We start from the raw sequence: 60,570 nt of genomic DNA, 5'->3' as shown, positions 1-60,570 counted from the left end.
TCTATCTGCAGATTCCAAACCCTGAAGTTATTCCCAGAACTACCTTTTCTCCTGTAAGGGTTCCAAACCCTTGGAGTTGTTACAGTCATGCAATTTTTCAAAGCAATAATCAATCTTTGATTATAATTCCTCAGTTATAATTTTTCCTTAGCTTTCCTCTTGGGTCCCAGACCCTGGAGTCCCAGACTCCTACTGTTGCAATATTTGACCTTCGCCTTACCATCGTAATTTTATATTGATTAAGCTAAAAGAATTAAGTAATAGGTCAAAATAAGTAAGAGTAAATAAATATCAATTACCTTTTTAAAAAAATGATAAAGGAAATATAAGAGTAAAAGTTACAGTGCAGATGTAAAAAATTAAAATAGTTATTAAAATAAATGTACAAGCTTCTTGGGAAGCCTTATCGCTTGAATATCACCTTTAAAGGCACCATTGCTGGTGCATCAGGCAGCAATGCCCAGCTGGTAGACCACCAACCTGTAGTGCGATCTGCTGTATTGGATGTTATAATACAATAAAGATTAGTTATAAGGTAATATCAAATAAAATAATCGCCAGAGGGGAAATTCCAAAATTCAAAAGTAAGCAATGAAGAATAAAAATAAGAATAGATAAAAATAAAGAGCAATGTTATGAGTATAATATAATATTATTATATTCTCATGTAATACAATGAAATAGTATTATGATCATTTATGCTCATGAAGATTGAGTATAACTGTGAATTTCCATGTTCATGTTACTTGTCTGTGTTTGTGAAGGTCCACCCACTGCATGCTACTTCTGCAGGACTAAAGCTGCAGGCCTGACGCAAGGTATGTTTAAACACAGACACACACTGCACAGCACAGCAGCCTAGCAAAGGTGCCAAAGTGCATAATGCTGCTGTTTGTTATGCTGTTCTGTTTGTGATTACATTTGCTCTTGTTATATGTCCAAATGGAGATATTACATTTGGAGGAACCCATTGTACAATGTAAGCTACATGAAGTCTACTGCATTGTCCATGTGTTTAATTAATTCCAGCTTAAATGTAACTACTATTATCTGCACTTTCTGTTCAGCTGTTAAACTGTATTTAATTATAGAACTCTGCTTTTCTTACATCTAATGACAGCACACAAGTGACCTCAGTGAAATATTTTACATTAATGAACGTGTTTGTTTCTGCCTCTCTAAGTCCCGTTTTTCTCACATGCTCAGGATCGAGCTTTCCACTGAATTTAAATCCCCACAGCAGAATGAAAATCTTTAAAGACTGAGCAAAAACAATTGATCAGTTCTCAATGACTTATTTTCAGGCAAGTGGCTCAGTGGTTGTTCTAGAAAGCATAGAGGTGTTGTTAATAATGTAACATCCTATGATTTTATATGTTGTGAGAATATAATATAGTCTCATCACATCAGCTCTATCATTGTTATAGGGAGTATGGAAGTCAATTTCTGCCAGGAAGGAAAAAAAAAATAGAGATGTTTGCAATAATAGCAAATAATAGCAAATATTAAAATATTCATTGTAGACCAACACTCTGACGTAGTATGTAAGTTATTGCATTATAAGATATTTATGAGGGTTATATTTTTAAGTTGCATTTTTGCTTTTACTCTTAATTGTGAAATTTGTAAGTTCAAAACCACAACAAAGCTTGTAAGAAGACACTCCGTAATGCTTCCCATTAGTCAGTTGTTGTTGCTGTCTTTTCAATGGCAATGTGCAAAATGAATTTAGGGGGTGGAGCTTTGAAGGGGAACTGACAGGAGGAGTTTATTTGTTTGGCTGTTGAGTGCATACCCAAAAGTATTATTAAAATGATAATGTTCTAAATGAAATAAAGAATTTCCATTTTGACTTTTTCCAATTGTTTTAGCTGAAGAAGTTAATATTTTCACTTTTAATAGATGTCTGCCCTTAGCACATCTCTCTTTTGCACAACCATTCATTTTTATATTATTTTCCCTGTGTTAATTGTTTTTTTATTATTTTATTTTTTTGCGGATATGAGCTTCCATATCGATCTCCCCGCTGCCTTGTCAAAAAAAATATTAATCGAGTATGCGCATGCGCATTTTACATGTGGGTCACGCGAAACCGCATTACACACACTTCATCCTTCCACCAATGGGGAGATGAGAAAAACAACCTTAGCTTTGCAAAATAGGATAGAATTGGTCATGGTCCAGATGAAAATGCTACCTCTAAGTTATTAGAAGCCAATTAACAAACACATTTTACATGTAGTCTGGATTAATGACTTGTAAAAGTTGCGGTTGCGACTTGCGGGGAGCTAACTTGTGGGATTAGTTTGCATGCAGCCTGACAGCGGAGGCTGACTGCGGTGGGATGGGCTGTGAGGTGTTCAAGATGGCGGCGCCCTGTGGAGTGCAGCGACTCTAACAGGTAAACAGGTCTGATTATTTATATCTAATGTGTTTTTCTTGCAGCGAATCTCAGCGCATATGACTGATTTAACCAAACACGAGCTGTTCGGCTCGCTTCACCGCCGATTAAACTCGGCTGACAGGCAAGATGAATCCCCGACCGAGTGTGGGTCGCTGCTCCCAGCTAACGTTAGCTCTTGGCGGTGGGACTGACTTGTTTTTGGAAAGACCCAGTGATGGATTTAGTAAATGTGGATGCTTTATACATTTCATGGTTATTTTATCAGCGTTTACTGTGTGGTCTGGAGAGGTTCTCGGTTTGCATCATGAACGATGCCTGCATATTTTTGTAATCGGATAAAGTAAACCCAACCCTGCCCATTGTTCTCTGCGAGTTGTTTACGACAGGCAGCAGCCAGTGGTCAGTCCACATACAGCAGCAGCTCTGCTGCTCTTCAGCCTCAGACCTCAGCCTGTCCGGGCTCTGTACTGCTCTCATCCTACAAGTTCGTATAAGAGAATATCATTATTGCCTTTGTGTTTTGTATTTGCTTATTTGATGCGGTAATATACGTCTTTAGAATATATCCCTTGCAGCTTTTTGCATCATGCTTCCCTGCTTTATGTTTGGCTGCATGCAAACTTGACTTGTACAATCTTTTCCTTGTATCATGTCAATCATTAATATCAAGTTGTTGGCATGTGTTCACTCATCTGTCAAGGCTCTCCTGCCACCATGGAGACAAAGTGGGTCACTGATTTCAGTTTGACCTGCTCGACCCCTCTGTCACACTGTACTGGACTCACTGCCCTCACTGTCACCATAGCTAAGTCTGTTTTTTTACAACTCTAACTTGTGAAGTGAAGAAGAGGTGTTGACAGGATTTTAGAAATAGATGTCATGATTTTAATTCCCTTAGAGACATTGCCTGACCTGAAACACAAAAAAGGTCTCTAAAACGTTTGTCTTAAAAATTGGAGAAATACTGAAAATTTGATTTGAGTATATCTTGTTGTGTTTGCACATACAAGTATACTTATTATAGAATAGTAGATTAAAGCTATTACCCAAGATGGGTAATTATTAACATTATTATACATTTAGACGTAAACATCCTCTAAATGGCTTAAAACGCAGCCTATTTCCAGGCAAAAAAACCCCAGTGACATAAAAATACTGTCTTCAGAGTACTTCAGGCCCTGCTACTAATTTTCAATACTTTAGTTTAACAAATGAGGACATGTCTTTCTATAAACCATTAAGATTTGAATGAATAAATACATAGTTTGTGTTTTTCTGTGTCTGGCCATTGGTGTCATGGCATTATCAGACACAGAAATCAACAACTTAAACCAAACATTCTGGTAGGGGTGGGAGAAAATATTGCTATGGCAATATGTCGTTGTCATGATTCATGCAATACAATTATCGATGGGCTAATCTAAACAGATTTCCCTGCGATTTTGACTCCTCGCGGTGGCGCTTATGACATGAATGATGGTAATGTGAACAGAAATTTATTGGCTGAAGAAGTTGACAGCAGGATAAAAGAAGAAGACAGCGGATAATGTTGGACAGCGTTGATAAGAATTTTGTTTTTACAGTTGTTCTATAATTCTGTAAATTTAATTTACAGACTGGAAACATGTACATTGTTTCATCTCAGTTTGTGTCAAATACTGTGAAACTGACACCAAATTCTTCAGGTAATCAGATAGCGTGATGTATCATTACATGATTGTCTTGCAGTATATCAGTTATGGCAGAATCGCTGTATCGGGATATTATCGTTATCGTGGGCCGAGTATCGTGTATCGTATCGTGAGTTATCGCCCCCGCGATTCCCACCCCTACATTACGGTGAGTACACTCACCAGCAATGGCATAATAGATTGACCTTATGCAAGTATGAATACCCGACACATGTCCTATTAGATATCCAACATTTGAAATTTAATAAATATATAGGCCTATATTTACAGAGCTTCACATGTATAAACGTATCATACAATGTGAAACCAGCATGACTCAAACAAAACAAAACTTGCATATGCATCCGTTTCAGTTAAAAATAATTATTTTACCAATGTTCAGTTATTTATCTCTGACTATTCAATGCTTCACTTAATTGCCACTTTATCATTTACACCTGAAGACACTAATTCAATCTAATTTAACAGTTCAGCAATAATAGTATTATACTACTATTTATGGAGTAATTTTCTCAGATAAATTGATTTACTTGTTTCCTCTGGTTTGTATCAGTGTGTAGTGAATATCTTTGGGTTGTAGACTGCTGGTCTGACAAAACAAGACATAAAAAAGCACAACACTGGACACTGGAAAGTCGTGATTAGCATCTGGCTTTATTTTCTGATATTTTATAGACTAAACAGTTCATGCCAAGGGCCTGTTTAGGTCAGCAGACCACTTCATTAGTCACATTACCTTTCACTTCCTGTAACACGCCCGTATCTGCTAACTGAACAGGTCAGTTGGGTTGATGAAAATAGTTCCCTCAAACTGACCAGAACACACTGTTTGTCTGTCTTATGAAACTCCTTCAAAATATTCACACAGGCGAAAATGAGGATGTTGGTAACAGCATGAACACAGCCAAATGTAATTTCCAGTGTCTACATGGAAGTGTCCGGGCTGTATAGAGGTTCTTTGTGTGCCCCTGAGCGTTCCCAAGCTGCCTGAGATCACAGTTAATTGATAACAGGGAGACAATCAGGCTCTGACTTCCTGCATGAATCAACCAACAGGAGCGTATTTGAGCATTTATCATGTTGTTCTTATTTGTTGGGATATTATTGTCATGTTTCTTTTTATCTGACACATTACTTAAGTGAAAATATGATTGAATGCAGTGGTTTTTGATCGAATTATACTTTTATCTCCCTCCAAATTTGCTCCTGTAATCTTGTTTTTGATTGCATGTGAGTCTGTGATGAGAGATTCAATATTTTGCATGTATTAAATCGTTTTTATAGTCCATTCTCCTCTGTCATCAGACACTAATCATCGTCCCGCATGTTGAGTGTTGTTTCCTAAGTGTTGAAAGGAGATCTTAAGAGCTGATGAGATCTCCGCTGCTGATTCATTACTCGTGTTAGGGCCTAAGCTGCTGGGTGCAGACACCCTGACGATAATGACCTGCCCATCAGGATTATTTATGCATGTTTTTCAGATGCAGATTTGTATGGCTCTCCTGGCGTCTTTTATTTTGAAAGACTGAATCAGCGTCTATCCGCTGCCTCATAGAGAACATGAACATACTAATAACCTGAAATTGTAAACACAGAGGGTCAGGTGATTTTTTTATTTTGCTCATTCTGTTGCAGTTTAATTAAAGTTGAATACATGTCTTGAGTTAAACTCTATTCCATCCTCTGATAGTGAACAGGCAATGTAGAAATAAGATGTCTTCGGCTGGGTAAAGGGGGTATAGGTCATTTACTTGGATGTATAAGACTGGCTTGATTATGTCTTGGAAGATTTCCGCTTTATTCATGTGCTTAATCCGTTCTTAATCTGTTCTCTGAACTTTTCTGGATTTGTGTTGCATTCAGTAAGTGTCAGTCGTGTTTATGAGACTGTGTATAGTTTAATTATAATATTCTTAACTCATATGACCTTGGATTGGTAAAGAAAATAAGTGATTAATTTGTCCTATGCCGGGATGGTGGGATAGTTATGATATTTCTTTATGTCCCAGCCAGATAAGGTTTGGTTCATCATGTGTTGCGTTTCCAGCTGGATGCATTCATGCCTGCTGAGTTATTTTCTTTTTCATTTTAATTACAAAATATGTCAGCCATTTTTATTCCAGAAATTCCGAGATGCCACCACAATAGCTGTCTCAGAAAATGTCACACTTTCACAGTATATGGTATTACATCATCCTAGTAATTATCAGTTGCTTTGAGCCTTTAGATAATAAAAACAAAAAGATTTCTTTGGTTGTAGAAAAGCTCTATTTTGATTTAAAAAAATGTTTGAGTGCAACTATTACAGCATGGCATTGGTCAGCCAGCAAGGTATATTAATATTTATTTAGAATGGAACTAATATAGTACAATGCAAGGCAGTAAATGAGCAAATGTACATGTGTAATACATGTCAAACTTCATACAGTAAGATAAAAGATAAGATACTGATACGGATCCCATTGGGGGAAATTCACTCGAAAGATGAAAAAAAGCACAGGACAAAACACTGACAATGATACAATATAATAATAATACTAATAATAATGAATATATACACCATGTACACCTTTCACTTATTGATAGATGGATCAGTTTTTGCACAAAAAAAAATGTACAAGGTACCATTATACTGTGGTACCATACCAATCCTACATGTCACAGTGGGGAAAAAAGGTGTAGATAATAAAATGAGTCATGGCTGAATTGCATTTAGTTGCTTCAGTTTCAGTATTGTGCATGCTGACTCACTGTCACAGTGTCATGGCTTAGTTTAACACTTTAATTCAACCGAGGCATTGCAGCAACAACTGTACTTTTCCTGCTGTGGAAATTCAAAATGTCTGCTCTGTAAAGGCTTGTTTTCATTAAAAAGTAGCAAATACAGTTTGCTCTGTTGTCGTGAAGTTGGCTTAATGCAGTTCAATTGATGTTATGCTGTAATACTGTCAGAATTTTCACAGTAGAAAAGCCTAATTGCAGTTATTACAGTTATTTTTTCCTTCCTGGCACCAATTCTGATACCTAGACACGAACAAAACTCTCTCTGCCAGCACCACACTGTTTGTTATTGTTACACAATAATTTACCTGTTGATATTGTGGTTGGCTTATGTAAGTGAGTCTGTGCATTGCATACTTTGCTGATCCCTGGTACTGGTATTGGAGAGACTAAAGCCTGAATCACTGAGTTTCTTTTAACCATGTGGAGTTATGTTGAAATCAAAAATCGTTTGGGCTGTCATGGTCCTGACTTTTTATAATTAAAGAATGGTCTTATCTGCAGAAAAATGACATATCTGCCGATGCCGATATGTCATTTTCAAGCCATAATCTGCAGATACCAATAACGTGCTGATAATATCGTGTGTCCCTGGTGCAAACACATGTTTTTTTAAACGCTACTAAGTTTGTATCCTTAATTGTGGAAATGAAATCCTGGGTGACGGGCTAGTTGTTGTTGTAGCGGCTAAACTACCATGTCACGAGACTGCACATGGGCAGTTTCAGGGTTGAAACAGCAGCCCTCTGACAGCCAGGTTTCTTTAGCTGATTACTGTTGTTCATTATGTATCGTAGATGAGATGCTTCCCTGGGACGCATGGTTAGTGAGTTTACTGCGTCCCTTTAGATTTTAATGCATTAGAGACGCAGGACGCGTACCTAGCAACATCACTGGGTCTATAGTATAAAAAAATAAATAGCGGTGATGACGGTCACTGGGTCCACCCTGCGCTCGGCATCACATAACCGCGGTATTGCGGTCATGCTAACTGACAGCCCTAGTATACCTGAGATCTAATAAAAATGTTAAATGCATTTTGTTTCTCATGAAACATTTGCAACACCCATCTTAGTAATGTTAATCCTTTATTGTTAACATCCCTGCTTAGTAGGAGTGTGCAGACCTTTTCTTCCCTGCCATAAATGGCACGTTGCTGGGTATCTTACTAACACCAGTAACTTAACATGTGCATCTCAATTCATCAAAATTTGAAGCGCAAGTTACTGCATTAGAGCCAAGATCCAAATGTTTTTCCTTTTGAAGAAATATCCTAATTCCCAGTATTGAATTGGTATGTCACGTTACCACTAATCCTAGATCAGAGCTGAAGTAATTCTGAGAAATGTTTATGAATATTTGGTGTGTTGTAGAGGTGCCTGGAGACTGTATTGGTGGGTGGCCCCAGGAGTCCTCCAGGCAGGCAGGGACGGACACCGTAAGAGAGACGCTGCCTCCACCTCCAGCACTGCCGCCACCATGGCCAGGGAGCAGCCCAATGTGGGGGACCTCCTCCCACTCCTGGAGACCTCCGACCTCCACCAGCTAGAAGAGATCAGAGGCCTCATCAATGAGCAGCTCAGCACTGGTAGGGCCGTCTGTTGTGATTAACGTCAACATGTTTGTTCTGTGTTCAGCTTTCTAGGAAGCTTTAAGAGATTGTACCTTTACAGATGAGTTTAGAAGAGTTTGGATCACACATGATTGCTATATTACTGTCCTTGTTACTTTACTGTTTTAACGATATTATGAGACTTTCTTCTTTAAACATAGCTCCATTGTTGGTGGAATTTTCAGGTTTCTCATGCCTGCTTTTCTTCCTTTCAAAAAGTGATTCAAATGATCTTTCCGCCTTTCCCTGCAGAGCGAGGGTCCATGCTGCTGAACGGGCTGGTGGACTACTTCTTGGAAACAAACTCTGCACAGGCCATGCATATCCTCTCCTCAGTCAGGGAGCCACACGATAAGGTAAGAAATGCATCACACAAGCTTAATGCCTGGTCACAAGAGGATTTTGTATAGCAACACTTTGTGTGAAATCGGCTAATTTAAATGAGATTGCTGCTGTTAAGAGGATCTGATAGAGGAGGCAAAGTTAATCCGAGAGAATATTCCACAGAGTTAACTTTGGTGAACTCTGACATTTGGATTTGGGCTGTTGACCAACAGCTAGCCATCTTAACAGCACTGACAAGGGAGCAGAAACAGTGCTATTGAAGCTAATTAGCGTCCACAGTTCGCAGACAGTTATGAGACAGAAACTGTGTGATCGTATTGGCGACTGAGCTAAGCTAACTAGCTAACATTTATGAAGGGTCAATCTCGGATCCCATTGGCTATAGTCTGATGACGATATAGGCGATATGAGGACAATGGTGAAGATGGGGGCGTGTAGGCAACTTCCAGTCAAGACTTCCTTTTCTGTGTGCTGCATTGTTTACAGAAACAGTTTTTCTTGTGATTCACTTTAATTAACGGGTCTTGCTGCCAGACCGTGTTACACACAGAGCTTACCCTGCTGTCTCGCCCTCCCTCCATCACAGCACCTTCTGGACAAGATGAACGAGTGTATGACCAAACAGGCCTGCCGGCTGCCCACCCTCACCCTGCTCGGCCATGTAATCCGCAAGCAGCCGTCCTGGATCCACAAGATCGCCCGCTATCCTCTGCTGCTCTCGCTGCTCAAATGCCTAAAGGTAACGACCCAGTTCAGTGAACACAAAAATCTCCTTGTCAAAGCGCTGAGAGGAGTGTGGATAGATCCAGCTGCTTTTAGGATTGATGTCATGCAATGTTTTGATTGGACTCCTTGTAAAATGCAAATTTTATGAGGTGTTAATATCTTGAAATGTTTTGGCACTTCATCATTCAGCAGACAGGTCAATTAACTGAATCTTGAATGGATATTTGTTTTGATTCAGTTCTGCACTGGTCCTGAGGAAGACTTAAAGCCCTATTCCTACAACTACAGTGGACTGGAGAAGTGCACAGACCAAACAACATATTCTGGTTGTGCTCAGTGTGTGTTTTTGAACCATAGACTGTATAAAAGGATGGGTGACATGACAGCTCCCTGAAAGTGAAGCCAAAACATTTGGAGCGCCCCCTGCTGACTGGCAACAGTATAGGTCATACAGCCCGCCTCCTCCATGTAATCAGATGGGACATAAGTCAAACTATAAAATACACGCAAAATACATTTTTCTCATACATGGTTTCTGTCATTATAGTTGGTTCTTATGATGCGGATTTATGTCCAACTGTTCATTTTTCTGCCAAGTTTATTTTTCATTAGTTATTTAATGCGATGAAAAGGATGATTGACAGGTCTGTTGACAAATCCGGCTCCTGTAGCCGATCTGTTCCGGATTAGCGGATTAGAGTAGAGGAGGATCGGCGAGAGGAAACGTAACTAAAACAATCACTACAGTCATTGAAGTTTACATATCTCTGAACATTTGCTTCGGACCAACACAAGAAGCTGTTCTGCTGTTTGTTTCTGGTAATTTAAGTGTGTTTTGGTTAGTGGAAGTGGCTAGGGCGATTCTACCCGCCGATCTCTACTGCGCAACTCAACTCACTGCAGCGTCGTTCAATTTCGTACAATGAGAGCAGATGGAGCTTAAACCTTTTGACATGGACTGCCATTAGCTTAGTTAGCACATTCATGTACACCTCTTGATGAATTGTAACATCTTTGTTGATCCTTCGACTTTTCCTTTTGAATCATCATCAGGTCAAAAATTCAGTTCAAATCTAAATAGCCGAAAAATCATTCCAACCACCTCAGCTCAACTCTGCGTATGTGTAGTACTGCGTAGTATGTTAGCATGCAGATGTTAGCATTTAGTTCGATACAGTGCTGAACTATGCTTTAGTACAGCCTTGGAGACTAATACGTTTCTAGCATCCAAAACATGAGCATCAAAGCTGTGTGTTTCTCTCTATATATTATCTATGATTATTTTATCATAATTTACTATTAATAGTACTAATACTTGTACTATTTCAGGTTATTCTGTACACACAACAGCTTTTGCTGGCAGTCCACCCTTAAAGAGGGATCCTTCCTTTGTTGCTTATCCTAATTTTTTAATTAAAATTCCTATCCTAATCAAAGGTCTGAGGATAAAAGCTTGTGCTGCACTGAATGTAAAGCTCCTAGAGGCAAATATTTGTGATTTGTGATGTAGTGCTATATGAATACAATTTACTTGACCCGGCTTGGTGTTGCAACCATTCCTATAAAAGGTCCCATTTGAATATTTCTATGTTTTACAAAGTAGATTAAATACTGCTGAACAGAAACAACTGTGCTTAGATAATCCTCAACATAAACAAAGGGTTGCAAGTTTCAACCTTTTAACATCTGACCTCATCACAAACTGAAATACTTTTGTCCCCATTTCCTTGCAGACGGACACAGACGTAGTGGTGCTGATTACTGGAGTTCTGGTGCTGATTACTCTGCTACCCATGATCCCTCAAGCTGGAAAACAACACCTGTGGGAGTATTTTGACATCTTTGGCCGCTTGGCATCTTGGAACCTGAAGAATCCTGGTATGAGCTTCTTGTCATGTCTTATAAAACACATCTGCAATATTTATGTATATGTTCACATGACAGTGAACATTACTGAACCTGCCAGTCACAGCTGGCCCTTAGTGTGGCAACTACTCCCATACCAACTGCTGGAAAGGCAGAGGAATATTAGCAGAAATGTACAATGTAATAATATGCAATACATTGATATCAGAAAATATCCCAACTACTCACAGGATACATGAAAGGATGCTGGTTCTTGCAGGCATATATGCAGTTAACTGGAGTGTGAAATTTGGTTAAGGGGAGGAAGTCCGTGTGGACAAATTAGGCCAAAACTAATAACAAAAAAACGCTGCTCGGCCTGCAAATTATCTTTGTGTTAAGGTCGCATTTGTCAGTCTGGAGTTTAAGTTTGTGCTTTCTGTCTTTGGTATTTTCTACACATTTAGGGCATGTTTCAGAGGTTTACCTAATCCACCTCCACGCCAGTGTCTATTCACTCTTCCACCGTCTTTATGGCATGTACCCGTGCAACTTTGTGTCCTACCTGCGCTCCCACTACAGCATGAAGGAGAACATGGAAACTTTTGAGGAAGTAGTGAAGGTGAGGATAGTATCCCTGCTGCTGTACACTGTTCCTGCTCATTCCTGCTCGTTCCTGCCAAATAACTACTAATATAAATTTTCTTTTCACTCAGCCGATGCTTGAACACGTTCGCATTCACCCAGAACTGGTAACAGGAACCAAGGACCACGAGCTTGACCCCACCAGGTGAGTCCCACACTGCTCTGCATGGCAAAAGAGAAATTGAGTGTTAAATCTTCTTTTTGTAGTTTTACTCAACCTCCTCATGTAACCACACTATCCTTTCTATAGGTGGAAAAAGTATGAAATCCATGATATCGTCATCGAATGTGCCAAAGTGTCTCTAGACCCGAAGGAGGCCTCCTGTGAGGAGGGCTACGCCACCATGCCTGAGAACTTTTACCCCCAAATCCACCTGCGACCACAAGAGTGCACTTCCAGCCCCTACACAGACCTCCACAGCAGCTACGGTCAGAAAACTCTGCATGTTAAAAACTACACATTTCATACAAGCTCCTATTTGAATGGAATAATGGTTTTATTACCAATTAACCAAAGTTACCACTTTGCAGGCCTTTGTCTTTCCTGCTGGACTATACACAGCTAGTTACTTATCTAAAGTAGTGAGAGTTTGACATCATATAAGCATACAGCAGTAGAGAGCAATGTAATCAATCTCTTATCATATGTAGCATTTTTGTACTAGAATATCTCCGTCTTTAACCATACAGAATTTCTGGTTAAAATATATAAAAATATTTTATAGTTATATAAGCAGGTGGGAATGTCAGTTTCTAGCTGACCCAGCCAATAACGTACTCACTGAAAAAACAATTTAAAAAGATAATTAAGAAAGCTTTACCATTTACACACACAACCCTTTACCTCTGCAGATATATAAGGTATATATACAATGAGAAAAATTTGCTTTATCACTTTAAATTGATTATTTTGGGATACACAACTTATCTATAGTAACTTGTAACAGGCATTTTTCACCATTTTCTTACCTCATTATATATTAGACCATTATAAATTAGTGGAAAAATGATTCCCAAATCAAACATTTATTAAAATAAAATCTTATAATAATTGTTATTTGGAGCCCTTCTAAGTCCCAGACAAACAGTGAGACCCTTGATATTTCAGTATCAAACATTGTTTTTAATAACCAGTTTAAAGGGCAAACACCCACCAGGGAAAAACTGTGAAACATGCAGGTGGTGTGGTGCTTCCTTTGAACATTGATCAGACTGTTTGTCTTCTTGACAACAGGAAGCTCTTCTTCGACCCCGTTCTCGACTCCACGGCAGCCACTTCCCCCGCCCCTGTCCTTGCCCCCCTTCTCAGGGACACAGTCCTCCCACCGCAGCCCACAGACCTCCAGACGGCAGGTAAGATCATCCATAATACAGTCAGAAGCTGTCAGAGTCTTAGTTTAGGATTGTTTTGTAGTAAGTAACTGATCAGAGGCTTATACCAGAGCACTTTATCGTAAAGCTTCTGTTTGCTGCTAGCTCTTGTACAGGCGGCCATGTTTACACTCCATTTATCACCTGTCAGATGAAGTGAGTTGATTGCTTTCCCCTAAAAACCACACAATGCAAGTGGACAGATGGTTTCTGGGTCATCAGAGTCTACAGATTGGCAGATAGTCGGCCCAAGCCTCAGGAATAACAGGACATGCCCCCTGCCCCCGTCCTGCCACCTCTCTGTAGACACTCCCTTGGGCTTGTTGCCATGGAGATGTCGTCTCTCCCCTTCTATTACTGGGCCAGCCACACAGGGGAGGGGTCTGGGTGTTTTTCTGCTCCCTGGGGTCTGTCTAAGGATTTGTTTCTGTGTAACCCTCCCTCTGACCCACACAGAGCAAATAATCTGGAACACATGGGAGAGCTGCCAAGTGAGAAAAACAGGATATTTAATTTGTTTGAGTTTGTGAACAATTGTTATAATAATTAATAATTTTGGTAACTAATAAATGCCTGAATCCTGATAATAATTCTATTCATTCATTCAGGTTAAAGACACATTAGGTTAAAGATACATGTTAAGGTGTGATGTATTAGATATGTAGTAGTTCCCATTTATAATAAACACTGCTATTTAAGTAATAACGTGGTAATCTTATCCCAAAGCAATACCTTTTTTTGCCATCTCTTGATTGAGGTCATAGGTCAGGGATTAAGCTAGGTGGACGATCTCTCGATCGGGCAAACAAATGAAAGTTCACATGAAGTTATTCTCGATATTCAAGGGACGTTATGAACAGGCTCAGACCAAAATGTGTCAATATATAAAATATAACCGAGGGAAATCTCTAGCTAAGCTAATTTACGTATATGTTTCATATAACTCTATTAATCAAGAGGTTGTGGTTTCACTTCAGGTGACTGGTGAATGTTCTGTTTTTTGGATCTTGTCCCATTTGGGAAGCGCAGCAGTAGCTCGTTTGTTCCAAGTTCAAGTCTTAATGCTAAACTAAGCTAACAGGATGCAGGCTGTAATTTCATATTACATACAGACATAATGTAACACACTGCAAGATAGAGTAAAAGGAGATTTCCCTTTTGAATTTGAATTAAACACAAGATACTTGTGCCCTTATGATAAGTATAAATCAGTTAAGAAACCCCTCCTCTTGTTCCCTTATCCTAATACTTACTCATAATGAATCTAACCTACCACTGCAACCCAAGCAGTGTTGCCGACTTCAACAGACCCAGGCTCCGTTCATGCAAGCTCCAGCCGGTATTGACATCGCTGATACTACCCACCCTACTACATGGCTTCCACTGGCCCTCTCATTTGAATTAGACACACAGAGAGAAGAGTTTGTAGAGAGAGGTGTGTTAGAAAGAAGATGGGGAAGGCAGAGCCAGAGTGAGGTGCCCTGTCTGGGGCTAGCACTCACCCCCGCTGGGCTAGGCTGCACGCTGTACCTCCCCCTACTCCCTTATTTTCATGAGGGAAGAGAGGAGAGAAGAGAGAGCAACTCAAACTTGTACTTAGATGGGCAGAGAGAGCCAGCACATCAACAAGGTGATCAAGTGGCTCCCGCTAAACATCATTATACTGGAAATGTAGAAAACTGTGACTGTGAAGATTTACAGCTTATATATAATTTAACGTTTCATCCGTCAGATAAAACTTTTCTTGTCTGCTCTCTACTTCTTTGCAGAACTCCACCTGTGAACTCAACTCTTCCTGTGGGGGGAAGGACCCTCTGTGGAGCCCCTCCTCGTTGTGTGGCATGGCCACGCCCCCTTCCTCCAGGGGCATGTCGCCCAACTTAGAGCTCTCCCACAGTGCCTCACACCTTCCCAGCCGATTCCACTGCACATCAGGTCAACACTTACATGATTACATGTACAGATGTTATCTTGGCTGTTGTTTTATGTTTTGACTGAGTCTTGAATTTTCTCTTCTGCTTATTGTTTTGACCCGAGCAGGAGGGAAAGGAACGCCTGCCTCCAGCACTCCCGCCACCTCCTCCCCACCTCCCACCCTATCAGATGACTTCCCCATAATCTCCTTACCAGCCAACACAGTCCAGTCCAGTCCACCAAGAAAGGTACTTTCTCTCCCCTTTTTAAAATTGTCCTTTGATAAATAAACTGAAAAGAGTGCATGAAGACTTGTCGTTGTCAGAGTATGATGGGTAGCTGTCTGTTTGTGGATTTCATTCATACTTTCATTACAGACAAAAATCCCCAAACAGACTTTAAATTATTTTCCCAGCATGATAGAAGAGCAAAAGCCGAAGTTGTTTTGGTGGTTATTTCTCACCATATTGCTGCATTTCTTTGAAATCTTGATAGCATAATTGCTCAGGATCCTTGTCCTTTCAGATTGCTTAATTAGGAACAAATATGACAAACATGTGAACTCAAATTAAGTACTTGAGACTTAAAACACATTTCCCTGACAGCAGAAGGCACTCTGATTTATCAGTAGTGTGTAACTCTGGGGGGTTGCTCACTGAATAAAGCAACAGGAGAAGAGAGATGAAGTCAGTGACTTTAGAGTCTGTCAGTCATCTTAAAAATAAGAGGTAAAGAGTAAGAGTGTTCTCATTACACGTCCATGCATCTCTAATTCAGCAGTACAAGAACATGCAGATTTTCTTAGAAACAGACGAAGCTGGAGCTAACCACTGTTATAAAACTGTTACCTGTCTGACTTCACAGGATCGTCGACATGGAGAAAGCAACAAGCCTGCACTGGTGAGACAGGAGCCAGTGAAAGATACTGAGAAGAATGCAGAAACAGCCACAAACAGAGGTAAGTCATGATGAGTCTTAGCAGTGATGTATCATCATAAACTTCTAATTAGGTAAATCTTTGGAGACATTATTGTCAGAGATGCATTTGTTTGCTCCTCAGATGCCGGAGTTGCTGCTGAGAACGTTTCTATGACTCTGACTGAGCTGTCGGTCTTCATGAAGAAACAGGAGCTGGAGCTTCAGCTGAGGACAGAGAAGGAGAGGGAAGAGGGTGAGCACTCACCTGCTATCAGATCAAATATACGTTTGCAAACAAGCAAGAACACAATTGAATGTTTTTTATGTGTGGCAGTTGACCCTTGGTTACTGTTGCTATGCCTGTCAAGCTTTCGCACCATTGCGTACATTTTATGGCTTTTTCAACTATTACATTGAGAGATGTTCCAAGGGAAATAATAGCAAATTTCTGAAAAAATAGTTCCCAAATATCAGAGAGAAGTAGACAGAAAGGACGACAATACACATCTGAAAGCTACATCCATAATACAATATATCAGCCGAGTGTTGAGAATGAAGAGGACGTAAAAAGGCAAAAGCTCACCGGTCCCAATGCAAGCGTCAGGCACCCCACGTCCTGACAATTCATGTTAAGGACAATAATACAGGAACAACAATTTTGTTGCACAGCAGGGCAAGTCAATATATTGTTTTATTTTAAGCTAATGTTTAGTTAAGACTCCCTATAAGTTTCATTATCTAATATATTTTAGCCCATTGCTAGCAAAACGAAATTATCCCACTTTTTCATTTTGTTTAAAGCACGTCAGGATATTGCTCGCATATTGTGGGCTTGATCCATACACTGGATCTCCTAAAGGCACAACAGGAAAGCCCAACATAATCCTGTACAAGTTTGCCACAACAATGGCTCAGTGGCATCGGTGGTGGTAGCGAAGGCCAGACAGGATCGCAAACAGAGACCAGTTGACTGTCTTCCGCAATTTTTAATCCATATCCGACATCTCTCCTCTCGAGTTTTTGGCTTCAGAAAAGCAAAAGAATATGACACCCCTCTCTACACTTTGAGGATATCTGCTGTCGGACTTGCAGATTTCATATGCACATCGTTTCTGCATTTCTCCTTGTTCTGAAAGCTCGACAGGCCTCCTGCGCCTAGTTACGGTTGCTAACGTAGGATTGGAGAATGGCTGGCAAGAAAGGGGCTTAGCGAAGGGTCAATTGAACCTGTGTGTATGATTGTGTATTTGCATGTCTGTGTATGTGTTGCGTTTTAACAGTCTTTCTCAAATCTGCTATTTTTTTCTACAATCCTGTGTGTTTCATCCCAGAGTCAGTCAGTGCTGCATTTTGTTGTGTTTGCACCAGAAAGTTTTGAATTTGATCGCATCTCTAAATTGTGCATTCATTCTCCTGTTGTGCTAAATGCGCCTGAGCTCACTGACTTTGCCTTTATATCCAGGATGCTAACACATCCCTGTGTATATCCCTTTGTGTTCAGCTAGCTCTGCACTGTTATTGGTTTAAATCCCTCATGAGCCACTTGCACTAAAAATAAATGCACCTACAGATCTGTGCACCTCTTTGAATAAAACCGCCTGCCAAATGGCACAAGCTCTGCTGCTAAAGCTAGCTGCTTACACCTAAACATTTCCATTCTCTCTGGGGGAAAAAAACAAGTTCCAAGTTTTTTCTGTGTGGTATCGCAGGTACTTGGCACTTGTTTTGAAATATTTAAGAACAGACATTGACATTCAGAACAAACATGCAGGTTTTACTTTATCCTCCATATGTTGTTTCTGCTGCAGCTGCCATCACAGAGGAGCTGCTGAAGATCACTGAGGATAAACAGGAGCTGTCGGCCCTGAGGGGCTTTGACTCCCCTTTTTTTCACACGACTGAGACTCTGACCGGCTGTCAGGCACAAGACAAGACCCTCTCCAACTCCCAGCCCGGAGCCCCCGTCCGGGACACCCACCATGTCGAAGCTACACCAGACAAAGCAGAGAACACAGCGAGCACCAGCGGTGTTGGGAGTGAAAGAGGAGGAGGAACAGGAGGAGACAGCCGGAGTTCAGCACTCGGACTGGAGCAGTCCTGGTCCTTCCAGTCATGTTTTACCCCCATCGATCACCACCTGCATCGGAGCCCCTCTGCCCCTGAAGACGAGCTGGGCAAGTTTGGTATGTTCTCCCCAAGCCCGTGCAGCAAGACCCCAGCCCCAGTGCCCTATGAGTCCTTTTTCGACCTGGCTCTGCCCAGGGCCGCCTCGCTCTTTGTGGGCCAGAAGACGTCGGAGGCGGTGCACAAGGCAGCGATGGAGAGGCTGTCGCAGTGGGAGGAAGGGTTGGAGGATGGGGAGGAGGAAGGCGTAGTATCTGCTTCACCACTGGAGGTGCTGGATCGCCTTGTTCAGCAGGGGAGCGACACCCATGATAAAGTGCTCAAGAGGTAAGGGGCTAGCTTTAAACCTGCATACTTTGAATTTTCTACAAGGTTTTCATGCAAGGTTCTTCTTCAGTGTTTTCCTTTAACAACTTACTACAATCATCCTCAAACGACATACAATCATATTTGGAGGATGAAGCTAAAAGTTAGTGCAAAATTTCTCTAGGTATTGCCTGTTTGAAACTCAGGAGTGTTTGGCTGTCCTGTCCACTGTGCATAGCCTGCCTGGGATGTTTCCAGTCTATTACTGCAGCTGAAAGGAAACACCCACTTGAGAACAAGTATTATATTGTTCAGAATCTGCCGCCCCCTTTCTTTTTCCACACTTACACGCACAAATACACACAAAACTGTGTTACACACACGGTAAGCGGGTCCTCCGAGCCAAAAACACAACAGCAGAGACAGTGTCAGCACAGTCAGCCCTGAGCACAGAAACAGCTTTGCTTCTTCCTGTCAGCAATCACCCCCACGTTTTACTGTCTTCAGCAGAGTCAAACACACTACAAAGGCATGTTATCGGGAATATGGGAAACAGCATTGTGATGACAACTACAAAAGATTGATACAATCATCATGTAAATTGTAATTATCAAATTTGAATCCAGGAGGCCAATAGCTTAGCTTAGCATAAACACTGACAGTAGGGGGACTAGCTAACCAGGCCCTGTCCTAAGGTGAAGAAAGTCTTCCCTGGTTTCCTATAGGGATGCACCAATACCACTTCCTTCAGACCAAGTACAAGTACTTACATTTGGGTACTTGCTGATACAGAGTACTGAGATGAGTACTTAATAATATCATTACAGTTCTCATAATGACTTTAAAAACATTCATTTTCATCAGATGTTGCTGACATTTTAACACTCAACTTTGCTTCTCCGCCGGCCTGCTTAACTCACGGGAGGCTAACGTCAAGCCGTAAAGTGGTATTCGGATGCGGTACTCGTCCTAGTTTTGCAAGTACAGGTACTTAAGCTCCAACACCGCCCGATACCCCGATCAGGTGCATCCCTAGTTTCCTGGCAACTTTAAGTTGAAAACAAGACTCCTTGAGACCACAAAGCATAATTTTTACTAATAATCTTTTTGGTTGGAGATTTTTTTTCCTCTAGCCAGGCTAGCGGATTCCCCCCTTTATGCTTTTTGCTCAGCTAGTCTCCTGGCTGTGTGTATATATCCAGTGCTAAAAGAAAAGTTGCTATTACTTCTTTTATTCACGTACTGGCTGTTGTGTTGGCTGCTATCACCAAATATATAAGTATCACAATCTGGATTTCTAGGATAAATATTAGATTCTTGGGTATTACTGAAGTTTAAGACCTAAATATATTTAAACAAGTGGACAACCATTTAAAATATATCATTAGTAATGTGTTTTACCCACAAAATCCTTTTGATAATTTCTCTACTCAGCCTGTGTTCTCTTTGAGTAAGGCCAGCATTATTGTAAGGTATATTCAGTATATTCAAGTGAATGAGGTATTTTTTTAAATATATATATATATATATATATATTGAATCTATAATGCCTTTATTGAGAGAGAGAGAGAACAGTGGATTTTTTTTAATTTAGCCTTGATTTAGATAGGTAATCTCATTAATGCACGTGGTCTCATTCTCTAGACAGATCTTCTTAAACAGCAGCAACAACACAGAGTTGCAGACAGAAAGGAGATTCACTGCAGAGATACAAAACATCACTCAATGGATATTGGGGGAAACGGGAAGAGGGAGTGGGGACGACACGCAGCAAATGGGCAAGGGTTGGAGTCAAATCCCGGGCCGTCACATCAAGGACTGAGCCTCTGTATGTGGGGAGATTTAACCGCTGAGTTAACCGACACCCCTTTAGCATTTGTAAACAGACTAACCCCATATGTAAGACAGGTCTATTCTATGTAGTTTTACCTGTTTAAGGGCTGCATAGAGATAAAAAAACATCCATGCTCAGTATATTGGCCTCAGTAAATTATAACTGATGCACTTCGTTGTGGGATGGCTACTGCCGATGTGTGGCGCCCCATTTGTGCTCCATGTATTTCAGCCAACTGAGAAGACCAAGAACAAGTGAGCGTCATGTAGTGCACTGTGGGTAGAGTAGTTTTATATAGAGCCAGTATGAATTGCTAGAGAAGCTGATATTGAGAAACCAGAAGAGAGTACAGACAACTTTGGAGAAGTGTTGGTGCACAATAAAGAATTATATATGTTAATATTTATTGTATTTACAAATATTTAAATGGTTATTGGTGCTGTTTGTTGTCTTTGAAAATAATCATGTCGTAAGACTTTCTGACTGACATGTATTTCTTTCAGAGCATCTTAAGAAAGAACATCCCAGAGAGATCTTTCATTCATGTTTTTCTTTCTCTCCTTTCACAGATTACCTTTGCCAAGTAAGTCAGCTGACTGGACGCACTTTGGAGGTAACACACTCACACCACAACACACTGATAAAAGAAGCTATTATAAAGAGTCCAGATGGAGCGTTATTTAGGCATGACTAGTGATTTGTCACGAGCTCTGAGACACGAACATCATGTTACAACCCAGCCAGACATGGGAATTTGTTCAACAGAGGTTTATCAAACACACACGCACACACACACATTTCCCACAGTCACGCAGAACTCGATCAGCTCAGAAATTCAGAAAGTTTGCCATTTAGAGATTTCTTCATCCTTTATTTACCTCCTGTATAAACTCAGTCAACCACTGCAAGAATCTAATTTTCTCCAGCTGCAGCTCACAACAAGACACAAACACTCTGTTTATGTTGAAACTCTCTGCCAACTTGTAATTACAACTCCGGAATTTAATCATCTGCCCTGCTCGACTGATAGGAGTCAGGTAGTTTCGATTGCATCAAAACAAAACAGTACTGAGCGCCTGAGGCTGACTGACATAAACTCTGCTAAGTACTATTAAGGTCTTCTTGGATCAAATTCTCCAGAGAATATTTCACCTAATGTTCCCTCTCTGCTCTCCTCCCCTTCGTTCATGTTGACAAGTGAAGCTCTGTATCCAGAGTTATTTTGGCCAAGTGTAGAGATTGAAGAGAACTGCATATTCCGAATTTTAAATATCTTTATCAAGTGCTTGTTGCTTCTCCCAAGGAGATTGTTTTGAATCCTGTTTGTCTGTTTACTTGTAAGATGCCAGGATATATCTGAAACATGAAGAATTTGAGGTTCCCATTCAGGGCATAGTTTTAAATGACTTCTTTAAACTGTAAAGGAACCAGGAGTCCAGCACACTGCAGGTTATTTGTTCTTGAAACAAATTTGCAGCTGTATAATTTTTGAACTTTCTGTAAAGAACGTGTACATGTCTATTCTTGATTGGATGTATTGCTAAGATTATTAAGTAGAGCTGCATCATGTGTGAAGTTGATCTGATGAGCAGCAAGCAAACGAGCAGGCAGTTCACAGACACACCCCAAATCAGACACTGCTCTTTTTAAAATGTTTTCAACAAGACAGTCTAAAGGGTAAAATGTTTAATAAAAAAAAATCTAAATAAATAAATAAATAAATAAAATATGTTATTTATTTGAGGAACTATCTTCCACGAACAATATCTAGAGTTTTTGGTCTTAGAAGGCTTTAAAACTTTCTACACAAGGCTTCTGTAATGACCTACTATCCTAAAGGAAATTATCTGGAACTTGTGTCCCATGATTGTCATTCTGTTTGTTTTTATGTCATCATCTAAATCCAGATTATTTCTTTAAAAAATAAAAAAACGGTTGTATGAAAAGAAGTAATTTAAAGGATAATTCAAAGCTAATGTACGTCAGTTTCAGTTTTTATATTAAATCTTTTTTGTCAGTGTGACTGATCCGCACATTATCTGTGTAAAGTTAGAAGTTAGTTTGGTATTACTTCTTGTATATAGTGAATTTACACCAGAATCCTGTCAGCTTTTCCTGCCTGAAGAATTTACTTTGCATTTACATATGTTGTATATTATCTTTTTATAATGTTCTCATTTAGTTACCTGTGCTTTTCTGATGTTCCACTCACCTCTACGACCACTGTAATTAATGGTGTGCATGCGTGGTAATTACATTATTATTACTGTGGCCTCCCCAGGCTCAGCTCCGCTGGACGAGCTTCACACGCTGCGCAGCCAGCTGCTCCTGCTGCACAACCAGCTGCTGTACGAGCGCTACAAGAGGGAGCAGCACGCCGTCCGCAACCGACGCCTCCTCCGACGCATCATCAACGCCACTGCACTGGAGGAGCAGAACAACGCTATGGCAAGTTTGTATGCACTTATTATCACAAATTAATCCTGTGTAAGTACCTTAAGTGTTGACCAAAGCTGTATTTGAAACAGTGTATATTTATTTATTGAGATGCAGCAACACAGGACAACTGCAGGTCTGTCCTGTAACTGGAGGCTAACGGGTTTAAGGTCTTGCCAACCTGTTTGAAAGCACTAATAACCGAGGCGTTTGCAGCATGTTACAACTCCAGCTGGCACACAGCAGAGAATATGTGTGTGGAGTTTTGCTTGCAGTATGAGTGACCTGGATACATCATCTTTCAACAAGTGACGGTTGTAAAGAAGCTTTGAAGGCTCCTGGAATTAAATGTAAACAAAGGGTTAGAAGGCTGACATAGAAATATTTTATTTCCTGCAAACCTTTGGAAAATGTCACACAGTTATAGAGATCTGTGGTGAAAAGTGTTTGTGTGTGTGTAAGTGTGTATGTGTGTGTCCTCACCTTCTCTCTCTTTAAGACCTGCTGAGAAGAAAATAGCACAAACTGCTGCAAACTGCCTCAAAACATTTGTCTTTATGACGTTTAGAGACTCTTGTACCCTTTGTACTAAATTTGTACATCTTTGTGTGTCTGTGTGTGTGCGCGCAGAAGGATCAGCTGAACCTGCAGAGTGTGGACATTTTATCTCTGAGAGAGAGTCTGCAGGTGGAGCAGCAGCGATACAGGCAGCTGTGGGACGACCGGGAGACGGTGGTGACCAGGCTGCACAGTCAGATCAGACAGCTGCAGCAGGGACGAGACGACTACTACACCAAGAACCAGGAGCTCCAGGTACACACACTCAGCTACAAACTATTATTTAGAGATGCATAACGGTCATTTACAGAGGCCTGCAGACAAAGATATACATTCCATATATATCCCTGTATATGTTTCCTACAAATACTACACAACTTTAACACAATCTGGCTGTGTTGTGTGTCTTTAGAGCAAGCTGCAGGAGTGTCAGAAAAAGATGGATGAGCTGGAGGCGGAGCTTCAGAGGGCCAACAACAAAGTCTGCCACACTGGTCACCTCCTCAACCAGATGACCATCAAGGTAAAGAAAATACCTGAGCCAGGGAGTCAATGTGCAGCAGGGAAACCAATCAATCAGAGGCTTATGTCTGTTATAAAACAAATATTTATTATGGCTTCATTTAGACATGGCCAGGCCTGTCTGGAAAGAGCACAACTGTGCTTCGTAAAATGTGTCACCTGGCTCACATAGGGGCTGCTACTCTCACAGCTGTGAAGGGTGGTAATGGTATGAAGGAAAACAAGGAGATTTTCACAGAGGAATACACGTCCTGTTTGTTCACCCATCCATCTCATTTATTAGAGAATGTAGTCTCAGTGTAGTCTGCAGTGTACCAAGGACAGACTGAACAACACATTTTCAGATTAGCAGGTTTGAGACGTCACAAACCTAAGGAGCCAATCCCGTTAGTGGACGGGTTGACGCTGTGCATATCGTTATGTGTAACCTATGGCAATCACCTCAGGGATGCACGAGCCAGCTGTGACTGTCATCGTAATGTTTTGCAAACTCACTTCTGACTACTAACGTTAACGTTACTACTGCTAATGACGTAATTTCAAGCAAACTGAGTTTCAACAAGTTGCCACTAAACGATGGCAGAGAAGGGTTTTGTTTTCGGCTGTAATTTTACGAAAGGAAGCACATAGTGGGCGGGGACTGTTTCAGGAATGTTTAATGAGGGAGAAGGAGGAAATGCCTTGGGAGGATTTTTACAAGCTCATTAAACGTTTTTGCAGAAAAAACATGTCAGACACAATTTATTATTTCAAACCGAGCATTTTATATGTCTTAAAGCATGACTGGAGCTGATCTTTAAAAATGTTTTTTAATAGTTTGTTTTCACCTCTTTCGTGCTTTACTTCTAAAAGTATTTCAAGAGAAACACACAACCAAGACAAACCCCCTTTAACAGTGTAAAATTGGCTTATTCACTGCATTTTTGTTTTATCAAATCAATGTTATTTTTTGAATAAGACCTGAAACTTCAACTGAAAATCTCAAAGATTCCAGTTTTTGGTCTCTTCAGCGCCATATAAGGGCGGTAATTATGGAATTGAAGTCTACGGCTGGCCCCCGTTGTCATGGTTGTAACTCTTGATTTTCCTCGCTTGGAGTTTCACTTATTTTGAAGTTGTATCTGTAGTCATCGATTTTTTTCTGTGTTTGTTCAGCCATAGTAGATTACTGTTTACTCACAACATTTACAGAAAATGGAAAAGCAGCCGCTTAGCTCCGCCCACCCTCTTTGGCAGACCAACCACTGCTGGGTGATGGAAAACGCGTCACCAATAATTGGGCGCCGCTTGTGACACCCAGTCCATAATTCTACTATATACTGCAAATGCAAAGGCTTTCATCAGTGGGCCATAGGCTCAATCACCATTGTGTTACCTCATTCGGCGATAGTGACTTGACAGACATTTGTTTACATGAAAATCTTCTAGATTATAACTAGTGAGATTACTATTATTGGGCAAACCGTTAAATGGAATTCAGAAGAGGAAAAATAGACATGTGTATCTCTCTAAGACTTTGGTGTTTATTCAGATGTCCTGCCAACATGTTAAATTGCCAGCATAGATGCAAGATGTCTTTTTTGGCTGGACCTTTCCAGTTTCTTCTTCTTCTGACTTATATTTGGATTGCATATGACGACATACTGCAGTAAAAGGATGCATTAGTTCTGGTGTTTAAACTAAATCAGGTTAATCGGATATATCCAAGATATTTTAAAATCATATAACTTCATTAGCTGAAATGCAATTTGTAATTGTGGCCTTGACATAAAGAGCCATTAGTTATACTCACAGCAGATGTATCCTGTGCACTGAGACATTTCAAAAGCAGATCCTGCCAAAAAGAAGGATTAAAGCCGTCTTTATTTTCATCTTACATGTCTGGGCAGGTGCTCAATTCCAGATAAGGAGATAAACATGTTCCTGCTAACAAACCCATACGGCCACTGTTAACTCAGCATTTTGCTACTGGCGGGTAACAGCTTCATGTTAACTCAGCAGGATCGTTTGGGATCGTCACTGCCCTTCAGACTCATCCAGTTAACAATTTAAATCAAAATCTAAATAAATGGAAGACTTTGGCAAAACAGCAGGCCCAGCAGGCTGGGGCACAGTTCGGTCAGACTTGGGGAGTTACAAGAGCACACGCCCCCGTCCTCGTCCTGCCATCTCGATGCAGACTGCAGACTGTCCCAGGGCTCGGTTGCCTTGGAGATGATGGCTCGCCCTCTCTATTTTTGGGTCAGCGACATGGGGGGTTTGGGTGTTTTTCTGCCTCCTGGGGTTTGTCTGAGGTCTGTTTCTCTCCTTTGACCCAGACTGAACCAAAATCCTGACAAACAAGGAGCCGGTGGGTCAGGAAACGGGCATTTCAAATCAGACTGCATTCATACAGTCGACAAACTGTTCCTTTTATACATAATAATTAGACTTTTATGGTTTAATATCCTGTGAAGTCAGCAGCTGAGGACTGATTTTATAAGGTAATTTGTATAGCATCAAAGTATAACATTTTAGTTTAAGCTAAACACAAAGTAAACATCTGTCATATAGTTGCATTTGACCTGGAAAAATGCAACCTCTTAGAGCGAAGTTCATTATGAAATTTACGCACAATTTTTATTCAGAGAGATCAACATTGGCTTTTGCTGTAGTGCCTATTGTAAATGTATGCCCAGATATCTGTGGACAGGTCTGATTTGTAGTGTAATTGCAGTTTTGCCCTCCATCGTCATTGTTTGTCTCTTGTGTCCTTCAGCTGAGCAACAGCGAGAGCACCCAGCAGCAGATGAGCTTCCTGAACAAGCAGCTGCTGCTCCTCGGGGAGGCTCATAAGCTGTCCATGCAGGAGTTACACCACGCAGGCGGCGATAATACAAAGGTATGGTGGAAGGAAGTGTGTGTGTGTGTGTGCTTTCTCATGTGTGTGTGACAGGTGTAGAGAACTGCAGCGACGACGTACTGAGGTGAAAAAGGGATACTAATTGGGTTTGTTGGGCGTGGAGTCAAACTGTCCACCTGAAGCATATTTAGCTTCACTGTAAACCATCTATCATCGAATATACATTCAAAATACTTCCACAGTAATTGTTCATAATGATAGAAAATTATATGACTGTTAAGACAAAACAAAGTCATTTACGTTAAACAAATTCAAAGAACAACCATGAAAAGACCAAGCTGTTTTTATGACTTTCTCCACATTCCTTCATTTAATTTTCACTCTCTCATGTCTTGCTTCATCTTCTCTCTCTGCCTCTTTTGACAATGATTCACTGCCCAGGAGGCCCAGATGCTCAAGGTGTCATACGGGAAAGAGGTGGAGACGCTGAGGCAGAGCCTGCTGGTTCAGGGTCAGAAACTGGAGGCAGCGCAGCAGAGAGTAGCCGAGCTGGAGACGCATCTCTCCAAGAAGGAGCACCTCATCGTCGAGCAGAAGAAGTTCCTCGAGGATGTTAAATGTCAAGCAAAGTAAGTAGGAACCTCCAATATGGTTGGAATGCATCACATCTTTCTGTTTCTTATTATAGAGGTTTATGTGATTATATGGTCAACTATTGTCCCTTTCTTTTTCTCTTGTACTCTCTTTGTATCTGTAAAATCTCATGGCTTCTCTCCATTACAGTTTTTCTTTCTCTTTTGACATTTTCCCTGTCCCTGTCTCTTCCCTGTCTCGTCCCTGTCTCTGAAGGGCGGAGCTGCAGGCCTCGGACAGCAGGTATCAGGCTCAGAGGAGAATCACTCAGCTGCTGCAAACTGAACTCCTGCAGCTCTACAGCAGAGTGGAGATGGAGGCTCCCGCCAGCACCGCTACCAGTTCACCACCAGGGGGCAGAGCTGACCCACACACTAGTGATGACTCCAGGTCAGACTCACAGCACTCTTATTAACCTAGATTTTATGATCTGCAATTCTGTTTGTTTTGTTTTGTTTGTTAATTGAAGTCATCCAGTTTCCATCGTAATGTTGTTGTTTAAGTTACACTTCAAAATGTAGTTTACAATCTAACGTTCTCGTACATTGGTTTACAGTGGATGCGTTCTTTTTTTAGCTTGTGACAGTTTGAATTGACCAGTGTTTCTTTAGGAGTCTTGAGATGCAAAAACTATCTATTATTAGAAATTCAAATATAAAACCAAAACATTGAACAAGAGACAAACTAATTCTACAAGAAATGTTTCCCCCTCTCTTTCTATGCTGACCCCTCATATATGACCCCTCAGATAAATACCTTAAAATCCGGAATATAGGATGCAGTCTGTTTTGCTAGATATTCTACAGGGAAAAAGGGGTTTCTATAGCTATTTATTAATAAAAACGTGTATATAGTAAGTTATTACAACACGGTTTCACTTTATTTTTATTTGAAACACATTCAAAATAACACTAATTATAGCCTACCATTTTTTGTCACCATGTCAAGTTTGCAATCCTGCTAGCTAGGGGTGTGGTAGCTAGCAGCCTATGGTAACGGATTGTTGTGAGGGTGGCGGCTGCAATGGCGATCATGGCGCTGCATGTCCGAGACGAAGCTTTAGCTAGATTATTGTGCCATCATCTGGATAAAATACCCTAACACAATAAAATAGACCTCTGTCTGCAATTTAGACTGGTATATTGGTTGCATAGTTATATAAAATGAAGCCCACTTTTTAAAAATGAAATTGTTTTTATTAAAAGTGAGTCTTATACACCAAATTTTACGGTAATACATTTAAGTGCTGGGATACAGTTCCAAGAGCAAATTAATATGTTTGCTTCAGATGTCGCAACTGATATTTTTATGAACTATAGTGAACATCTATTTGTCAAAAAGTATAACGCAGAGTGCAGTCATGGGTTCACATCTAATAAACACCAAAATGGTAATAGCTGCACCTGATTATCCAAAGCTCTGACAGTTACTGTATGAATAAAAATAGTTAATGCATGTGTTCATGTACATGGTAATGTGGCACTCATAGAAACACTTGGCAGGGTCTAATCTGTCAGTATGATTTGGAACTTGTGTTTATTCATGACATGTTTTGTCCTCCACAGTGTCATTGTGCCAGATGGACCAAGTAAAACTCACAAAAAAGAGGAGGCGGACAGTAGACCACCACACGACTCCCCTCGGGGCAACGGCAGCACTTTATTGCCAAGGCAACCGAAGACGAGCAACTCTTCCAAGGCAACAGCTAACTCCATCAATGGCGGCCAGGATCTGGCCCCACCCCTGCTGGTGGAGCCCTCCCCGTCCTGTCCACATGGCAACTCGCTCGCACCCCAGCCTCCCTCTGATGCGCCGCTCACTGTGGGCTCCTACCCCAGCGCCAAGAGCTTCCTGGGCATGAGGGCGCGCGAGCTGTTCCGCAACAAGAGCGAGAGCCAGTGTGATGAAGAGCAACCACCACCGCGCCTGGCCGGCCTCGCCCACGGCCTGAAAACTGAGCTGTGTGTGGAACCCCCATGCCCAGGTTCTATTGCCCCCATTGGCCCTGCACCTTCCCCCATCCCGACTCCGCTTCCTGCTCCAGTCGCTACCCCTGCTCCCACCCCCGCCACTCCTCTCACTGTGCCCACCAAGGAGCCCCCCTCTGAGCCTAAGCAGCGGGCCTCCAGCCAGGAAAGCCCCAGAAGGAAGGCCGGGGCGGGGCCAGGTGCAGGGCGGGGTCACACGGGATCAGGTCGTCCCAGGCAACAGCAGCTAAAGATCATGGACTATAACGAAACACATCACGAGCACAGTTAGAGACACAAAACTGAGCCGAGACGTAGGGCGGAGAGACTGAAGTTTAAAGGTGGAGAAGAGCTACAAATCAGAAAGAGTAACATGTCAACAACTCTTTGGAATTCAGTGTTATATGTTCCATTCCTCTGAGTGGACAACAGGATTTCCCCCGGTGTTGTTCATCACTTTTCTTTCCTTTTTTATACCGAGTCATTCCCCGGAAGAATTTCAATAAGGTTACAGGGATACAAAGGCAATGTGTTGTTACCAGTGAATATGCTAGACTGATGAATTTGGTTAAGATACGAAGATGGCCAAAGATAAGCTGACAAAATGTGATTGAAGTTATCGATGACTTACATGAGACACTGTGAAGCTGATGTTAAAGGGTAATTTTCCCACTTGTTTAGCTGTAATTTTTCCAGATTGTGAGATCTGCCCCTGATATTCCTGCCTCCACAGCCAACAGAATGAAAGTCAAACTCAGAAACGTTATGTTACTTTAAATAAGCCACAGTCCTTTCTGCTGAAGAAATGAACCCTGTTTGAAAGAAAAACAAATGGCTGTTTTAATGGTTATAAGTATTTTTAAACGCTATTTGCACCACAAATAAAGATCCTTTCTTCTACACTGAAATGGCTCTGGAGGCAGGACTCTCAGAGACAGAAACCTAAACTATCCGCTCCAATCGACACCACTTGAGCTGAGTGGTACAATGTTCTTTTTAATATACGAGTGAACTGACCCTTTAAAATCTCTACCACTTCCAATTAAATCTGATTTTGAAATATACCAGAAGAGCAAGAGATGTTACTTTGTTACAACCACCTGTAAGGTGTGTTAAAGCGTTGATCACGGATATCAGAGTACTTGTTGGCCGAGTGTTACATCAGAGCAAACGATTAGGGGACTGGTACTTGGAGACGTTTGGTTTGACTTGGAAATTGACTTTTATGTTTCTGGACTGAACTCAACATTTCCATTAATTCCATAAACTCTTGAGTTTTTGTCTAAAATAAGTCAGGGGGAGGATGTGTTTGGTTTGCGAAACAGATGCAATGAGGAGAGTGTATGAAATTTGGAAACCAATGAAATTTTATGCATTTTTTTTTTTTATAAATTCCACATTCTGTTGTTCCTTTATTTTTTATTTATTCAGCCTTATCCTACATTTGTATCAGACCTGGCAAGGGAGGACCAGCTGATCATTTTCATGCAAACATTTGTGTTCTGGCTCTAAACAGAAGTGTTGTTTCTCTGCGTGGGAAACAAAACCAAAAACATCCGATCAGATTACCTCCTGCAGGTCTGATAAACACGGATTTACCTTGTTTTGTTCTAAGTTTAGAAGTAAACCCTGGGTTTGAAAGTCGTCTAAATCCTGTTGTCCACTGGGAACTCCTGCTGTCACTTCCTTTTGCCTCGCTATCTAAAGCATGTTCAACAATCCACTTTAAATGCCAACCGTAGTAACTACCGCAAACCAAGACAGAAGGTACAATCAGCACAAACTGAAGAAACCAGGACTCTGACCGGAGCTGGAGAATCTGGGACAATATGGCAAAAAAAGGAAGTTCTTAAAGCAGTGGCTTGTGTTTAACTGTGAACAATAAAGATCGTCTTCAATGTTTTGCACTACAAAGCTGAGTTTGGCTGTTCTTGCTGTTGAATCTAGCCGTCTGTTTGGTTTGTACCTCTGTGGAAATGCAGCATCAAGGTGTTTTTGTCATTACGTCCAGTGAAGGTTAAGTTTGTTTTTGGGACTGGACACTTTCAGATGTTTGCAGACTGAAAATACTTGGTCCTTCTTCTAAATTGTGCTGTTGGTTTACAGCTCAATAGAAAACAGATGAACAGAGAATTACAGTCTGATAGTCTCTAAGATGGTTTTCTGTAGTGGTCAGGCCTGTAATAAAAGGTCCACCTGGGCATAAAAGCAAAGGTATGTGCCCCGACAGCTAAAAAAACCCAAACTGTTTAACCAATTGACAGTAAATGATTCATTTTTTGAGCAAAAAGGTCAAACATTCCCTTGTTCCATCTTCTTAAATGATAGGATTTTCTGTTTTTCCTTGTCTCTTAGCATATTAAACATTAGTTTGGCAGTCACGGTCAGAAAAACAAACAATTTAAATATGTTACAATATGGTCATTATTGTTGCCAAAATAGTTAGCTAAACAAGAATCAGACGACATCAGTAACAAATAATCCTAACTGGTAAGTCTTATTGTTATATTATCCATGTCTGTGTACTAAGTTTCGATCAAAAGTTAGTAAACATTCTTAGTCTTGTTCACTTGATTTGTTTCACTGTGTCCTAATCTTAATCCATTAACCTTTCTACTTCAGAACTATTTTAATCAGGATACGTTTGTTTTGTTTTTAACACTGAGGGGCTTTAGCCAGCTGTCAAACTTAAGTATCAAGCATTCATTTGAGCTAGAACCTACACTTTATGACACAAAAAGAACAATTCCAAAAATCCTTAAAGTCCAAACAGTCCTAAATAATGCTCATAATTCTGCAGTTATTAGAAGCAATGGACGTTTGTAATTTGTAATTTAAAGAAGATTTAAAATACATATTTTTATTAGAATATCAATATGACATAACATGTTAACCTGTAAAAAAATAACTGTAGCTTTGTGTATAGTATTGTTAAACATTTTGAGAAATAACTGATCCAGGTGTCAGCCTAATGGCCATTAGCTAACATTAACATTTAGAATAGAAACCGTTAGCCTTGTCAAACTACCGCTAATTAGTACAGCACGTGATAGCGTTTGTTTGTTTAATTAGTTCTATTGCGGAACTAAATTGAGCTAACATAGCATAAGCTAATGATGTCCTGGCTTATAGCTTTACACTAAACAGACAGATATGAGTGCAGAAACCTATTGTTCTTCATAAGTGACTTTGTGTGTTTTTCAAAATGACGAACTCTCCCTTCAATAGGCAGGTGAGTCTGAAATGCTAATTTTCTCAAATGCTTTATTTCCGCTTAGCTAGCGTTAAACCAAACGTTTTCTGCAGTCCAGAAACATTTAATTCATGCATATGAACTCCACATTTTATTCATGAAAGCTACAGTTCAACTTATCTCTTAAGTGTCTTTTACGGGTCTGGATAACATATATAAAACATTGCATTTAGTAGCTTAATTACGGTATTGTATGATAGTTTTTCATGTGAGAGTACCCTGTTTGGTCTCTCATACAAGACAATTGCGCTTTTATCACATAACCTTTTTTTTTTTTTGTACCTAGGAGTGTTGTTTGACATTTCTAGAAAATCCTATCCCTTTAGCTTACATTCCAAAAAGAAGGTGAGTACACTTCTGTGACCATTTTCCACAAATACTGTAGGTGTCCCTGTTTCCATGCTGTTTGTATTTACTTTTATTCTGCAGATTGTTTTCCAGCAGAGGACACTGTTGCTCCAAAAACTAACACTGGTTTCCGCAGCCATGTTGGGATCAACAGGTAAGATAGTCTGGTAAATATGGTGTTACAGAGTTGATGATTGAAGATGATTCAGATGCTTAGGCTGTTAAGTGTGCTGTTAAGGTCAATATATGACCGTTGAATTGATTGTATTGATATCAGACCTGCTATGTGTGTTATAGTTGTTTTTTTATTTATTTGTGGTAACCTTGGGAGGAAATAGACATATCACGTACGTGAAAAATGACAGACAGCAGACAATAAACCAGAATTATTACTTTCTTTAACAAAACTTCCTCTACATTAATTTATACAATTAAATTTGTCTTATTAATTCATAAATTTATTTGAATTTCTGCATGCAGATATCTACATACTGGAGGAAGAAAATGCATTTAAAAACTAAACATTTGTTCACTAACAGTGTTCTGTCATTTTGTGTTTGTATTTTGTGTGTGTAGTTTGTGTATGCACGTGACTGTGTGTGTGTTTTATCAGCTACCAATTCCCCGGGCCTCGCTGTTAACTCTCATCCTGCTTCCAGGACTGAATCATTTTTTGTGAGTATAACCGACCAAGTATGATTAGTTTATCAAACGCGTGCATATGTATTTCACGAGAGAGAGTCCAAAAAAAAAAAAAAAGTGGTATGATTAATTTACCAGCACTCCGCAGGGTCAAGGAAATTGATGCAGGATAATTGGGCACATAGGGAATCCTTGGCAATTTGTGCTTTCAGACTGTACTTGAGAAATTAGATGTCAGTGCAAATGTGAAATTGCTCCTCAATGTTCTCAAAGATTCCATGAAAATTTAAACATAAATCTTAAGTATTTCCAGCAAAGGGATTCTTTCTCTTTTTTTGTGCCAACTTGAAATGAAGCCCTGTGAAAATGATCTGAATGAAGTGAAAGTGTATGAGGGGGGAAAAAGACATCGGAGCTTGTGTAAAGTTGGGGCTGCACTCTGAGGAGGATGTCGGGGCTCTTGCTCTCGGTAAAATCCTCATGCAAGAATTCATTAGATTCTTTTTGACAGGAAGTAAAGTTTGAATTCATCTGAAGACAAGTCATTATAATATTCGAGATATGTACACCTATAATGCAAAATATAACTCAGACGGCGCCGTATAGCTTGCTTCTTTTTTCTCGGCTCGTCTTTGTAGAAGTTAGACGGTACAAACGTATCACACATGTGTTGGTATGAATGAGAATTTATCACACAAGAGTGAATAATTGATATAAATTAGCATATTCAATATATCTTAAGTTCAGGAGTTCATTGATTGATAAAGTTGAAGGTTTTAGTTTGAAAGAAAAATAATACAATTTTTTTAAGGCTTTCTTATGCAGTGCTTACACACAGTGATTACACTTAATCAATTTATATTCAATTACAAAATGACTGAAAATCATCATCATCATCATCATCACAGAGTCTGATCAAAACTGGTGGGAAATTTTATATTCATGCAAGATCAAGACAAACTGATCGCTTAAAAGTCTCGCTCCAAACTCCTACTTATATTTAAATGTTAGTGTTTATTCCTCATGGACTCACAGTGCAAAAGAAAATGCTAAACAAGAATATTTTTGGTAAGCATACTACATACTGACACTCTGGAAAACGGCTTCATTTGTCCTCATTAAAAGCTTAAAAGTCCATGAATAAATAATCATTAAAGAGGATACTTTTTTCCCACCACTTTTTTTTTTTTATCTTCGGCCTTATGCAAAATACACTCACTGACTAAATAAATATGCTCCATAAAGGCTGTTTAGAAACATGCCCTCCCCCCTCTACTTCCACATTTAGATAGCTGACATGCACCTAAAGATCAGATCCTACATTGGCTGTTGGTTTTGGAGGGAAAAATTGGACCTCCGAGAGTCAACTTAACGCAATTAAGTGAGGATGATGAGTCTTTCCCTCTCTGTGCTGCTTGAATTTGTAAGCAAGGCAGAATCAAAACTTAAAGGCAAGAAGAAAAGAAAGGAGCAGGAGATGAGCGTGCACAGACCGGTCCCAGCGGTTTAATTATTTTAATTATCTCTCCTCTTTCAGCTTTCCAAAAAAAGAGGCCATTAAAGGATGCCCGTTTGGGTTAATCTGATTAAAAAAACAAGATGGAGGGAGAGATGAAAGGCTGCAGATGTCAGTGCTAATCAGGGGAGTTAAAACTGCTATTTGTGAACTGGGACGGTTGTTAAAGTGGGTAGAAAGTGCGTGCAGTGTGAGTGTTTTTTTAAATACGTTTTTCCTCACTTCAAAACACCTCCTTCCTGCAGCCTCTGTTGATAAACTCCCTCTCATGCTTCTCCTCAAACTAACGCCATGTTTGATTCTCCGCCGCGCTCTGTAACTGCGTTGGCAGCAGGTCAGGCAAACACGGCGAGACTGGAGAGGAATAGTAAAAGTTTAAGTATAGTCCCCAGCGGTATGGTTTGGTCTTCGTAAAGGAAGACGCCGTTTGAGGAAGTGATGAAAGCAACATTAGCAATTAGCAACACCAGAGTGAATATTTCTTAGATTTTGCAGGAAGTCGGCAGAGAGATATATTATTTTTGATACAGCAGTCTGTGCATTTCCATTCGAAGGCAAAAGATTATTATAAACTGTTTCTGATCAAGTCATATTTGCCATCAACTTAGTCCTTTAGGTGATTTTATTCTTAATGGAATGGACACGACTCGAGATTTTACTTTTTGTGAATCTAATGGTGCAAAGCGTCTAATTCTTTCTTGTTTCATCATGCATTTCAGTAGAAGTGAAAAATTGTAAGTAAAGTCAAATCCAAAATGTTTGTGCACTTAAATCTGTGAGATTAGCCTTAATTAGTCTGCTATATTGTTTCAGCTTCTATGTTACACACACTTCGGTGACTGGTTCTTTAAAGTGCAATCTTGTTTCAAGGCAAAGACGGTTATTTCTGTAAAATTGTTAAATTAGGTGGCGTGCTAATGGAATAATTTTTATATACTTCTGCACTGGTAGATTTTTGTAACTAGTTAAAAGAAACTTTTAGAAGATTTTAGTATTTCTATCTAAAAATACATTTTAGAGAGTTCTTATTTCATAAGTTGGAGATTATTTTTTTTTACCTGTAATGATTTATTCTGTTAATAAGAAGCCATTTGCATCAGCTCTTCGTCACTAAGCAGGCCAAACGTAGCACTGTCAAGTTTGATAATGCAGCGAGTTGTGAAAGTTCCTCTGACTGCAGAGCTTGACATTTGTTCAGCCAAGAACGAGCACAAAACCAGCACAGGTGTTGAGCCACAGCATGGCGAGAGAGGGGTAAAAAAAACAAAGATCTACTTTCAAACTAAATCAAGCAGAAGGAATGTCCTGAGTGTGTACAGAGATGGACGGGAGCCCATGCAATATTAAAGCGCCATGTCTGGCAATGCCAACCGTGCCACTCCTCTCCGCGGCTCCCGCCCTCCCGGCTTCCCGGCCATCGGCTCTTCCCTCAAGGTGACACTTCAAAGCGGGCACGCAGACGTGGCAGGCCTGGCTGTCGGCATGGAGCCAGCCCCCCTCATCCCCCTCCTCCTTCCTCCTCTTTCTCTCCCGCCCACCACCCATTCTACCCCCACCACCACCTCCACCTCAAAGACACAGCTCCTACCCCTGCTGGGCCAGGTCAGCGCCAAGATCCACACCGCTCGCCGCCTCGGGAGCCGCTGTCAAAAAACTCTTCCCCACAAGCTTAATTAATAACGGGCCATTCCTAATGCAAACCCTCTGAATCTGCAGCCTGTTTCCCTCCCATCCTATTGGTGAGTTCTGAGGCCTCGACAGAAGGCAGACAAGGAGAGGAGGGCTGGTTGGGGATGCATCCAAATCATTTGAATTTCGATGATTGGGATTCACATGCATTATTCTCCTCGCTTTATAACCTATTTTCTGTGCTGTACAGTGTGCATGACTGCCTGTCTGTCTTGGTGTTTTTTTAAAGATGTCTCTCTTGTGCAGATGATTGGAGACACTCGAACCAAAGAATATAGGGCTGCTCTCCTCGGCCTGTCTGACAGGTGGGGTAAGAAAAACCTAAATGTGCACACATACACACACCCTGTCTGCATCAGCTGGGTCCAGGGCCTGTAATCACCTCCCAAACCTGGAGGGAGAATTTTACCGAGCACGCCGTGATCGATATTTGCTGATCCGTCTGCCCGTATCAACCTCAAATAAAAGCAGAGAGCAGGAGACAAGGCTGCACAGGCAGGTCGTGGGGAGGTCTGCGGCACCCCCGTTTGATGTCTGTGAAAGCGCTCATCAGTGTGTAGGACTGGCTTCATCTCGGCACGGCGGGTCACTGCCGCCTCACCCCGAGTAGCGCACGGCTGATTGTCTCGCTGTCGGGGCGTGCGGGGTTGTTGTTTTCCGAGGTGAGAGGACGGATCTTTTCCAGCAAGCTGGGCTTCGTTTTTTTAATAGGGCCCCAGCTCCGGCACCTTGCAGGCCCGCTCAGGCCGACACGCTCATGATTAGGAGGGGAACTCGTCCAAAATTCACTCCTACTCCTCCTCCTCCTGCCAGTACTGAGCTCATGTTGTTACTGTATTTTTATTAACCGCATGTACTCCTCTGCCTGATCCGCTGCATTCTTGATGGACTGAACAAGGGAAAAAGTGCAGGCTAAACAACCCGGTGTGCCTCAAGAAGCCGTGGTTAAATGGTACACGGCTTGGAAACATAAGGTCTGCAAGTACGAGCGCAGCCACGAGAGTATTGCGGCATTTAGGGCAAGGAGCTGGTTACGTTGGCTGACACACTGATATAATTAGGTCGTAATAAATAAGAGGGGCAACAGGGAGTGAGGGCGTGTCTCAACAGTGGCCATTAGAGAAACCACATAGGTTGCTTCTCGAGAAAAAAAGTCACCTGTCTCCTTGGAAATACACTCACTTTCTCTTTCTTGGTGGAGCTCACACACATTTACTCAGTGTCCTACTTGCAGAGTCCTTATGAGTGTTGTTCTAAACCCCAGGTGCCCTGGCCCTTTAAGTGAGCTAACTGAGGTGGTTGTAGGCTCAAACCAACCTTAATTAGTACACTTACTGCACAGCGAGGGCAGGTACGAAGGCGAGCCTCTGCACTGCAGTTTCCCTCAAATTAAGCCTCTTTTAGACGAGGCTGTAACCTCCCACAATGACGCGGTAATTAACTTCATTAGCTTTTCAATTCTCTTTTAGTTTTGGCAAAGTGGGTGAGGCTTAGTTTTGGCCTCCGTTGAGATAAGAGATGCAGAAATCAGTTAATCTTGTCTGTCTGTGTTTTATCTCCACCAATGTTGCTGTATTTCACGCGTGCTACCTGCTGTTCATCTTGGCGACATGCATGTGCATGAGCGGGTAGTAATGAGTCAGGCATCGGGTTTTAATAAGCAGAGCTTTACCCGCAGATCCTTCTGTGATTTGCATCCATGTCGGACACGAGGCGCAAAGCGGGGTGATTGATTCATGGCTCGTCCCATATTGGAGCGAGACAGAGGGAGGAGAGAGAGGGAGAGGAAGGCCATAGATTTATTATCAAGCTCAGCGACAAAGAGAGGAAGAGAGTGTGCATATGTTAATCCGTTGGCTGAACGATGATCAAAGACTGGAACAAGCTGAGCCCCGCTGATCGCCTCGGGGCAAACGATGCTCTCCAAGCAGCTGGGAAAGTGTGCAGACGAGGAGTAAACAGATAGTTAGAAAAATCAATAGCCGAGGTTCGGGCCGCGGCCTGGTGTGAAGGTCAAAAAAAGAGGCTGGTGTCTGCGGCGAGTGAAGGGAAGTCTGGAAACCAGGGGCGCTTTTAGGCCAATTTAGGAGAAGTGATGTGTTTACAGCTGAGATGTGTCTTGGCTTGAAGGAAGTTCAAGCTGGGGTTACGGCAGCTCTGGTCAGCTAGGTGAAAACGAAAAAACACCATTAAAAATCAGTTGTGGCTCAGACTCAAACTTCTGAGGATGTGATTCATGGGCAGCGGCATGGGCGCATTTGGAACGGGGACCTCGCATCAGCTCATTTGGGTTTCAAAGGAGGAAAGATTTTCTTTTTAGTGTCAAAACACCCTGAGTGGGTCTCGTTTGTTTGTTATCTGATTTCCCACCTTCTTCTTGAGACTGACCCGAGCTATTCCCACAAGGCCTCAGGTACCCACGCTGACTGGATGCTTTGGGAATTCATGCCATCTCTGTGATCCCGTACCCAAGGCTCATTTTAGGTTTGGATTCTGCATTTCCATCGTCAAAAACATCCGCTCTCCTATATGTCATTATGTAAATATAGTAGAAAGGCGTTCCCTTTCATCAAAGCAGTGACCTCACAGCTTCCTAATCTACAGTATCTGTTAAAAAATAAACATATTATCTGTCATTGCTCTATTAATTATGGATTCATAACTTTGTTTGCCTATAGCTGAATAATTAAGATGACTTAGCTTTTTACCCTCAAGCTTTGGCGTCTTTTGACTTCCTTCACTTCTGAAGCGGATTGTTTTTGTGATTACTCACTTTGTTTAATCTGGTAATGATGGCATCCCCTCAGGCTAAATGCCTGATTTGTGCTTACCAGTTTATTTATTCATTTGTACTTTTGACGTGTTAATCTGCATAAACGGCGCAGAGCTCTACCAGGACCCCGAACATCTCCCTGCACCTGTCAATTACAACAAATCTAAGACACCGGGAAGCAGCCACCCTGGTCTCCGCACCTTGATTGGGTTAGAAGTCTGCCTGTCAATCAGCTCTGATCTGCCCCGTCCTGTCAGGGAGATATTGATGTTCAGCCCTTCATCTCTTCCTCAAGCCTGCAGCATTAATTGAGCAGAACTGCTGCTAATTATGACTGATGAGAGAGTGTTCAGTATGGCAAAGCAACATACTACAGTACCACACATTGTAGCACGATTTGTTACTCTAAGGCAGGGTTCCTTACCTTATTTTTTGGCCTGTGACCGCTAGTCATCGATTGTATATACTAGTGGTTTTCTGTTGTCCCTTCATGAGCACAAAATGATTTGGGAGAACAAAAAAACAATTAAGTAAAAACATTTCATTCTTGATGCTGACAGCATTTTGTAGGCTCAGTTGTCGCCTTTTCTGTTTATTTGTCACTTTTTTCTCTGCATATTCAGCTGTATTGCTGCAACTGCTGACTCGATTGCTTTTGTTGCAACAGCTGATAGTTTACAGCAGTTTACAATTGCATAAAAATAGTACTATTAAATACAAAATGTACCTTGTTGAACTCACATTTCATTTTTTATTGAAGTTAGCATGCTGTAATTATTTGAGGTATTATGCATGACTGATTTATTTCTAAATAACATTAATAAAATCCCAAGTACCCTCTGCAGCTCTGCAAAGGAACCCCAGGACTCCAGAAACACTGTCATATATTTTATGTTTACATATTAGTTGGATGTTTCTGAACATTTTTTCGGCCTAAGGAGGTAAAACAATGCAACAATTATGAGAAAAGTGAGTAGATAGGTGCATGTGCCATCTAAATTACTATGTAAGTAACAGATGAATACTTTATCAAGTGTGTAAAGCCGAAACAGGATTGTCACACTCCTTCATGAACTGAAATCTGATCAGTTCTTTTTCGACCAAACTTTCCACAAAATTTCATGACAATCTGTGGGGAAGTTTTTGAGATACTAACAAACAAGCCGGACCAAAAATAGCACCTAGTGTATGTTGATACTGACAGTCAGAACAGTTGCAGCATAAAAAGACAGCAGTCACAAGTTTTGACTCAGGACTGTTGTTGAACTGGAGAGTTGCCAGACGAGTTGACAACAGACCAAACGTCAAGAGGAGCTGGCTGACCTCTCATGCTGCAGCCTGGCCATTAGCAAATCCTCCGGTGACTTGTCGGACAGTCGGAGACCTATAATTTGCTGCAGCACGGCTCAGTTAGCCCTACAGCGGGCCTCTGGTTATTTGATGCAAATGTTCCCAAATGAAACGAATGGGAAATATCAACAAGCTCTGAGTAATTGCGACTGATAAAAAATGCATGGGGGTTGTGGTGCCGGACTCGCTTCCCGCAGACGCAGGGAGTTATCTCTCATTACCCGGACCGTGATAAAGTGTACCAACTTCGCCGTCAACCTAAAGTAATACATTCAGCTCTGTCTAATAAAGCCTGCTGCCTAGCACGCACTTGTGAAATCCATTTGCAGCAGTTTGTTACGGAGGAGAAATATAGTTTGTGGCTGCAGTGATTAATTTTGTTTCTCTGTGCTTTGACGCTTGTCTCCGTATTTAAAAAATCTCTGCACATGAAGTCTTGATGCTTTATTTCTGTAAAACTTAATTTATATACGTATGGGTGCACACAATGTGAAGATGTTACACTAACAACCTATCGTACATTTAAAAAGTATAGTCTGCTGCAATTCTTCATACTGGGGATAACGATATCAGTGAGTTTTCAATGGCAACTTGTCTTAATGTTTGTTGCTGTGCCACAATTCAAGACCTCTGTGCTTTTATCCATCACCTTCATGTCAAGAGTCAGGACAGGCTCTGATTCAATCTGCCATGCAGAACAGCTGTTTGACTCCGAGAAATGTGAATAATAAAGAGGATAACACGACGGCTGTCGCTGCGAGCACAGCGGGGGATCCAAACTCCACAAACCAAAAACATGAGACTAGATTATGAGGAATGGATGAGCGTGGTTTCATGGCAAAGATGAGCTGCTTTTCTGTGCTGCTGGGAAACTTGTAGTCATTGGAGATTTGAAAACAGTCAGAAAGGAAAAGGTAGATGTTGGTACCTTGAGATTAAAAGCCTGGGAAAGGTCAGCTGAAAGACGGAGCCAGTGTTTCTGCATGCTTCAGCCCATGTGCTACTTTACAATATCTTACTGTTTTCAAAGCTGCATATTTCTTTAAATCATTCAATGTGTTTCTGACTTTCCGTGCAGGTACTGGTCTTCTTTCAGTTTAGTTTGGTTTTAAATTCTATGTGCATACATCACAGCGAACATCATGCCTTCACTTATTTTTGTTACCTTAATCTGAAGAAAGCACAAAGTATAAGCGGAGCTGCTTTTATGTATTTTTACTCTTCACCATTTGAGTGGCTTGCTTGTCTGTAGAATCTTCTTTACATAGTTGTCTCATGTACCACATCCAGGGTTTTTGTCTCACACACACAGCTTCTAACCTTCAGGATGCAGATGCAGGTCACTCCCACTTAAGACCAAGCTTTGTACCTACTTCCATCAGACTCATTAACACCTGAGCTAGTTTGTGTGCTTGACCCAGTTAATTTATTTATTTATGGACATTTTTAGTCTAACTTATTTTACAGGAGGTGGCATTTTAAACAGTTTTAACTTAAGCTGCACTTGTATGCTGCCCACTCTTTGTTTGTAGTTACAGTATGTGTTATGTGCGTGAATGCACCTATGCTTTCACACAAATGAAGCTCTTCAATGATAAATAAAGTTCTTTTTGAATTTGAATTTACAGTTTAGGAGAGAACAGCTCCGAGCATACTTAAGTGACATTAATGGAATTTAGTAGCTTTCTGGAAAATGAAAGTATTTGAAATAGTTAAATGTATGCTTTCGAAATGAGAACAGATATGACATATATTTTTCAAAACATTCAGAAACCACATTTTTTGCATTCATTGTTCTGCTCCAGCTTTTTAAAATGCTGTCAAAACATGATCTCTTTTTGTGACAGATACATTTCTGTGAACTTTGAGACCTGCATGTTGCCCACACTGATGAAAGGATCATTAGCAATTCAGAAAAAAAACAACCTTGACTTCTCAACTAGGGCTAATGCTTGTGGCAGTGCACTGACGTCAACAGCTGTTCTCAAACAAGCCCTTTGATGACTCATTGACAGCAGAAGCTACCAATTGCCACTTTCACTAACTGGGGAAATGTCAGCGTGTGCGCTTGGCGGAGGCTGATCACAGTCCCTCTGCAGCTCCCTCCTGCCACAGCGAGGCAATGATGAAATAGCTGTGGTGTTAATGGATGTGAGAGCTATCTTGACCCTCTCCAAAGAGCAGGCTCTCTGTCTCCATTAAAAAGGGCCTTTGCTTTGGTCTGGATCAGAGCCTTGGCTCTCTCTGTGCTACGGGGAGTAGCCAGACAAAGGTAATTGTACACCTCCTCTGCCCCTCCACCTCCACGTCAGCACCCAGGGGAGTGCCTGTGGAGGACGCAGAATTTGAAGTAGACAGAAAACACACACAGACAAGTAATGATTAGGTTATTAGCGCCGAGGTGACTAATTACCTAATTGTACTGTCAAAAGGGGGAGCAGGAGGGGGAGCCGGGCTGCAAGGTGAGGAGAGGAGAGGGGAGCAGAGGAGAGACTGGGGTTCATCTCCCCTCTCCTCCCTCTCTAGGCTGGGCTGCAGGGGTGGGTCCCTCACTACGTTTCCCTTTCCCCGCGGCGTCCCCCCAGCCTGCTGTTCGGGTCCCAGTGACATCTGCTCGTAGCACGGCGTGTCCTCACTCCCCCCCTCAGAGGCCGGAGTCCCCCCCCACACCCCGGCATGCCTCCCCGTGCAGATGTTGTGGTCCCTTGGTCCTGCCTGCGTGGAGAGCGTCAGGCCCGTTTGATGTGTGATGAAACGGAATCGAGCGAGCCACTCGGGGGCTCAGGGAGCAAAGTGGGGAGAGGGGGTGAGGAAGGGTACCAGGAAAATCATAGTGGGGGCCGGGGAGGAGGGGAGGTGGTGAACAGTACAGGGAGGAAGGGATGTTGGGATAAGTCTCATTACAATATCAATCAGGGGCCGGGCACGGAGCACAGGGTTTGGGACGTCCCTGTACTGGAGGTCAGAAACCTCAGGAGGAGGAGGATGGAAGAGAGGAGAGGAGAAGGGAGGAACAGGAAATGAGTAAAAAGGAAAAGGAAGGAGAGGGAGCAAGAGGGAAGAGAGGGATGAAAACATGAAGAGAGAACAGAAATAAACGTTGGGGACAATCAGATTGGAGGGGCAAAGGAATTGGAAAACAGGAAACATGGAGGAGAGGAAAGAAGATGAGAGGAGAGGAATCAAGAGAAGGGGCAATGAAAGTACAGAAAGGTAGGAGATGAAAGTCTATGTGAGGAAAGGAGGGTAAGTAAGGGAGCACGAGGAGAGTTGAGGAGTGGAAATTTGTTGAGAATAAAACAAGAGGAGGAGGAAAGTAGAGTAACCTTTATAGGAGGAGGCAAAATGAGATTTGAAAACATTAATCGAGAGAAGAGGAAGCAAGAAGAGCTAATGAGATGAGGGATAAGACAATGAGAGGAAGGAAAGAGGGGCTGACGGAATGATGGGAGAAAAAATGTGAGGAAGGAAAAAAAAGGAAGAGAAGGATTAAAGGAAATAAAAAAGGAAATTAAATCATAAGCAAGGAAGGAGGAAACATGGGGAGAAGATGAGATAACAGAAAAGGAGAATTGGGGAAATGGATGAAATGAAACAGGGAGGGGTGAACATGAGAGGAGGCAGGTTGCAAGTAAAGGAGACCAGAGAGGAGAGGGAAGAGCAAATGAGGAGAAAAGATATTCAGTAAGTAGATGTGAGGAAGCAGAAGAGGAAAGGAAATTAGATGAAAAGAGGCAAACAAAAGAGAAGGGAAGGAAAGTAAAGCAGAGAGACTGATGAGAGGAGAGGAAACAAGGTTGGAGGAGTTGGTCGCAGCGTTCTCTCATGTCTCCTTCCTCTCTTCTTCCCTCGTCTCTTTGCTCTGCGTTCCTCTACATTCCCTCATTTTCTCCTGCATCTCTCCGCCTAATCTTGCTCCCTGTGCAGTATGTTAATTATTGTTGTGAAAGAGCAGAAAGTTAATGTGGACGATGAGGAGGAAACGATGATGATGATGATGCGGTTATGATTACCACTTAGTGCGGGCAGTGCCGTGGCACGAAGAGAAAAGTTTAACGGCAGGAAGTGGGTGAAGAAGCGCTGACGGGGGACCAGGTGAAGCGATGGATAGGTTAGCAGTTAAAGATCAAAGTGAAAAACAAAGGCGGATTTCAAACGGGCCCAGAGAGCTTGGCAACAGACCCGCCGCTCCTCTGATAATACTTAGATCTATAAATGTTTCTTTTTTATTTATTTATTTTCTTATTTATTTTTAAAATTATTCATCGCCATAATAATTTGGGCCTAACAAGCACTTGAGGGAGACGGCTTCCTTTTGCATCTCTCTCCCCCATTTCTTTAGTTCCCCGCTCCGTGGTGCTGGGAGCTCGGGGATTTGGGGGCACTATTAGAGAGAATTTCTTTTATTTGCTGCTAATGAATGATATGCATGATACTATTTTCTTTTTTCTTGTGTACTTTGTGGGGGTAACTGCGAGGATTGGGGCAGGAGCTGGAGAATTGGACTCTTTTTCAAGGCTTTGTTCATTTAACCCTCTTCTCGCCTTCCGAGCAAGTGCACGAGGTTGTTATCGTCACTTTGCCGGATTTCCAATTCAAATGTGCAATCATACTTCACTTGACACCAGTGATACGGCATAGTTTGACTTTGTTTTTCTATCCTCAGTCACACTGTATGTTTACGAAATATGGGTTAACTGGTCTGTAGATACAGGAGAGGCACAGCAGGTCTGTAAACAACTTTGCCACCAGGAGAAATAACTGCACATTTATTGTTCTTTATTGTTCTACGTTCTTAAAAGGATTCCAACTGTTTTCTTTTGCCCATACAGTACAGAAAAACAGAGTGATTTACTCCCCTAATGCTGAGCAAACACTGTGCATCCTCTGTTAACTCACACCACACCACACACTGTACTGATAAACTGATCGACTAATCGCGACATGCATGCTCAAGCTGAACATAAACACTGAACACTTTTTGTTCATTGACTATCCCAAGAAACATTTATGCAAACAAGATAACTGCATCCTCAAAAATATGCACAAACTGGAAAAATGAAGTGAATATGGAGCTGCTCCGAGGACGATATGGACTGTTTAAGAGCAAAACAAACAGCAGTGAAGACCACAGTCAGACTTAACATGTAAAGATCAAAACAAGCTCACTGCAGTTTATAACGGATCTTTTGACAAAACCCAGACAGCTGACCTGACCCTCCAGATATCGACCTGGTTGTGGTCAGACGCAGCCCCAGCTGTGCTTGAAATCAAATGTACAGCGTCTGCCGAGCTAAAACCACCGATGAGAAGTGTTCCAAACAGACTGAAACGATCTCCTCTTAATACATCCTTTAGTGCAAAAGTGTTTTACACTCAGCTGAGAAACAAAGAGCAGAGACGGTTTCTTGTAATTACACTGTCTGTATCTCATTACTGAAGTGAACAAGATCTCTTACATCTCATAATTGTTATATTACCTTTTCATGTTGAATACAATGATATATTCATAACTACAGCACAATGTGTAGCGGGGTAAAGTAGTGAACTCCTGCAAAGGAATAGTAATGTTCCTGTCATAAACCTTCATCAGGCATTAAACCAAAATATTAAAACAACATATCTAAACTCACTGGCTGCAACAACGGATTAAAAATGAACAAGACCAACTGATAGCATGTATTAATACAGTTAATTTATGTTCATGTGATCTGATCTCGGTTAAAGACCCCCTTAAGAGAAAATCAAGTGTTTTAACCTTGTAAACATCTCCATGTGGTGTTCTTCATGTGCTACAAGACATATCAGGGACAACATCAGCATCATCTCATGGCTGGGCCTGTCTGCTTTTAACTGCAGTGTACCAAGGACAGGCTGAACAACACATTTTCAGATTGGCAGGTTTGAGACGTCACAAACCTAAGGCGCCAATCCCGTTAATGGACGGGGTGATGCTATGCATGTCATTATGTGCAAGCTATGGCAATAACTTTGGCGATGCGCGAGCCAGCTGTAACTGTCACTACTGAATTTTAACGTTAACGTTACTACTGCTAATTACTACATTTCAAGCTAGCTAAGTTTCAACAAGTTGCCACTAAACGACGGCAGAGACGTGTTTTGTTTTCGCGATGATGGGACAGTTGGAAATTTGCATAGTGGACGGGGACTACGCAGAGTCGGGAATTTTTAAGGAGGAGATGCTTTGAGAGGGCTCTAACAAGGTAATTAAACATATTTTGCAGAAAAAACATATCAGACACAATTTATTATTTCAAGTAGAGCATTTTATATGTCTTTAAAAAACGACTGGAGCTGGTCTGTAAACGCTTGATGAAGGTCAACTATGTTTTGACAATGTACAGAAATGCACTGCCTTATTTTGTCTCACATTCAGTCTTAATGTTTGTGTGGAAATTAGAAACTGCAATTCAGTGCACAAGTGTAGTTTTTGTTGTTTTGAATCAATACTTGTTAATATTAAGAAAAACATAAAATACGGCAAATGAATGCCCTCACTTCAACAATGTTCTTAAATCAAGTTTGTATTTGTTGGATTTGGAAAATAATTGCTGCACTTGTCTTGTTAGCCAATAAACAATGCTATTTTGTTGCAGCCCAAAAAGAATCCAATGACTTGTTAAAACTGCTCCTATCACAGCGTATTCTCCTGATGCTGCAGTGTATCAAGTATTTATTTTGCTGTTTGTGCAAAGATTTTAATACTCGCTGGGGAAACACTGACCTTCACCTCACTATGCAGGAAGTCATGTAAATACCTTTAAGTGTCTCCTCCATAGACTTCTGGAACAAGTGCACACGCACATACACAATCTCAATACACACACACACGCATACATAGAGAAACAGAGACATAAACTATTTTGCCTGCAGTGATGGCTGCAGCACTATATTCCAAATGTTAAAACAGCAGCAGACATCAGTGTGCTCTGTGCGGGCGTAAACATGGCCAGATAATGACCTCCCTCCTGACTGGAGAGAGCTGCTCCTCCTCGGCTGTCCCTCCTCTCTTCTCCTTCCTTCTTCTTGTTCTTCTCTGGTGTGATGTGTGCGTCGACCCGGGCTCGGTGAAAACTTTGAAGTTGCCTCCCTGCCACCTTATGCCTAAATCGGCATCTTCAGATGGGAGTTGATGGAGGCGCTATTGTCTCCCTTTGGAGCGCGCTGCAGGAGAGGTTGTGTGATGAATGTTTGAGCAGCGGTGATAAAGCTGCACTTTTCCCATGCTGAGAGTCATGCCAGAGGCTTCACACGCCTCGCCGGTCAGGAGGGGAGAGTCCAGGCTTGGCCGCCCTGATCTTTACCTCCTACAGTGGGCTATATGGATGGGGCTTCAGGGAGCTCAGGGGCCAAAGGTCGACTGTGTAAGTACAGAGCAGCTCCATAACGCACCTGAGAAAGAAGAGGAGTGTGTGTGTTGATGCGCAGGTTCACAGTGATGCCTGCCCTTTCTTCTCTTTCAGACACATGGCTCAAAAACAAACTTTGTACTAATATGTGTAGACACAGAGGGCTTGTGTTGATGTTTAATTCAGCTCTGTAAATGACCATTAATTAATAAAACTCATACTTCGGTCTTCTACATGATGCATGAGCGAGCTTTTAACTTTTAATCTGGCAGCAGAGATGTCGACACATGCTTTACTCTGAATTTAAAAACCACACGTTGACTCAATTAGAGCTATCCATGAAATATATCACTCCGGTACAACTTAGAGATGTTAAACCTCCGTCTTTGTTTGTTTCTGCACAGCTTGTTGCTCCCCAAACCCTGAACATCTGTGCAGAGGGAGGGGACGTGGGAGTAGGGGGGGTTTGATGGTAGGCCACATGGGGAGGGCCTCCTCTCCCTCAGTCTGTCAGCCCACCTGACTGCTGCTGTGGCAGGCCTGCCCAAGGCAAGACCACAGGCTAGGGCCTCCTGTGGGCCTCCAGCAGGGCTCACCAGCCTCCCTGAGCCCATTAGAGCACCCCTCCTTTCCACCTCCGCCCAGGAGGCCCCCACCCAGCCCTGCAGCCCTCTGCCCCAAGATGCCATCGCTCTCCATCCCAGGCTGAAATAACTCTATTGTTTTCCACTGTTTGCTGTGTTGTGTCTGTAATGGGAGCAGTTTGGGGGCATGTTTTTTCATTTTTATTTATTTTCTGTTTTTGCTTGCTTTGTCCTCGGGCTGCAAGATTTCAAATCAGGCTCCTGAGAGGCTTCCAGTGGTGTGAGAGTATTTTTAGGGAACAAATCCCAGAAAGACCTTTTTACCGTTACTGCACTAATGTGGTGTGACTGTAGAAGCTTCCACTTTATCCACCATTCCCCTGAATGGTCCAAAATGGAGACTATCGAAGCACTTAACCTGGATTCATTGTGTCTTATATAGCAGAGACAATAGCTGGAAGTATTCCTGTTGTATATTTCTCTCTCTGGTTCTTACATCTTAGATTTAATGAGATCGTCTCGGGAGCTGCTCAGATTCTCAGAGGCAAGGTGAGCTGGGGGTGGGGGGATGATCAGATATTCTGGATATCCTGTGATTCTGTCTATTTGAGTCTTTTTGATCTAAATGAAACTACAGGGTGCAGAACGGACCCTGCATGCGAATCAGACTGGGGGACTTTGCATACGAGCTGCAGAAATACCAGGAGAGCAAATTTATGTTCAACCCCAGTTGTGGATGCAATTTGTGAACGTGAGCCTCTGAAGCGCACTGTAATGGTTCAATTTATAATTAATCATATCTGATTTGCCAGATTGCCATAAACTCTGGGAATAAGAATTTGGGTGTGTTGGGGTTTCAGATTTTTTTAAGCATTAACTATTTATGCTCCTTGATGGATATATAAACTGTGGTAAATCCATTGCCTTGAATATTGATTATCTCCAATTAAAAATGCAGTTTGATAAGAAGGTTAGCAGCCCTCTCTGGTCAGCCTTGTATCCATTAACAACATTCATATTATTTTTTAAATTCCTGACCTCCTTGTGGTGTTTGCATGCTTGCAGTTCAGTGAGCCAATTAGCAGTAGAGCTCTTTAACGAGCAAGTCATTAGTTCTAATTAGGATGTGGTTAACTGCGATGCATTAAAAGGCGAAACCCATCATGTTGAAGGATGGCGGTGTCGCTGCTAAGCCCGACTGCAAACAGCTGTTGACTCTCCTGAAAGGGTCACGCGATAAACAAACACTCCCCTGAGCGTAGCAAGAAGACGGGACACCTACTCGTACAAAGTGACTTAAAGCACCGAATTAAACAATTAGCTGATGAAAGTGTGGATGTACTGTGTGGGTGTATCTCAAAATGTGTGAATCTTCTGTTTAACTCGGTCTCCTAAGAATGACATGTATGTGTTCTTAAAGGACAAAAACATAATGCTCTACTGATTAGACATTTTCTCAGTATTACAAAGAAATGTTTCATTCTGACAGTGCAAGTCAGTTAAACAGTGGCCGCCATATTTCACAATAGTAAGACAATGAATGAAAAAAACATATGTCACACTCGGTGGAAGAGTCGGTTCGATCACTGCTCCTGCAGTCTACATGTCGAAGTGTCCCTGTGACACTGAACTCCCAAAGTTCTGATCCTGATTGGAGATTGGCACTTTGCATAGCCTCTGCTAACAGTGTATGATTGTGAGTGAAAAGGTGAATGTGACATGGAGTGTAAAAGTGCTTTAAGTGGTCTAAAGAAGTCCATTTACCATTTTACTATTTATCATATACAGTAAGCTCAATTCTTTTGTTCTTGTTTTGGATCAGTGCAACATTTATGTTTCCACCAACATGTTTAAGGCAAAACTATTTTACTGAATAGCAATATAATTTGTACATTCAATGGAGACACTGGGTCTTCTGTTGTGTTTTAAACGTCTTAGTTAAAACTTCGTAGTTAGCCTTATCTGTTTGATTCCCAAAAAGTACAATAACTTATAATGACCTCCAAACAACTAGTTGGGTTTTTTCATGGTCATTGTGATTAGTTGACTATCGGTAGGAGCCAGGAAGCGCAAATGTGTATAGTTTATGGGCCAGACCATCTCCTCAATAAGAGCTTCTACCTTAGTACTTCGGTCTTCTTAGTGGTAACAATAGTTATTCGGGAGACACCTGTAGCTCAGTATTCAAAATGTTTTATTAAACTCAGCTAAAATATTTGTTGTTGCTGAAGTAATTACATTTTTGCCCCTGCTCCAATGATAGCTGTGGCATTATATTTTCCAGTTGTCTGTCTGAAATTTGGCAAAAATGTTTCAAAAAACTGAACCTGAAGTGATTTTAAAAGGTTAAAGGTCAAGGTCTCTCTTCATTCTCATATCTAACTCTATCTCTATCGTTCTAATATCTCAGCTGTTCCTGGATGAAGTTTTATTACATCTAGTTTATTTTAATTTGTCCTGTACCAAAATATATAATTTGTGTATATTTTTACTTGTCCAAGGGAACAATGTCATCAGAGTTTGATTATTAGACAATCTCCCCTTCCTCTGCCCCTGATGTACCTAAATGCAATATACAAATATAATACTTGTGGATGCAGACTGCCACTTGTCTGGCAGGCAGACGTAAACTACTGAAAGTAGGTAATTCTAGGTCCAACTGCAAGCAGGTGCACACGTTGGCTGTGTAGACCTCTTATTTTCCTTTGGGGGAATGGTTAGGGTCAAGTTTAAACAGATAAAACATGTATCACATTCTCACATCATGGGAGCAATATTAAAGACATTTGGAAAACACATTTTTTGTAGATTTTTGAAGCTATCTGAGACACTTTATTTTCATCCTTTATGGAGGATGTGATTCTCATCACCTGAAGTCGGAATAGTTGGCACACAGCTGTTATTGCCGGTGTGCGCAGGTAGAAGGGGGAGGGGGAGGAAGATGGCAGGGTGCGAGGTGTAGCTGAGGATGTGCAGGTGCACAGCGAATGTGACGGAAAACAGACAGAAAGTGGAATGAAAAACACGGGAAGAAAAGAGAAAGAGGAAGAAAGAAATGACTGAGCGAGACTCGTAAGTGGGAGTCGCGGGGCTCGGCATAAATCGTCGTAGATTACGGAGCCTGTGGAGATCTTTCGACTTGTGTTCCTCCTCTTTCTGCCTTCTGTTTGACATGAGAGTGAATGAGGTAATCCACGGTGCTCAGGGGTACACAGGCTCTGCTCCCATCTGGGCTTTGAACCTTTTGCTCACCTCACGCTCGGTCTCTGGTGTGTCGTGGTACAGTGGAGCGTGTCAGACAAAGAAATTAAAGATGGCAGTTTACAGGGAAACACTCTGCTCTTTTGGTAACGCGGCTCTAAGAAGAACCTGACAAATTGATTTAAAAGGATGAAATACGTTCCCCAACCCACAAACGTTTTCCCCTCACCTTTTAAAACATATTTACCTCCCCGTCTGTTCCCGTTGTGTCACTTTGGGAGCGTGTGTGTACTTTGTGCACGTTTGTGTCTGTTTGCATGGCTGCATTTATGTACTCATTCATTTTTCATGCTCCTAATAGCACTTCTTTGCAGCTATTGCTGTCATTCGGGTGTTTTTTTGTTTGCATGTGAGATAATATACGTGAGTGCATACAATATGTGTGTGTTTTGAAAGTGCTGTGCTTGCAAGTGTGTTTTCAAAAGCAGGACTGCGACTGTTCCTTTGTTGCTCACAGCTGTCCCACATTAGGGATCAGGCGCAATTCCCCCGACAGTAAAGGGTTTTCAGAGGCCCTGCTAATTGGCTGTAATCTCCTTTTTAAACTTGAAAAGCCAGCAAGCCTCCAGCCTCGCAGTTTACAAGCAATTAATTCAAGGAACACCACTATTGCTGGTCACAACTGCTGTATATCTGTTCCCCTCTTCCTGCGGTTCCTTCTTATCTGATCTCACGTCCGTCTCTGAGGCGGATTGACTCCTCCTGCCTCGCGGGCCCCGGTGTAAACAGCTACCCAGCAGTGGGGCCTTCTGGGGAAGAGGCACGGCGGGGGGATTTGGTCTGAATCTTGAAGTGTCCGTGGGGATGATGGCGGGATTTGGGGATCGGAGGGGTTTCCTTCTAAGGAGCTGATGAAATAATAATGCACAGAGTTGGCGAGGCTGAAATTTGCACATGAAAATCCTCTCCCTTCGCGCTGCTTGCGTCTAATGTGCCGCCGATGACAATCCCTGCCTCTCACAGTTTATATGCAAATGAGTTCTCTCAGCTTCCTCCTCCTCAGAGAGTCAGCCAGCCGAGCGAGAGAGAGCGAGATAGACGGAGAGATATAAAGTGAAAGAGACAGAGTGGGGCTTTTTTGTTGTGTTTTGTTTGTGTTTGTCTTGTTTATTTTTAAAAGGATTTTTAAAAGATGATAATATATTTTAATTTTTCCCTTTGTTTTTTTTTTTTTTCCTGAAAGGCGATATGCAGATCCTCTGAAGAGTTTGAAATGCCTGACTTTTCTTTTGTGTTTAATTGGAACATAATGCCGGTAGTCTAAATAAAGTGTTTGTGTGAAGTTGGAAACGGTTGTATAATGACTTTAGCTTTTTTTTATTCCGACAAACACGACTTATCTTCCCCTCAGGAGTCTCCTCCTCCTCCAACTGTCTGATTATTCTCTTTAGATGTAAATGCCATTTCCTCTCCGTGACCTCTGCACTGTCTGGTTCCATGTTTGTTTCGTCCACGGGCCTCTGCCTCCAACTAAGCCATGCCTGTTTTGCAGAGAAAAGACAGGTGCTAATATCGCATCACCAGGCAATCCAAGCCACCAAAGAACAACAGCTAGAGAACCAATCTGTTCAAAAATAAAAACCATGTTGATCTAAAACAGGGAGTTAAAACAGCCAGCCTAAATCTTATGAGCTCAGCTTTTGTTTAAAGTCTGAAAAACATCCAGAGAAGAAGCAAAGCCAATTAACAAACACGGGAAGTGGTTTTGATGATGATTTTACTCCTAACAAAGAGCTACTTAAACTTTGAGTTGTAAAAATATTCATCACAAATAGATTCACTACTTAATCGTACTGGACAGTTTCTCAAAAGTGCCCAAAAATGTGCTCATACGTTGGCATGTTCCGCCTGCTTGTTATGATGTGTACCCAGAGTCACATCCCACATTGCTAAATGATATTTTCAAAATGATTAGCCTAACAGAAAGTTGTTGTCAAAACAAGAAGTGGCTGGAGGTTTCACTGTCTTCTCTCGATGATTTCTTGCATCCCAATTCAAAGCAAACAGGGCCCAGTCAGGCAGAGGAGGGGTGAGGCGGAGACAGGAGGAGGGGGGTTAGAAGAGGGGCTTCATGTCAGCCTGCTCTCCTAAGTCACGGCCAGTTAGTTAAAGCAAACGCAGGAGCACCCAGGAGAGAACGCAGGGCGGCGGAGAGTGCCAATCACAGCCGAGCCCTGGGCATTCTTTGGTACAGCTCGCCTTGAGCAACTTTTTATTAATTTAATAAACATCCCACAGAGACGGAGCCGCGTGGACTCGCGTACCCTCGCAGACAACAGCACCGCTCAGGCCTAATGAGATGTGCTACTCACACACACATATATTCATACATAACAGGAAGTGTGCACACACTGTCTGAAAACACACACCCCACAGGCTCGGTTGATGGAGGAGGGGAGAGTGTTTCTGAGTGCGTCCCCTCAATTACTAAATATGCATTTTGTCAATTACCTGATGCCGTCTCTAGTCGTGGACATAGTGTGGATTCTGAACGCTGAGATTTCTACATCCAGCCCAGTACAATGGAGGGGAATAGAATTTCAGTTGTGGTGTTACGCCATCTCCTTCCCACAAACTTTTCTTTGGTAAAAAAGTTGTTCCAAACTTCACTACGAGCTCTGTGGATTATACAGAGTAACCAGGACACAGTGTCTGGAGTAGGGCTGGGTATTAAAGCTCGATATGTTCTGTTAGCAACATAAATGTGACTGAAAATGTATCAGAAGTTGGCATTAAATGCTTGGACAGATTCTTATGCTCGATACCTTATACCAATAAATAAAATAAATGTTTATTTAACACTGATGCATTAAGCTTCTTTGCATGTTTAAAAAAACGTGCATTACATGTTTGATTCCCCATGGAGTCATCAGCGCCTGAGCATAGTCACCCATATCATTTTTCAGTGTTTTGAGCATCACATCCTAAAGTCGATTAACCCTGGACTCAAGGCAGAAATCTATGATACATCTTAAAAACCTAAGTTTAGACACACTTTAGGCCAAGCTTTTAAAATTAAGTTTTGATACTATTGCAAAACTCAGTCCTACAACACCTTACGGATGTCGCAAAACTCCCCAAAAAATCACTGCAGGTAAGTGAGAAAGCATGTTTTGTGAACTGATCTTTTATCGTCTTTGAAATAAACTTTTCCTCCTCTGCCCCCAAAACTCTCCTCCGACTTCAGTTCATTATGATTCTGCGGGCGACACGGCGATGCACCTGGGGTCCGACTGAGAGCGCAAAACATTATGAAAATAATAACGATCTCACTTTCGCGCTTCTTTCTTCCTGCCCCGGCTGCTTATGGCGGGCATCAGTGTCGATGGGAGTCATTAGAAGGGTCGGGCTCTCCTCTTCGACTGATGAGGAGCGGCTGCAGCAGGAGGGACCAGGGGAGCAGGAGGAGGACAGACTCCGGCACGTTAACAACCACAACCATCATCATCATCGCTATCGCCATGCGTACCTGCTGCTCCGGGGAGACGCTGCCTCCTGTCAAACAGCAGAAGGACCCCTGTTCGCCTGCAATGCAAAGTCGTGTGTGTGTGTGTGTGTGTGTGTGTGTGTGTGTGTGTAAATGTATGTGACTGCATCTGCTTGTGTATTTGTGTGTGTACATGCGTGTGCAAGTGTTTGCGTGCATCCTGCTGTCTACATAATTCCATCCCAGTCTCGGCTGACTCTTTGGCTTTGACTGTTCACTCCTCTTTCTCTTCCTTCACCTCACCCCTCTGTCTCCCCCACCTCCCCTATTTCTCACTGTATCACTCCATATATTCATGAATTTCCTGTTTATCATGAAAACTTATGCATGAAAATAGAGGGTGGGAAGGGGAAAAAAAACAAAAACAACAACAACAAAAAACAGGGTGAATGTTGATGGGGGTTTTGTCTGGTCTGGGTGCAGCGCTGCAAAGGCAGCCCGGTCCTCAGGGGACATGTGCAAGAAGACCCTGATTCCATCTCCCTTTTCTTTTCCTTTCCTGTCTTTTCTCTCTTTCCTTCCATCCGCACATCCACCGCCCTTCCTTCTTTCCTTTCTAACACTCGTCCCCCGTTTGCTTTAGCCTCCCCCCCCCCACACCCCCGCTGCCTTTCTCTTCTCGTCTCTCCTTCACAGTGTCAAAGCCAGTTACAGGCAGAGGAGCTCTCCTTCTTAAATAATTCACAAGTTGATTAATAGACTCACAAGGGTATAATTAGGCAGGGGAGAGATGGTGGCTAGTGTAACCAGTACAGTGCTTAGGGGAATTAGAGAGCAGGGTTATTGAGGAAATGGAGAGTACCAGTTAAGAAAAATAAAATAACGTGGCGGCTGCAGTAGTGGACTCGCGGAGGAGATGAAGAGGCAGGGGGAGGATGAGGAGGGAGAGGAGGGGAGGGGAGGGGGGAACCTTTTTCTGAGGCTATGTGTTGGATATGAGGCAGCCTCTCCAGGAGCACGGAGCCCGGGGTTTGTTTGATGTGGAAATTGGACAGTTTGAATCCGTCTCCTTTAATTTTTCACAACTTACAGGGCCCCCCTGGGTGCCTCACATTCCTCTTATAGGATATAAATTAGTTTTTTTTGTCTTCTCACTCCCTCAGTTTTTAAACCCCTTTTTTCTCTCTTTCTTTTATACATTACCCAGGTACCCCTGTTATATTTTTCTCAGCGCCTTCTTCCTCACTGAACAGAGTTGCAGTTTCACCCCCGATGTTTGTCAAACAGTCAGTCATCAGCATAAAACTTCACTTATGTTGCCTCTAAGGCATCTTTTGTATTCTGAAAGGGATGTGCTTTCCGCTGCCAGACCGGTCTTCAAAACAAACAAACAGAACAATGAAACAACAGATCTCTCTACTCAGTTCAGACATCATATTTCTGTTGTGGTGATCTCTGTCTGCCTCACTTTTGCTGTTAAAATGAAAAGAACCAACGGAAATACACCCAGACAGGTACAACACTGTCTTTCCAGCTTGTGTGTTTTTTTTCCCCTCTCCTTCCCGGGAACTTCTCTGTGAGTTAAAGCAGTCATATTGGGTACACACTGCTGTTTCTTTGGTTTGCTCCTCTGTATTTATTTCATTGTCGATATCTTAGATTGCCTCCCGCGGTCCCGCTCAGCTATGTTTTTTCACACTCAGGATTCGCCGATATCCAAACAGACTGATGTGTCCATCCCGGCTCGCAGGGCTGACTCTGATGTGCGGCGTGTCTGCCTGCATGTCGACGTGTCAACTCTAATTCAAACTCCTCTGTTCTCCTCTCATCTGTCTGCTCCAGATGTTGCACTGGATGTCAAAATGGATCTCTGCTCCTGAGGAAAAAAAAAAGGCGGAAAGCAACACATTTCTCTGTTTGTAGAAACTGATAGATACACTTTGAAATTCAATTCAGGCGTGTAGGAGGAGATGAGCCCAATTCAGAAAGTGTAAGCCTTGATGCCACTGCTGATTTCACTTCGTGCTTGTTATCTGGGCTGAACCCTCTGACGTGTCTGCCAAGAGAAAAAACACCACTGCTTATTGGATAATTCACTTATTTGCTTGTCTGTGTTTGACAATTGTGCATTAATTATCCTCTCTGTACCCTGTAATTGGCCCATCTTTGTTGTCCCCGGCACGACTAATGACTTCTTTACATTTCTCAGCTGCAAAGATACCCTGCCACCAGGAGGCGCTGAAAAGAGCGGGACCCCTGTGTGTTGATTTATTTATCTGTGTCTGGATTAAAGCCTGTATACCTGATAAAGGGGATGTCAGAGGAGCTTTGACAGGCACAGAGGCGGCAGAGTGTGTGCGATTTGGTCGCTGCGCCGGCAGAAACAAGGAGTGTCGATGGCATCTTTGAAGTCTTGACAGACGAGAGCCTCTGAGCATCCCCTTAATCTTGCCTTCCCCTCAGAAAGACGTGCGAGCAGGCAGGTTCTGAGCGCGCTCGGCTCCCTGTTTGCCTTATTCTCTTAATGACACAAACCATTCAGCGACCACGCATGATAGCATTTCATCTGGCATAATGTGTGGTGGCTGCTTACTTCAAACGCTTCAGAGCCTCTCCGTGTTAAGCCGGCTGGAGACGGCAAGAGCCGGGACACGAACACACAAGGATTCTCCTACTGGCTTGATGGGATGCCTGTGTGTAGTGTATGCTGTTTGATTGTGCTGATTGTTTTCGTGAGCCCACCTAAAGCAAATACAAAGAATCTGCCGTGTATGATTGTCTGGAAATCAGATCAGTGGAGAGAGATATGTTTCGCACCTGAAAGCTCGTCTGCCTCAAGTGATTCACAGCTCTTATAATGACCCTTGAACTGCTCCCAATACTGTTTCTTCACTCAGCACATATGATATTGCTCCTTCATACTGTATAAAGACAAGCCACTACAAAGACAATGTCAGACAGGCTGCCTTGCATTACCTCGAGCTTATTTACCATCAGAGCTGATTTGATGTTTTTCCATCTTCCCACTATCACATCCAGGACGATGACGGAGCAGAAATGCAGGTGGAGTGGAATACGAGGGGCGTTCATCGTAGAGGACCAAAGCTGCTGGGCAGAAAAGGGCGCTGGGGTTAATTACTCTATTACTGGGTGGCTCAGCTTGGAGCTGTTTAAACAGGCCCCAGCCAGCAAGGGATTAGGCCTCATTACTCCAGCTAAAGTAACGCCCACGACCCTTCCCCACCGCATCATACTGCGAGTTTGTCACGCATTCTGGGGAATATTCATATGGAGGGAGGAGGGGGAGGATATAGGAAGGAATAAGAGATTAAGACCGAGCAGAGGCACAAGGACAGGTGAGGGGAAGAAGAGCAAACTGGCCAAAACGACGAGGCTTAACTTCAACGTATCGCTTGCATCATCACCTGAGCTCAACCAGGGCTACAATTATCCCCCAAAATGCCAGAGCGTAGCAAGATTAACATCTGAGGCTTAGGTTACCCTCCCTCCCACCGAACCGAACCCTCGGCCATGCATCTTCAGCCGCCGCCTCTCAATCGTCCTCCTCCTCCAAGTATCTGATGGCACTCGGTGATAATGACGGTGCTCTAGTTTGCTGTAAGGGTTGGCCTGGTGAAATGAGGTCGAAGTTTGTGGTCCATGAGGGGAGCGCGATGGGTCAATTTGCCAGGTCTATAGGGCATGAAATACTTTGGTTTACAGTGACAGTCGAGTCAGTGATGAAAGGTGTCTTTATGATGTGGAGGAAGTGTCTTATGTCTGCATGCTGTCTGTTGACTGTGATAATATTGCATATGGGGCCTTCATTTCCTTTCCTGGTAGTTACCGTAAAATTCAGTGTATAAGACGCACTTTTAATACTTTATTTTTTCATCTAAAAAGTGGGCTGCGTCCTATAAACTGGTGAGACCAATATACCAGTATAAAATGCCGAGAGAGGTAGTTTATTGTGTTACGTTTTTTACCCAGACCATGGCACTTGTTAAGTGGTGATGTCCAATTTCTGCATTAAACTCTTTTCGGGTCCAAGCTGCTACGACATCTCCTAGAAAAATGGACATGCACCGTCATGATCGCCATTGCAGCCGCCACCCTCGCAACAATCGACGTTACTGCAGCTACGGCACCGGTAGCTAGCAGGATTGCAAACTCGACACGGCAAAAACAGATGGTAGTCTTTAATTTGTGTGTGTTTTGAATGTGTTTTAAATTAAAATGAATTGAAAGAGTGTTGCAATGACTTGTATACATTGTTTTTATTAATAAATAGCTTTAGAAAACCTTTTTCCCTCTGGGATACGCCCCAAAAACAGACTGCGTCTTATATTCCGGTGCGACTTATATTACGGATTTTACAGTACATGTAAATATAAACCTGTGCCTGAAAATCTGTGCCATTAGGGGGGGGCTGCAAAAGAATATTCCGTTTTTTTAATCCATCAGAGAAAACATTGCCATCTGTGACTGATATAATGAAATGATCGCCCCTCGCCCTCTGCCTCGTCCCTCTTGTAAATTCACCGGTTGTTTTGGGACCTCTTCTGTTTAATGTCTACATATGCTGTCTTACTGTAAGTGCTGCTTGTTGCTGCCGGTGTCCTTCTGTTATGTCACCTGGTTGATTTTGATCATTTCAATCTCGGCTGCTCTACGGACCAGACACATACATACTTACTAACATATCCAGATGAACTTATAGATGAACCATCTTTTCCCATTGATGGATCATTATGCTGTTTAAAAGCAGTTTGTTCTTGTAACTGAAGTTTAAATGGCTGTTAGGTTGACTTGAACATTCTTGTTGCTGTGAAACAATGTTCGTGTCCAGTCGTGTTTCACTCACAATGAAACCCAACCTGCTT

General features: G+C 42.0%; 1 protein-coding gene across 1 annotated transcript; it reads left to right on the top strand.

Annotated features, from left to right (window-relative positions):
* Window positions 1-2,354: 2,354 nt before the first annotated feature.
* tsc1b (TSC complex subunit 1b) lies at window positions 2,355-31,382 on the top strand. Its single transcript, XM_069677211.1, has 22 exons — window positions 2,355-2,401; window positions 8,250-8,464; window positions 8,741-8,844; window positions 9,420-9,572; window positions 11,293-11,437; window positions 11,872-12,026; window positions 12,121-12,194; window positions 12,300-12,478; window positions 13,284-13,402; window positions 15,190-15,355; window positions 15,461-15,582; window positions 16,199-16,292; window positions 16,395-16,505; window positions 18,061-18,703; window positions 21,086-21,129; window positions 22,798-22,964; window positions 23,583-23,765; window positions 23,923-24,033; window positions 26,791-26,913; window positions 27,316-27,503; window positions 27,724-27,897; window positions 29,073-31,382. Exons 2-22 carry the CDS (start codon window positions 8,356-8,358, stop codon window positions 29,764-29,766), a joined length of 3,858 nt encoding a protein of 1,285 aa, XP_069533312.1. The 5' UTR covers window positions 2,355-2,401; window positions 8,250-8,355; the 3' UTR covers window positions 29,767-31,382.
* Window positions 31,383-60,570: the final 29,188 nt, after the last annotated feature.

Source organism: Semicossyphus pulcher, unplaced genomic scaffold, assembly GCF_022749685.1.
Source record: "Semicossyphus pulcher isolate SPU_LCO1_2020_fin unplaced genomic scaffold, fSemPul1.0.p SCAF_28, whole genome shotgun sequence".
Taxonomy (NCBI): Eukaryota; Metazoa; Chordata; class Actinopteri; order Labriformes; family Labridae; genus Semicossyphus; species Semicossyphus pulcher.
The sequence above is the reverse complement of the archived record's forward strand: the minus strand, read 5'-3'. Positions and strand labels throughout refer to the sequence as shown.

Excerpts from the sequence above, each read along its gene's own strand:
- tsc1b (XM_069677211.1), top strand. The coding sequence starts at position 8,356 with ATGGCCAGGGAGCAGCCCAATGTGGGGGACCTCCTCCCACTCCTGGAG. Across the intron at positions 8,845-9,419 it reads TCAGGGAGCCACACGATAAG|CACCTTCTGGACAAGATGAA; the intron begins GTAAGAAATGCA and ends CCTCCATCACAG. Across the intron at positions 12,195-12,299 it reads CACGAGCTTGACCCCACCAG|GTGGAAAAAGTATGAAATCC; the intron begins GTGAGTCCCACA and ends TCCTTTCTATAG.